Raw genomic sequence first — 71515 nt, 5'->3', positions numbered from 1 at the left:
GTAACGTAGTTCATGAATACTCGTATTAAATGCTTTTGGAGAATGGTTGTGTTTGCCTAGGGTGGAAGAAGGAACTCGTTAACTCGGGTCCGGGAGAACAGGGCAAAAGAGTAATTGTGCCACCGTTCAATCGACACCAACTCTTTCGATGCCTTCAAAGCCTTAGGAAAAGAGAGAGCGTAGTCACTACAAGCCACTGGCTTTGGTCTATGGTTGACACAACTCCTCAATTAATTGTCAAAATATCTTGTGAACACCGACTAGCAAGCACCAAATTGGATATTCTACTTGTGAACACCAACTAGCAAGCACCAAATTGAATATTCTATCAGCTTCTCCACATCCTAAAACAGTGAATACTGATTGCTGAGAGGCTTGCTGACTGCCCAATAAAAACCTTGACAAAAGTTAAGTGGGTCCACTAACTAGGAATGAAATCAACGGTAGATATTCAAACGAACTTTAGCAAAGTCCATCATAAATGCTCTTCACATCTCATGTACTATGTTATGGAATGGTCACATGTTTCTTTACATAAAAGCTATATCATGTTAAAAGTGGATGTGTGGTAAGTTGAGGCCAGTAAGAGTAGTTTCAATACAATTCCACCTTCACCTGCCCCCACCCCACCCCCTATCTGCCCCACTTTTGTACGGAACACCAATCAGTATTTTAGCTCATCTTAACACCAAAACATCTCCACTTAGTCACTTACTAGACTTCACATAGGAGGAAAAGTATGGAAGTGGTGGTCCTCACACGTACTTCCCTTTCTCTTTTTTTTACCTTTGGTTCAAGTTTCATACTCCTCCATCAGGGTTCCTCACTCTATTTTGGTCCAACTAATTTCTCCTCACAGGGATGGACACTAACAAATGGGAAGGGAAGAGAACCATAAATGAAGCCGAAGAGGAAGAGGATGAACATGAAAGTGTTGAAGAGGATAACAAAAGGAAGAGGGTGTTGAGTCCCTCTGGGAGGAAGCTATCTGGTGGAGGGTCATCACATCCTTCTTGTCAGGTCGAGCAGTGCACTGCAGATATGGCAAATGCCAAGCCATACCATCGCCGCCACAAGGTGTGCGAGTTCCATTCAAAGTCTTCAATAGTACTTATTAGTGGACTCCAGCAGCGATTCTGTCAGCAATGTAGCAGGTAAGTAACCCCTCCCTACTTTTTGATGAATATCGCTATTTTATCTGTGCCTTCCGAGTTGTATAGTGACAATATCTTGGAAACCAATTATGTGCACCCAAAAAGTCTTTTCTTACATTAAAGTCACAGACGAAAAGTAACCAAAACATCAAAGAAGGTGGTAATATAAGCTCGACTGCTGATTCATTTTATGCAACATGTTGGAATCCTCGTATATCAAGAACCAATACCAAAACATAGGCAAACACTAACACATGTAGAAACAAACCTGTAACCGCAACGATCAAATTTCACACAATATGCTATGCCTAGCACTTATTTAATCATAGACTCTGTGAAAAAGCAAAACTCGGTCTTTCAAAACGTGATATAGCAACGAAGCCAGGAAACTACTGGATCTTCCAAATAAATCCGATGACATTAATAGACTATAACTTTGAAATGTGCTTATTACGACCATGGCTGCATCTAATTAAGAGACAGTCGATAACCTCGAGGTTTCCTTGATATGGAACCAAATCCAAATCAAGCAACGATGATGACTTCTTCTTTGAACTAATTTCGCTGTCCCAAGTGCTTCTTCAAATTGGACGACCAAATGTGAATAAATAACACTAGCATAGAGAAATGAATAGTCGATCCCTTCGGTCTGAGATAGGGTTTCTTGATCATCCCTTCTTTAGGTAGTAGAAGGTAAGCTTTATTCCAACTGAAATTGGTATACAAAAGATTCTTTTGTTTCCTTTAAAGGGAGAGGGGCAAATACTGGTAAGCGAAACGATTAGTTTTTTCCCTTGCAAAAAGAGAATATTCTTCAGACAATTCTTTATTCCGAAGTCATCCAACTGACAATGAGGTATTCTAAATAAGATTCTTCTTCCTACGAAAATCCGTGCTGTATCTTTTCAGAAAAGAAAACCTGGCTGCAGCCACAGCCATCTCATGTATTTTCTAATCAGCTACTTTCAGATTCCCAAGTGTAGGAGTATATCATTTTCTAATGAACAGGGAGAAAACAGAGCTTTTAATGTGAATTTTCAATTGTTCGCGTGATGAGGTGCAGATTTCATCTGTTAGCAGAGTTTGATGAAGCTAAAAGGAGTTGCAGAAGGCGTTTGGCAGGTCACAATGAGCGCCGCCGTAAAATTTCATACGACTCCCAAGGAGAAAGTTTGAACTGAAGCAGCATCAGCATCACTGGCATGGAAATCACCTACTTTCTGAAGCAAATTACACAAAGCGATGTGGTTTAAGCATGCTCTCTATCTTCTGTCAATTTCCGGATTTCTAAGCAAATTGTTATTTGTGACCTTCAATTTCTGGAATTCTAGCTAATAGAACTTCCATTTCCTTATGTAAGGGAAGGACGAAACGAATAAGCCGCTGGCACTGTCTGCTAGTATTTGAAAAATGAAATATTTATAGTCTGAATGCATATCACATGGTGCTCACAAGTCTTCCATGTTGACATTCCAACTCACTTTACGAGGTTTCTATGTTAATTTTTCTCCTGTAGTTATTAATTCCTGCATTTCCATATGTTCTTTTCTTTTTTAACCAAGTAATCCTCGAGTGCAAGCGGCAAACAACTTGAAATTTGATGAAAAATGGGTCTGCCCTGTACGCTTCTTCATTTAAATACCAGGCTTTTGTCTGCAACAGGGTACGAACTCGTGACGTGCGCTTATACACATCAAGAGTTGTGCTCTGACCACTAGACCAAAGCCTTGGGGGCCTGTACTTCCATAAGTTAAGTTCCATGTTTTGAGATGTTTTTTGCCTTAAGGCAAGAGAACAACTCTCAATGGGCATCTGTAAACATAAATTCTACGAGATAAATAGGTATACAAGCCCTGTTAAATTGAGGCGTCTTTCAGCTTTTGACCTATCTCAGCCTAAAAGTATTACGGTTTACAATTTCATTTAATGTATAAATGAGACTTCTAACATACCAAACAAAGGTGAGGGGAACTTGAACAATAAGAGACAAAGGTCAAATAATCACGATTCCTTTTAAAAGAGTAACAAACAAACTTCAAATTGGCAATCAACAGAAGAAAGAGAGAAACTTATAGGACAAGACATGTACCGGATATCTTCAAAACTATGCTGTCATCTTCTGGAGTTCTTCTCCTTAGTGATAGTTAGCCTGTAGAATGGCTTGGTCCAGGCCCAAAGAACAGTGTGTCAAAGTATCACTCCTGCGTAGAATTTGTATCACAAGCTATCCTAATATTTACCAAATGATGTACCTGAAGGTGCCAAGAATATGCTGAAAGTTCAAAAGGGCCAAATTTTTCAGGGGCAAAACAAATTGCCTACATAAAAGAATTACTGAAAAGTCATGTAATGTTGGTCACCAATGCCTAAACGTATAACTTTATCTACAAGTACTAAATATTGACTTCTCTTTTTTTTGCTGCTTACTAATGTGCAAGATTGTCTAACATTTACGTTGAGGCGCATATGAGCTGTAATTTCACATTCAGACTGCAAAATCTTGAGGAAAAGAGTTGAAATCTTATTGATTTAAAAAGCCTACAAGATTTAATAGCTCAATCATTTCTTAAGATATTTATGCAGAGGAAGATCATTATTAGAGGAAAAGTGCACCAAGCTCCACATATCAGATCTTTCCTTGCAGAAGGAAGGCTGGTGATGACCAACAAAGTCGCTAAATGCTAATTTGAATTGCATTGCAACAGCCACAGAATATGCATAATACACCAATTCATGCAGCATGCAATAAGAAGGAGAATTACATATATCTTTTTAGAAATGGCAAGTGTAGTGAGGGAGAATTTCATATTAGCAAGGAATCCTTTCACAACTGAAAATGTGCAAGACGCAACTTTTCTAATTTTTAAGTAAGATATAAGTATATAACTGTTCCAGACAGGTATCTTACATCAAGTAGCCCTGCTTATGCAAAAGGCTATCAGCTAGTTCCTTCTATATTAATTCTCGAACCATAGCAAACTTCAATAATATCTGGCAGCTAATCATCTCAGTGAAGCTTTGAGAAATCACTTCAATTTCCATTTACGTGCTTGAACAATGTTAACCACACAAATCTAGCTAAGAAATTAATTGTTTGATAGTTTGAAGAGAGGAACACCACAAACAGGACCACAAATCTCAGAACACGTATGATAAATTAATATCACTAAAGGATCCATAAAATAAATTAATACCACAAGTATCATCCATTATATGGGTAAAACAAGATTGGAAGTTTTTATGCACTTACTAAGAAGTGGATCCAAAAAGTGAAAATTGTGTCAATTCTAAAGGAAGATGGAATTCTTTTACAATTTCAAAGTAAGTCCAATGATGCTCTTTTCATAATTGCCTCTCTGAGAAAGTTTTAAAGAATATAAGGGAAAGCTGTCCTGTCTAGAAAAGCAGACATTGAATTTCGGAGAAACTGAAATAGGTAGTTGAAATTTGATTTGGGACGGATGGAGCTCTATGTCTTCATAGTGCATAAATAAACAATACTACCATTCACCACAAATACTTTATGGTGAATTTCCCTACATAACTATAGCCTAGTTTTCCATCTGATAATCAGTATGCTGAAAAGATTTACTCAAAGTTCACGTCAAAAATCATCAACTATCAAGCTATATAAAGCAGAAGATGAGTATGTTTTAACCAGCAAAACATCTAGCTATTTAAAGAGATTAAGAATAGAAGAAGAAAGCATCTACTTTTGTTAAGTTTAAGCATATTCAGTATCAAGGATGAACAACTTGATTACAATAAGTGAAAGTAAGAATAACATCACCCACCAATATTGCATAGCAAAAATTTGAGTATTTTTTCTCAATTTCCAAAATTTAACCCTGCAAGTGGAAACTGGACTAATGAAAACAGATTACAATTAAAAAGGGGAATTATATTCTGTGAAAAGTAGCATTGACTAGTGCCTACTTAAGGATCTTCCTCCATTTACAAAAACCTTATCCAAAATCCTTTTAGCTAGGTACAGCAATAACTCTATAGCAGCTTTGGCATGACTCATTTTACACCAACGATGCAAAGAAAAGAAAAGATGGGATACTATGTTCAAACCAATACATATCAACTAATGATGATCAAATCAAAAGCAATCAAAGAGCAACGCCAAAAATGAAATTGCAAATGGGTAATGGAGTAGGGTTGAAGAAAATAGAAATGGACCTTGACGGTATCAGATGGGTGACTGATGATAACAGTGGCAATTCCAACCATGTGCCCTGCTATATAGTCCTTATAGCCGGCTCAATCTCCTATACTTCTTGTTTGCTCCAACTCAATTACTCACTCAGTTTCGATTTGTTTGTTGGATTTTGACTTTGACACAGAGTTTAAGAACGTAACAACAACATACCCAGTGAAATTCCACAAGTGGGGTCTGGGAAGGGTAGAGTGTATGTTGACTTTCCATTACGTCATGGAGGTAGAGGGGTTGTTTATGAAGGACCCTCGGCTCAAGATAATGAATGACGATATTGATAATAGATTTATAGTTCACAGTGAAATAATAACCCTGTAGAATTTAAACCAATACAAGATGATAAAAGATATGTTATCGTCAATAGTATAGGTAGCGAGGACAGATTATTAGATGCAGAAAAAGCACCCAAAACTATGTCCGGAGATAATCAGAAACACCATAAACTTGCCTGATATAATCAAGAAAATACAGTTGTGTCTAAAATCATATAAGCTTTTCAATGGTCACAAGCAAAATATGAGAAACCAAAATGCAAGGGCAGAAATACCCATCATTTTTTCCCAAAATAGATGCTACATCCTGTCACTAAAGCAACTCAATGGCTACATCATACACAATTACAGTGTCAACTTACAGTCGATGACAGTGTGTCTTATTGCAGAAACTTAACTCATAAAAATGGCCTTGAAGCCCTAGAATGTTAAATATTCTAAACAAGAACCTGGCCGATCAACTTCATTCCATATGCTCATGTAGAGATAGTTATCGTCACAATTCCAAAAATTTAGCAACAATCTAATGTTGTGCCCACTGTATACTCTTTATATCAATGCCCTCTTTAACCATTTCATATAGTGGGCTCATTTCCCTCAATTTCTCAACCTGCTTGACTGTAAGATCAACCGCGCGATCAACCTCTTGCTCAGTAGTAAACCTTCCAATTCCATATCGAATTGATGTATGGGCCATATCTTCTTCAACTCCCAACGCCCTCAACACATAGGAGGGCTCCAAACTTGCACTGGTACATGCACTTCCACTTGACACTGCAACCTCCTTCAGTCCCATTAACAAGCTCTCACCTTCCACATATGCAAAAGATAAGTTCAAATTCCCAGCATATCGCCTTTCAACACTTCCATTTATAACAACCCCATCAATCTTAGACCTTATACCATTCAGTAACCTCTCCTGCAAAGCTTTAATCCTCTGGTCATCATATTCCATTTCCTTCATTGCAAGTTCACATGCTGCCCCAAACCCTACCACTAACGGAGTAGGTACCGTCCCACTCCTAATCCCTCTCTCTTGTCCACCCCCATTCATCTGAGGCTCAACCCTAATCCTCGGCCTACGCCTAATATACAAAGCACCAACACCTTTTGGCCCATAAATTTTATGCCCACTTAACGACATCAAACTTATGTTCATCTTCTCCACATCAATTGGAATCTTCCCCAACGCTTGCGCAGCATCCGTATGAAAAGGAACATTAAACTCCTTACAAATTTTCCCAATTTCCTCCATAGGCTGAATCACACCAATTTCATTATTTACCATCATAACTGACACTAACCCCGTATCAGGCCTTATCGCAGCTCGAAGCTTCTCAAGATCAGCAAGCCCATCAGACTCAACAGGAAGATAAGTTACATCAAAGCCCTCTTGCTGTAAATGACGGCAAGAATCCAAAACACATTTATGCTCCGTTTGAGTAGTAATAACATGTCGCTTCTTATCTCTATAAAAATGCAAAACTCCCTTAACCGAAATGTTGTTAGACTCAGTAGCACCAGACGTGAAAATAATCTCCTTAGGAGAAGCTTTAACTAGTGTTGCTACTTGTGCTCGGGCCTCCTCAACGGCCTGATCCGATTCCCACCCGTAAAGGTGAGTTCGGGAATGGGGATTACCGAAACGGGAGATGTGGTAAGGAAGCATAGCGTCGAGAACCCTAGGATCAATCGGAGAAGTCGCCTGCATATCTAGGTAAAGAGGTCTGCCGGATATTTTTACACCTTTCATTGTGATGCCGCCGGTAGCATCCGGTTCTCCAACCGCCGCTGCCGCCGCCGTGGAGAAAGGGCGGAGACGGCGGTTGCGCCGCCGCAAAGCTGCTGTTAAGAATTTCGAAAACATCACCAATTTCTAACTCCGAAGTAAACAAAAATTAATTTTGTTAGATAATTAAAATCTAAATGTCGATGAGTAGTAACAAAATGTCAATGCTTTTATCTCAGTACATGGCATTTTGGTATCATTTCACCACAGTACTTTGCATTCTCCTTAAAAGTAACAAAATGTATGTAGTTTATCATAAAGCCTATATTATTTGATGATGAATAGTTGTTATTAATGTTAAAGGTAATACAAAAAGAAAAAAATTACTTCTCCTATAGTAGAAGACAAATAAAATTGAACTCTTTTAGCTTATAGTATTATTTGTTTAGCCTGCCATGAAAAAGGAGTAAATAAGATTTGGCTTCTCCACAGTGAAAATAATTTCAAATGCCCAATGATATTGCTTAACTAATAGTGGAAGATATTCCGAAGATATCTCTCTAGTTCAATTAATTATGTTTTCCCCACGGTTATATCCCAACTTGTATAAGTTCTCCCTTGTGATAAACAACGTTTTGACATTCCTCAAAGCCAAGAAGCAATAAGTATAAAGTAGTTCATAATCAAATGCAAGTACACCCCTCCACCAAAATTCTGTACAAAAAACAAATCATACGCACAGTTGGTGATTATTATACAAGTTTGGCCATAATCTTATTTCAATTGTTCATCACAAGCTGTGTCTTTACCTCTTCAACCTTGGTTGCACATTCAGGCAACCAATATTTGTAACAACAAACAATCATGGTATACAATCCCAACTTTGGATGATGCTTCTATGATATACATATGGCTCCAGTCTTTGGTGAATCTTTGTTGTAATGGTCGTTGAGGCATCCACATTGTCGTGCCTCCTTGCTATGTCCGCCTTGTTTGTGAGACTACTGGTAGACTGTTATAACTTACTTTGCACGAGTTTATTTGAAAGACGTTCGACCTTGTCAAGTTGCGCTGCACTCTTTAGCATGGCCTCCTGGTCAGCTATGAACTTTGCAAACTTAGAACCCTTTGCCTCATCTTTACTATCTCCTCGAGGAAGCATTGGTAGTTGAAGCAGAGAGGGACTTTGCTTAGAAGACATAGGTGGAGTTAATGCCCACACAGAAGAAAGTTGATCATCTGGTTTGTCAAGATATCCTAAGGCTGATAGATCCTGCACGTCTGCCCAAAAAAATAAAAAAATCAGACATTGGTTTGCGCCTTCCAAGATTATCCAGAAACAAATAGATACTTCAATATTAAGTTGCAAAACTTATTAAGAGCAGTTACAGATCAAAGGTTACTGATTTACTGATACGCTTATTCTGAAAGTACACATTTCTTGCTGTAAGTTTGGAACCCTAGTAACAGAATGGAATCAGTTTACCAGGCTGACTTCGATGCCAACACGAGTAGTTTAACTCATCACTACCTCGTAAGGGCGTTGAAAATTGTTTTTGCTTTTTTTGCTGAAAACTTTGGAAATCCAAGCAGTTATTATGCCACTTTTGAAGGACTCGGCTTGGACAAGATAGCTGGAAAAGCATTAAGACTGATGGCCTAGGTAAATTCCTTCCCACTCCTAAGCATATTGATCTGGATCCCTGGGAACTGGTCTTAGAGAAGTATTTGACTGTATCGAAAGGCCCAATGAAATGGGATTTCCATATTGGTCCAGGTCATTTCAGGGCAACTGGATCCTTTATGATGAAAAGGGTGAGCTTCAAGAGACTGATCAGAGTTCGTGTAGAGTGGAACCATGCAGTACCAGACACAAGTTATTATCTAAGAATGGAAGTATAAGGAAGAGTCGAATAAAGTACCTTCAGCAAACTCGAAGATGGGCTTTAAAGCTGCACATGGAATGCTAAAGTTCAAATGTGGAATTACTGCCCCTCCACCATGTCTAGCATTACTGCATCAACAATAAAACAATGAAAACATAACGATTCAACATGAAATGCTTCAATGGAACGTGAAAACTATTGTAAGAACATGATATGCGAAGATTAACATAAATGAGAAGACTAAATGATCTTCCAATATCAGATCATTTAAATTGGAAAACATTTTTTTTTCCTGTATGCAAAGCATACAATGAACATTACTTTTTTGGCAAATATAATTAATACACATTCAAACAGGAATAGTTATATTTTTCTTCAAGGAGATCCACAGATGCAGGTGTAAGAAGTTGACGCTGGAGGGCCTGAGAAGAGGTAGGGGTAGGCCGAAGAAGTATTGAGGAGAGATGATTAGGTAGAATATCGCAAGCCTTCAGCTCACCGAGTACATGACCCATAGATAGGAGGGAGTGGAGGTCGAGGATTTGGGTAGATGGCTAGTAGTCTCCGGCTAGTAGGATTAGTATGATTTTCCATATTTCAATTATTTTACTATTCCCATTTTTTATTATTTTTATACATTACTTGTTGTCTCGTATGCCTCCGTTTTCTTACTATCCTGCTACTGCTTATGTCTTCATAAATGTTGCATTTTTTACTTTCTTTGAGCCGAGGATCTTTCGGAAAGAGCCTTTCTAACTGTCAAGGTAGGGGTAAGGTATGTGTACACTCTACCCTCCTTATACCCCAAGGTATGTGTACAAATAACAACTAAGCCTCTGTCCCAAGTGGGGTATCCACAATTTATAAGCATCCTCAGTACTCATCCAAAAGTCAATTTACCTTGTAACAAGGGCAATCATGCGTCCTTCTGAATTAACAACAGCTCCACCACTACCACCAGGGTGTACAGCAGCCGTTGTTTCAAGCATTGCTGGAAAAGATCCTCCTAAACATGATTGATCGTGCAACGGACTCTTTGCTTCAACTAATTTAGCTATTGCACCCACACAAGCAGATGGAAGAAAGTCTATATCGTAGGGAAAAGAAGGATAAATTACAAAAAAAGAAACTAAAGAAGAATAATGGAGGTATGAAATATACAGTATATCATCATGCTCAAATTGAAAGGGCCAAACAAAATTAAATACAAGAAAAGCAATTGAATCTCCACGCAACATGATTTAATGCTATTGGGTGCACAAAGATAGACAAACAAATAACAACTGCGCCTCTGTCCCAAACAAGTTGGATCCAACTATATGAATCCTCATTATTCCATTTAAGCTCAGCTCATGCCACCATCACACACACAAAGATGTCATTTTTAGAAAACAATGTTCGGCAAAGTCTATGCAGCAGACAAGTTAACCTTATTGAAAAAATCGAGATCGAATGCTCAAGTTTCAATAAACAATAGCAGCATTTGCAACAAGCAACATGGCTAATACTAAAATATCCTTGAACCCCAGCTTGACTCGAGTAAGTGAGTTTAGCAGAAATTTCCTACTTCAAAACTCCATTCTTACAATTTGTGTGTATGAAGCCATTCTTCTGGATGAAGGTCTAACTGCCTATGGTTTTTATAATTTCTGGATGAGTGCCTATGATTTCTATAAGCCCAACAAAGAAAATCGCCCTTTTAGTTCTACCTTTCTCCTAGTTCTACTAGCCCTGTTTGAGCACAAATAGCCCTCCTATTCTTAATCTGACATGTCCAATTTATTTTTTTGATAACCATGGCAGCCGTGCAGCTTGCGCGCACCTTGCCTAATTCCTCGGGATACCTGCTACCTAACACCAGCACAGATACCGGGTCACTCTTTCCACCAAGGCTTGTCCAGATGAAAAGAAATCACCTAATAGGGAACTGAACCTGAGAGCTCATGGTTTTCAACTCACTTCATTGACCACTAACCTGGACAACAGTTGAAACCAGTGTCAGTAAACAATTTCAAAGAACCCTTGTGTTAACCTACAAGATTAACCAGTTTTGTTCTGGCCAAACTGTTTATTATTTCTCCATCACAGGAAACCTCAAGTTCCCTTTGTGGAGACTGCATCACAAAATTAGACAGCGACCATCTTATAACACTACTCAATCAGTCATCAAATGATCATCATTTTGAGAAGAAGAAACATCATGCATCCCAGCAGTAACAAATGTGAAACTGATCTATTACAACCCAATCCTGCAATTGATTATAACGACACAACCGACAAATTTTTAACACAAGAGAAGAGAGTGGAAGAGAGAAATCCAAGATGAACCAAGCTTTTATAGGACACTCTAAAATTTCAGATTGCCATAATGTACGTGTCCAAATTAAAGTAAAGGGCTAAAGGCCCAAAATTTTATTTAGATGAAAACATATCCAGACACAGCTAGGTAAGCAAGTTTTACCACATCGTGGTCCAAATAGCCCATGTCCAAGAATGTATGCTTTTGATCCAGGGGACGGGCACATGAAATCTGCAGTAATGGGAGAGAGCTCATCTGGAACTAGCTGAAGTTGTAGTAGTGCAACATCCAGAGGTCCTCTGGAGACATGAACTACCTTTGCATATGTCCATACCCAAGGATCCATAAAATCCAAGCGAACACGAATGGTCCTACTGCAAGTGTTTGCCAAGTTAACTCTAAAGGTACCTTGCTCATCAAAGAAGTGCGGAGTTTTTAGTTCCTTTTGAAGCAAATATTTATTCCTACGGTAAATGGCAAATTTCTCATCCCCTGGATGCTCAGATTGATCAGACGTCGTGAAAACTACATCAGATTTGGTTTTATATCCAGAACCATTTGCAGATGTTTTCCCAAATCTCCACGGCTCTAGAAGATGAGCGTTAGTAAGAAGCAGACCCTTCTTATTGAGCAAAACTCCAGAAGCCCATGCTCCATCATCAACAGTGATAAGACAGATAGATGACATTGCCTTCTCAATCAAGGATGGGGGAACCGGCCCTGTTAGGAGATGCTCTTGAGTATCATTGGTGGGTCCATCGTGAATTTTATTGGAGCATGATTCCTTTTCAACACTGATTAAGTTTCCATTATCAAAATTGATCTTCCTCCTAGTTTGTTGCTCTTCTTGAAGCAGGCTACCACAAGCAGATGTAATAGCTTCCCATGGAATCACCATCTGTAACCCAACGCTTCAATAACAAATTAAGGCAGTATATGTGAACATAGATCTCAGCAAGAATATAGAGCTCAGTATTAAATGGTACCTGAATTTCAGCAGCAGTAGCCCTTTGTCTGAGCGGCCGAGACAGAACACCAATAAGCTCCGCGTGTTCCCCTAACACAGGGCTACCTTCCATTCCTGGAACATAAAGCACTGTACCTTATAAAAGTACCCAAAAATGGAAAGGGTTGATTAACTAAAGATGAAAGGCAAAAGCTCAAACCGGGGAGACAACGGATGTCAGCAATAAGCAGTGCTTTACTCTGCGGACTGGGTGGATAGCTATTTGCGATGGATCCAACTGATATACTATATCAACCAAAAAAAAAGGACCAAATTACAGATTTCGCAAGGAGATGTAACAAGAGTCAAAAGGGAAACTAATCCTTAGCATGATAAGAACTTGGCAGACAAATAATCATCCAATAACATCTCTATCAAGTCAAGAAAGATCCAGACCCTGAAGACTGCACCAGGTACAGATTACTCAAGGTAAGATGAGCTAAGACATCTTTACCACTAGCAAGAAGCACGCCAGTGCTTTGATATTCATAGAGTCGATTAATGCATGAAAATGCAGTAATCATACATTGTGATGCTGACAACCGAGGATGTAAAGATTACAGAAAGGTGTATTCCAATATATAGTAGAAAAAATACCAAAGAAACTACCTATTGGAAAAGTGGCTGGGAGACAAGATGCCAAAAGGAGAACCCATAGCCAGAAGAAGATCGCCCCTCCTACTCCAGGGAGAGACTTTTAATGGAGGCAGATCCTGAAAGGAAATACCTAAGCCAGTCATTATCATTAAAAACCTACAAAATGGAGCTTTCAAAAATTACCAGCAAAAAAGCAAGCTCATTCAGCCAAATGCAATGCCATGCTTCATTCACAAGTTTGATGCCACTCATTGCAGTAAAAGCATGAAACCTCATATGGATTTGAGGGAGCTCTGAGAAGAGCAATTCTTGTAGTCGATGTTCCGATCACATTTGGAAGGCTAGACTGCACCTCCGGCATTGTAGTTTGACTTGAGAAAGGAATTTGTTCAACCTGAAACTATCAGTTGAGAGCTCCTGTTACATGATAATCAATCTACAAAATCAGTTTCCAAAAGTCCTTTGGGACAAGAATCTCAAAAGACCTTTGCCTATAAAGACTAGGACAATAAGTACCTTTATAAACAAAAAAAGGAGACTAGAACGTTAAATGCAAATAATGTTTAGACCATCCTGAAGATAGAGCCAAATTAAAATGGAAAAAAAAAGACTCGTGGGAAGAGAGTTCCTTTCTCATGCCATTTTGCACTTGACAACCTCACACTAAAATGAGATCCTTTCCAATAACATTGTTAAATGCTTATACAAATATGTAATCATAATAGCTTACTTAGTCGGAGTTCAAAATTTAAATTAAAGTCATTAGATATCTACGAACGTTCACAAACTACATTGTACAAAACCAAATTTTAACTTACTTATGTGTATTCCAGACAGTTAAAGTACTCAGATAACCTTTTTTATATAAATCAGATTCATTAAGAACACACCTAGATAATGGTTAGAAGTATTGACAAGGCCCAGTGAGCTCGATCACATCTATTGATTTGGTTATACCAATAATCTATAGATAAAGGTATAGAGATTATAGTTACATAGTTACTCATTTATGCATAAAGGTGCAGAGATTTTTATGGTTACACATTAACTGTGTGCAAGTGTCGAATGTAGGAAACACCATACCTTTCCACGCTTAGAGTTAGTAAATGATTGATGGGCATTTCCGTATGCAGCTAGGGACCAACCAACCTCCCACCCATGTTCAATTGAACTAGAAGAACCTTCAATTAGGGACTGGACAGCAGCAGATGACACAGGAATGTCAACCTTCAGCAAGAACACCAGACAAACAGTATCAAACGCCTTTTCATGTTTCATCGGTAATAACATAGTGACAAAGAATAACACCAGCCATAAAAGTGACAGTGAACCCATGCCAAAAACTAGGATTGAATGGTTCAAACCTAGGTACTCCCTCAATTCCATTTTATACAGCACTCTTTTCTTTTTAGTTTATTCCAAAAAGAATGAACCTTCCCATATTTTAAAATTCTTTAACTCTAGACATACCATTTTACCCTTGATGGCATATGCTCTTATGTTATAGCCTTTCAAGTGTCATGATATGTTTAACACCAGCAGTTCTAAAGGTCCTTCTGGTATGTGTCAAAATCTTCTAGTATGTATCAAAATCTTCTTTCTTTTTTAAAAAAAATCTCCATACGTAGTCAAATACTGCCATATAATATGAAATATATGGAGTATTGACTTATCATTAGCAGAGACAAGGCAAGTACACTCACACAAAATACCAAATGATGTCAGACTAGAATTTAATAATGCAAATAAAAGCCATATATAAGATAAAATAATGGATTTTATGATAATCACTATTCAGATTACAAAATCATTCTCCATGTCTTACCACTCTTAGGAGTTCTGCAGGTATCCAGTTCAACCCCTCCTTGTTAGCCTTTTTGAGATCATTCTGCAATCTATTTTCTCCCTGTGAACCATGGGCAAGGACATCAAATATCAATTTAGTATCAACGAACCTAACAGAAGTTATACTATAGAGAATTTTCTTTTGGGTAGGTTCAAAATACCTCCCGCAGTATATCAATTTGAGCACCCGGAATCAGCTTGGGCTTATCCTGCAAGATGGTAAAGCCAAAAAATAATACATATATATGAAAAACACCAGGAAAATCCTTTTTAAAAAGCCCCTTGGGAAAAGGAGAATACTCCTGATGTTCCATTTTCAACCATTCAAAAATAGTACTCCCTCCGTCCATTTTTACTTGTCATTCCTTAAGGAGTGATAAATAGAGTGAAAACTTTGGAATGACAATTTTACTATATTACTCTTTAAATATAATAAATTCAATGTTTTGGGAAATGACTATAGTTAATAATAAGGATAAATTAGGAAGTAAATGATAAATTATCTCTTGATTTTTTAAACTAGACAAGTGAAAGTGTACATCTATTTTTAGCGTAGTAGACAAGTAAAAGTGGACGGAGGGAGTACTACCTATCTAAATTTAGAATCTCTTTGTTCGAGACATTCTCACTGCACTTAATGACATGCTCTGAGTCTTAAAGGAATGGACATGTCATGTTAAGGACAACTAGATGACTACTAATATAGTATACATACTCAAAAGTGGTTCTTTCTTTAATTACACTGCTTCTCCAATCAAAAATCATCATATAAAACGAGTCTCGGGGTCTCACTGAAAAAAGATTAAAATCCAACCTTTGATATGTCACCTCTATCCAACTGTACGACAAATGGCTCAATAACAGAAGCAACAGTTAGAACCAAGACATGGCCTCCAAATGACTGCAACTTGCTTTCACCCTGAATCTGCTTAGACACCGAAGCATTAACAAAGGAACTGGGCAAAAGCATCCCAGATGCTGATAGTGTCGTCTTCCCAGAACTACCCACAAAATTACAATCAATTTAACAACTTCCACTTCAGTAAATAAAATAATGCACATACAACTACAGCAAAAATCACTCACTTGTAAAGATGAAAAGCATGTTTCCGCATCTTCAGGCCTTTTGGATCCTTCAACAACAATTATTTTACAAAAAAATTAAAATCAAATGGTAAAAGAAGCATGTGTTATATGAATTTTGGTTTGGAAAAGGGACTTACGGGACCTTGAATTCTGACCATGACGGCATAATTGCGGGCAACATCAACGACTTCAGGAAAACCCATTAGATGAGAAGAATAATTTTTTGGTCTGCTAAGTCTACCCCAGCTAGGACTTGGGGAGCTTAATTTGGAGTTATGGCAATAATTGGGAAAATCCAAACATGGTCTTGCGGGCAGCTATGGGCTGATCATGGCAATTGGATTGCGGTTCACGAAATTCGAGGCAATCGAAATTCGAAACCACCAACTCTTGTTCAATTAAAATACTTTATCTATCCGTCCTTTTTTCGGTTTTATTTTCTCTTCGTTCTTTTTATATACTTCTTCCTTTCTTATTTACTTCTCGTCTTTTTTAAGTTACACATTTCTTAATAAAAGTATTAACTAGACAATATAATCAAACAATTCTTATTTGCTACTCCTATTTCTTCTTATTGAATATTTCTTTTTTATTTACACTATTTTAATATATTTTTATATTTATTACTAAAAATAAAAAAATAAATTAGTATGCATTAATTTTATAAAATAATAAATATTAAAAAATATCTATTTTTAGTATAAAAAATAATTAACTAAAAAGAGAGGGAGTATCTGATTGGCAACAAAGTTTAACAAAGCAAGAAAAAAAATTTACTATCATAATTAAAAATAAGGGCTAGGACATATTCAAATGTTTTTAGTTTGCGCTCTTAAATTCACTTAAAAATAAAAATTTACATGCACCCATTATATAAGGAAAAAACATTGTTTCCATCCCAAATTATATCCGAAAAGTCGAAGTCATACCTAAACTATATAAGTGCCCATTACACATCTAAACTATATAAAAGTGATATTATTACCTCCCCGCGACACCCATGCCCAAGTTTAATGAGTGGAGTGCACTCCACTCACCCTCTTATGGTGCCACGTGTCTAATTTAATTTTCCTTTTTTATTAAAGCTTAATCTGACCCTATTACTTTTTTAACCCATCTAACTATTTAACCCATCCGACCCGACCCAACCTCATATTATACCCTAACCCGATTAAACCTCTTCATCCAAATGAAAAGTCATCGGATGAGAGCAAAAACGTGGTAGAAGATCCACCTCTCTTTTTTTTCAATTTTTTATCAAATTTAAACCCGATAGAAGAGATAAACAATAATTTTGCTCTGTTTTTCGTTGTTGACAAGTAAAAATTATTTTTTATCTCTTTTCAAATAAAGTTGATTAGGTTGATTTCAACAAAAGTGGTAAGATCTAGGATAAACACTTAAGGTTGCGATCTTTTATGTGGGAACAACTGATTTTCAGTTCAAAGGTTAGCTTTTTTCTTTCCTAACTATAGTAGATCTAGGATTTATTTTCTTTCCTAAATTAGATCTAGGGTTTTTTGAGCTAGGATTTTTCCGTCTTTAATTTGTCCAAATTAATGTTTTATTTTCATTTAGATGCTCAAAATGTGATAATATAACCCTTGACATTTATAATAGTTCAATTGTACTAGGGTTTTGACTAGGGTTTTTAATTAGGATTTTGAATTAGGGATTTTTGTTGTTTTTAATTTATCTTGAAAACTGATCTGTTATAGTTTGTTTATGTGCTTCAATCTGTAACAATATGAGCTGTGAGGTTCAAAATGTGATAAATAACCTGTGATACTTGTAATTGTTGCATAAATACTATAATTTTTTTATTTTTGTGCACTATGAGACTTGTATCTTTTTTATTTTTGTGTATTATGAGACTTGTATCTTTATTGTGTTTTTGTGGTCAATGATTTCAGGTTTATAAAATGAGTTTTGAACTGATCATTTTGAGATTTTACCATGGCGGAGAACTTAATATGGGTAAGGTGAAGGGAAAAAAAGGAAAAAGATATAAGGGTGGACAAGTTACTGAATTTTTAGACGTTGATGTAGATAGGTTGTCTTTATTTGAATTTAGGGATTATGTAAGGTATTTCGGGTATATTCCCAAACAATGCTTACTATATGTTAGACTGTCCAAGTGTTCTAAATTAAAAGAAATTAGGTCAGACAAGGACACACTTGACATTTCAAAAAAAATAGGTAATGGGTAAGTTTTGAAAGCTTTTGTGTGTCGCATGGTTGATGAACCTGAGGTGGCCCCACTTTTAAAATTTGTAAGTGATGAAGAAGGACATATGGAGAAGGAAAGTGGTGTGTCTTTTAATAAAGACACTGAAAATGACATTAGGAGTGTTGACAGGACATCTAAAAATAGTGAAGATGCCCCTCATTTTGACCAATCTATTGTTCATACTTCTTCTCCTCTTACTGTCCAACCTACTTCTCATATTTCTCCTTATTTTATCCAACGAACTGATCATATCTCTTCTCTTCCTACTGACCAACCTAATGCTTATATCTCTTCTCCTCCTACTGACTAACCTACTGCTCATGTCTCTTCTCCTATAGTTGTTGCTCCTAGTAGTTGTACTGCTGCTCCTAGTAGTTCTATTACTGCTCCTACTAATTCTACTGCTGCACCTTTTGAATCTGTTGTAGATTCAGATGTAGAATCTATTGATGGAGATGTAGAGATTGGGAGTGATGTGGATGAATATGTGGATGAAGAGTTAAGAGGTTTTAGGGAAGAAAAAGAAAGAAAGAGGGGAGAGAGACCAGTAATTCTTAAACATATTAAGTTAAGAACTGGAAGAAAGGGACCAGATATTGGCTATGATGAATTTGTAGGTGGTGATAGAAATTGTTTGAAGGGTGAGTTAGCTGGTGATGAACCTTTTTACCCATCTGATGAACAGCCAGCTTTGAAACTAATTCAGATGATGTAATAGATAAAGAAGATGAAGTTGAACAGGTTGAACATGGAGATAAAGCTAGAAGGAGGGAAAAAGTTAAGAGAGTTGCATATAGTTCAGACTGTCAGAAAGTTGTGTAGGAGTTAGGACTTGTTTTTTAAAGTGTTAATGAATTTAAAGCTGTTGTTACTAAATATGTTGTTGCTGAACATGTTGCAATTGAGAAATATGTTAATGGACCTACAAGGGTAAGGGTTAGGTGTACAACTGGTTGCCCATGACTTCTTTATGCTGCATTGATTCTGGGTCTATGAACTTTGTTGTGTAGACCTAAAATCCAGTTCATAAGTGTGATCCTATCCAGAGGAACATACTTTGTAATACCAAGTTCTTAGCTATCCCTTTAATGAAATGATAAAGGAATACCCAGATATTAGAATTTTTGAGTTTCAGCTGCTTATTAAGAAGGAGGTGGATTTACATGTTGAAAGAACAGTGTGTAGGAGAGCAAAAAAAATAAGGTGATTACAGAACTGATGGGTGACTATAATCAGAAATTTGAGAGAATTTCAGATTATAGAGATGAGTTTCTAAGATCAAATCCAGGTAGTACATGTGTAGTGAAGCTTCATGATGAAACATTTGAAGATGGTAAAAAAATATTTCAAGGTTTCTACATATGTTTTGATACAATGAAGAAGTCCTTCCTAGCTGGTTGTAGGAAGTACATTGGTTTGGATGAATGTTTTTTAAAAGGAGTGACAAAAGGGCAGTTATTAGTTGTTGTGTGTAAAGATGGTAACAATCAAATATTGCCACTAGCATGGGCAGTGGTTGAGATTGAAAACAAGACCACTTGGAGTTGATTTATCAGGATTGTAAAAAAAGATCTTCAGCTGGGAGATGGGACAGATTTGATAGTGATAACAGATATGCAAAAGGTAAAGAAATGTTGTTTTTGCTTTTGTTTCTGTTTATGCTTATGTTGTAACTATTTCTGTTTTTGTTTTTGTTATAGGGATTAGAAATTGATGTAACTGAATATTTACCAAATGTTGAACATAGAATGTGTGCAAGGCATGTCCTTGCAAACTGGTCAAAAGATGTTATATGTAGAGGTATTAAGAAGAAAAAATGTATTTTGAGGTGTGCAAGATCTACCTTTGAGGCTGAGCTTAGGGACAACATTAGCTATATGAAGATGTTGGGGGAAGAAGAAATACTAAATAAGTTGATATATTTTAATCCAGAGAGATGGAGCAAGGTTTACTTTAGCTTTGAAATGAAGTGTGATGTTGTAGACAACAACATGAAAGAATGTTTTAATGCATGGATTTTAGGAGCTAGGCATAAGACTATAATTACAATGTTAGAGGAGATAGGTGTAAAAATTATGAAAAGAGTGGGACAAATGAGAGATTTTTGTGAAACTTGGATCAGTGACATTTCTCCAATGGCTATAAAAGTGCTAAATGATAATACAACAAGGTCTGTGAAGTGCAACATAGAATGGAATTCCAATACAGGGTATGAGGTGCTTGATAGAGGATATAGGCATATTGTGGATTCTGCTAGATTATATTGCAGTTGTAGAGCATGGATGTTGAAGGGTATACCTTGTCCTCATGCAGTGGCTGCTCTTCATCACAAAAAACTGAAACCAATAAACTACATCTCTCACTAGTACAATAGAGAAACTTACATGAACACATATAGTTTCTTCATTCAACTAGTTTTGAATATGAAGATGTGACCACAATCACAGAATATCTCTGTTATGCCACCTCTTGTTAAGAAGCTATCAGGTAGGCCTGGAAAGAATAGAAAGAAAGAAGAAGATAAAACCAAAAAGAAAACTAGAAAGTTGTCCAAGTGGAGGGTTGAGATTTCACGTAGCACTTGCCATAGCAAGGGTCACAACAAAAAAAGATGTCCAACAGGTGCACCTGCTGCTGGCACTAATGCAAATCCTGGCCCAAGTCCATCTGCTGGTGCAGACTCAAGTGCAGGTCCAAGTGCAGTCCCAAGTGCATCACCTATTATTGGAAAAGAGAGAGGTTTAACTGGAAGATGAAGAGGTAGACCACCAAAGAATTCTACAGAAAAGGTATTTTATTTAACTTGACGGTGTTGTGAATTAATTATGCTTACCTTATACTAAATATCTTTTTTTTTTTTAGTGTGCTGACAGACCAAGAATGATTGAAATGGGATTACTTCACACACAAAGTAGATGCACAATTCTTAATTTAAGTTTACTACTATATTTACTATCTAAATTTTATTTACTACAATTTCATTTACTAAAGTTGACACTTTCTTCATTTGAGCAGCCGGGAATGCCTAGTGAAAGATTCAAAACTGTCAAGTCTACAGTATTTGTGACTGAAAATCTCGAATATACACCAAAAGTGGTGTAAAATGGAAAGGAAGAAAAAGCTATGACCTTCAGGCAACTACAAGAAATGAGAGGCAGAAAACAAATGCAAATAAGGTCTAAGGCTGCAAACTTGAGTCAAGAAAGCTCCAATATTCAATCTCTATGAGAAGTTGGTGTAGACTGCATTTAACACTGTATAAAGCTTGGCAGTTGTGATTGCATTTAAGACTATTTTTGATAATTCACTGATGTTGACAGCTGGGACTGTATTTAAGACTATTTTTTGATAGTTCACTGATGTTGGCAGTTGTGACAGCTTTAAGAAAAATTTGTTAGTGGCAGCTTTGACTGTATTTTGTAATTGTAATTAGTTTAACAGTACTGATCTTTTTGTAAATGTATTTGACTGCAAGATGTAATTGACACTCATTTTTTATTAATGATTATGCAGTTGTAAGTTCATTATTGCTGAAATTTGTGTTTGTGCTTTTGCAGCAGTTGTGGCTGCATTTATTAATGTTAAATTTGTGTTGTGATGTTGAAATTTGTGTTTGTGCTTGTACAACAGCTGTGATTGGATTTAGTGTTGTGATTTATACAAACTGCAACACAAAGAACCACTGAAAACAAAGTCAAAACTATCAAGTTCAACCTTACAATTTCATTACACAAACTGGCAGTTTTGTCAAAGGTAACACCTAATAATTGATACAAATTTCAGCCCCCTTAAAACATAACAAAAACAAAGCAACTTAGTTTAGGGCAACCTTCTTGGAGCTCCTTTCAAGAACATGAATTGAAATAGAAAACTAACACCTAAAATACATACACAAATGGGAGTAGTCCATAGTTGTTTTTCCCCTTTTCTTGGACTTAGCCAACTTGATCTTCCATTTCTTCTCATTTGCCTTCACCATCTTCAAGTCATCCTGAAAATTGTCCATTTGCAATTCTATTTTGTTCATTTCTATTTTGCTCTCCGCAGATTTGGTTGTCCTAATAGTCTTGTCATCAACTATTTTGTATTCACAAAATGCACAATTTGTCAAAGATTAAACTCTTTCCTCAAGCTCCCCAATTCTTTCCAACAATTTAGGAATAACAAATTTCGATCATTCATCAATAGAATCATCCTTCCAAAGTCAAAAATCGCATGATCTAGCATTCTAAAATGAAAGCAATTTGATTCGTATACATTATTCAAGATCAATGTTTGAAGGAAAAATTCACTTACTCCATAGTAAGGACAAGTCCAATATCGTCTACCTAGATTTTTTGAGGTCCATGAAGTCATTAAAGGCAAAAAATGTCCATGTTTGCATCGAACCTCGACCAACTCATGATCTTTTTCTTGCTTACAAAGTCTACTCAAACTTATCTTAGTCATTAAAGTACCTTAATTAAGAAAATAAGGTTTAAGAGGGGTTGAACAACACTTAGGGATGAAAAAATTATGAAAATGGCAACAAAATTAAGACAAAATAATCACCAATATAGAAAGAAATAGAAGGATTAGAAAGATTTAGTTACCAATTCTTCAAACAAATGCTCTTCAATTTCAATTTTGAGAGACAAAATTGGAAATTAGGGTTTCCTTTTTGAGCCTCAAATTGGCTTTAAATAAGAATAGATCTGTTGTAAATTAAAGATGATGTACTTTTAGCCGTTTATGTTTGTTATTTAATAGGCTGGACGCGTCTAAAATATGTGTAACATACGCGCCTAAGAATGGGTGTCACGGGGAGGTAATAATATCACTTTTATATAGTTTAGGTGTGTAATGGATCACTTATATAGTTTAGGTATGATTTCGACTTTTCGGGTATAGTTTAGGGTGAAAACAATACCTTTTCCCCAATATATATTAAATTAATACATGTATATCATGTCTTTGAATTTATCATACTAAGTGCATGAAAATTTATAAGGGGAAAGTATAAAGTAGAAAAAGTGATGTCATTAGTTTTTATAACTTTCGTAATCTCAATGTCATTATCTATCACATTATGTGTAACTCATGTAACTTATATAGAGAAAATGGTCAAAAACCCCTCAACTTTTACCCCAAATATCAACTACACACTTGTACTTTGCGGGGGTTCTATGACCCCCCTGAACATTTTTAAAGTGAAATATTTACACCTCTAAAAGCTTATGTCCAGACATTGTTTCATCCTCCGTAATTCTTATCGTTGCTTTCAGTTTTCCGACAAAAAACTTTTTGCCAATAAACTGTACAAAAAGAGAAAGAAAGAAGCTAACATCCTCAAGAAAAAAATGAAACCAAAAAGTGTACAAAGTGTTGGTTTTCTTGTCTGCTCCAATCTCTCCACCTTAAAAACCAAGAAACACACACAAACACCAAATTCGTTGGTGAACTCACCGGTTGGAAACACACAAACACCATTTTTTGTGAACTGCTCTAACCATTTTTGTTGAACTGCTCCAACCATTTTTTAAAATGGAAAAAGTGTTTGTTTTCTTGTTGGTTTCGACGAATGGATATCCTTTCTTCATTTCTTTTTCCTGAAAATGAACCAATCGAAATTCGTCTGTGAACTCGCCTGAAAATTGACTGAGATCTTTCGATTGTCGATGAGCTCGCTGGTCGTCATATTATCTTTTGTTTTATTTCTTTTGGTGATAATTGTTGCAAGTATTGATTGTTGTGTTGAATGTTGATTTTCATTTTAAAATTTGAAATAAAAATAAAATTGGTAGAGACAAAAATGGTAATTGAGAAATTAATGGTGAGAAGATGAAATTGGTAGAAGTATTGAAAATGTGATTTAGATCCTGACATAAATAGAGATGAGGAAGATAAAGAGATTGGCCATGATAGCCATTGAAGAGTTTTTGAAGCTTTTTATGAGAAAGAGTATTTTGAGGATGGTGATGAAGAAGAAAGAAAATAAAATAAAATAAAAATTATATATATATATATATATATATATATATATATATATATGTATTTTTATATTAAAAGAAATATAATTTTTTTTTAATATCTTTGGATTACTCACTCTCTCAAAGAGAGTGTATCTGTGATACACTCTCTTTGCCACAGAAGCCTTTAGGGGTATAAATATTTCACTTTAAAAATGTTCAGGGGGTCATAGGACCCCTGCAAAGTATAGATGTGTAATTGAGATTTGGGATAAAAATTGGGGGGCTTTTGACTATTTTCTCAACTTATATAACATCAAAACATTCATCCACCTCACTCAATATTTCACTACTCCTTCATTTATTAGAAGAAAGAAATGTTACACCTATAAAAAAGGTGTGTTTCTTCCTTGTGTTAATTTGAAGAGAAGTAATAGAGTATGAGAATTATGTGAAGTGTCAAAAAATATTGTAGTAAATAATAAGGTAAAAACAATGAAAGAGAGTTGGGACAAAGAAAATCTTTTAAATCTCCAATTATGTCATTATACAAATGAGAGTAATTATATGTTGAACGAAGTTGTTCTTTTGGTGAAATTTTGGACTCTTCAATTAATTTGGAACTGCTTAAGTTATAATGTTGTTGTATCTTGGATGGAACAAGTTAAGAAATATATTACCAGAATGGTGTAGATTATGTAGCTGTGAACTTGAATCTTCTTAAAGAGAGCGAGATAGTCGCACCTCCGCCTGAATTTTATTTATTCAATTTTGTTCATTTTATTTTTAAATGTAATTATTATAATTTGTGGTATATCATACCAATATATAGATTTTGAATTATCAGAACACAAGATTGGAGGTTGACCGAGTAATCTAAAATATTCAAGGTGCATTTTAAGGTTTTAAGTTCAATTTTTAGGCATTATATTTTTTTCTCGAACTCCCTCCCTAGTCAAAAATTATGAATCTCTTTGTTTTAAAATGTCTTCTAAATGAAAATTTAAAATTTAAAAATTCTAAAAAAAGGAAAAAGTATTTCTTTTAAAACAAATTAGAAAAATAAATAAAACAAATGAATTGAAATGGAGGCGGCATCTTTCACATTGCCTAGTGTGGAAATCACGCAAAAGACGTTTTGTTTGTTTTCCCTTTTGATGTGCGCATTCTTCTTCAATTTTTTTTGTTCTTTTCCGGTGCTTAGTTTAGCATCTTCTTTCACAAAAGACATCAAAATAACCGTGAAGGAATTTGAATTGTTTTACCACTTATGATTGGTTTTGAATTGGAGAATTTTAGTTCAGTTAATTAATTAGCTATTTTAACTTTTGTCTTTACATAACAAGAATTTAATCTCCATTTTATAATTTTCTTAATGTTTTTTGGTTGGCTTTTTCTTAGCGTGTTTAAAGTGATATACATTCAGTACCTCTAAACTATCATTAAAGTAGTTACGATATATTCTAATTTCACGGGAGATTATTATTCTTGAACTCAATTTTAACATATTTTTATCATCTTTTTTTGGCTGATGTGTCACCTTGTGTGAAGTTCGGATTGCCACGTACCAAATCAGCTAAAAAGATTGACAAAAATGTACTAACCTTTAGTTCAGGAGTAATAAGATCTCGTAAAATTTAAATATGTCGTAACAAATTTAGTCATATTTAAGGAATATTAGATGTTTATCTCTTATTTAAATGACATATTCTTTCATAATATATCATGTTATATTATAAGTATATTTTTATAAATACAATTTTACATTAATTATATCATTTTTCATCGTACATGTCGTGCATTAGCAATTTAAAATATGAACCTACAAAACAAAAGTAAAAAATTCACTATGAAAAGATACGATAATTAATAAAATATAATAAACAAGACAAAATGCATATGTGTGCGCATAAAAAATAGGGAAAAGGGTTAAGTTTATTCCTTTATTTTGGAAAACTGACTAAATATATCTTTTATTATATTTTTGGATAAAATTTATCCTTACTTTCATACTTTCAAGTTAAATTTATTCTAGTTATTAAAAAATTTAACATTGGAGTCAAAAGTACCTCTCAATTGAATGCATTCCGACCCATTGAATGAAATTACTTTATTTTCTTTAAATTACATATTTTCTCAATTTAATGTTGTCGATTGATCGATCACTATATGTACTTGTCTCGATTCTACCGATATATGAATTTTCTATAGTGGACTATATTGAAGCGCATAAAGTAGCCAAAGAAGACATGCAGCCAGAACTTTTGCATACTTGGCAATTGGTCAAGTTTAATGGTTGATCAAGTCGAAATCTCCACAAACAAAATGAGCTTATGTATTAATGATAGCTTTACATCATACTCCAATTGTTTTTTTTTTAGAAAAAGAAAAAAACTCTTGTTGAGATAATAGAAAGAAGATTTCATTTTGTTGAAATTACATAAGTAAACCCCAATCCTCAATATAAAGACGGGATTTATAATTTTAACTTTTAAGGTATAAATGGTGAAACTAATAAGTGATGGCGCCAGATGGTATTTGAAATTTGTGAAGACGAGTTATGTTGATTAACGATCTCGTGACAATCAAGTTATTTTAGTTAATTTAATTGGGTGAGTTTGGGTCGGAAAAAAATGAAAAACGGGTAATTTAAGTAAAATAAGGTAATTTTATTCAATTTGAGGGAAATCGTCCAATTAAGGGGTAGTTTTTTCAAGTTCCATAATGACAAGGATACAATTGGCTAGACAAGGGATAAACTTAACTAGCAAACGAAAATGAAGGAGTTTTTTTTTTAAGTTTTCTAAAAAAAATAACTATGTGAAAATATCATATTTATCACTCAACTTTAGAAAATTATTCATATTGATCCGCATTGTTATACTTTTGGATCATATTTATCCTCATAATTATATTTTGCTCAAGTATAATCCTCGTCCTAATATGTAATACCTCAACTTAGAATAAAGAGTCTCACATCATCAAAACACATAAAAGATACTGAATATATAAGGAAATGAGTCTTTCACTCTAACGATATGTTGTAAAGTCATGTGCATCTAGACCCATAGCAGACAATGTCACTAGTGGACTAGTTCATTACAAATATGTAACACCCCAATTTAGGATAAAGAGTACGATATCGGCAAAACAAGCCTTTCACTCTAGTGACGACTTTTAAAATCGCGCGGGTCTAGTCTCAGAGTAGACAATGTCACTACTGAGTTGGGTCATTACAAATATGTAGCATCCCAATTTAGGATAAAGAGTAACACATCGGCAAAACAAGTCTTTCATTCCGGTGATGACTTTTAAAGTCGTGTGGGTCCAGTCGCAGAAGTGGTTGATACGGCAAAACAAGTCTTTCACTCCGATGGCGATTTTTAAAGTCGTGTGGGTCTAGTAGCAGAAGTGGTTGATATCACTAGTGGATTAAGCCGTTACAAATGGTATCAGAGCTATTCCGAGTTCAAACTGAGTTTAGGCAAATTCTGATAAGGCAGGGCAAACATCAGTACTAAGTCTAGGCAAATCTACATCAATACTAAATCTAGGCAAATCTCATTCAGTGGGACAAAACTTTGGAGGACATTGGGTCCATAAGAGGGAGCATATGTAACACCTCAATTTAGGATAAGGAGTTCCACATCGACAAAACACAGGAGAGATGCTGAATATATAAGTACAGACCTTTCACTCTAGCGATGCGTTTTAAAGTCGTGCAAGTTTAGACCCAAGACCAACAATATCACTGTGATCTTGCTGTTACATAAGTAATAGATAAGGATGCAAACGAAACATAAAAGTAATTTGATCACTTTCTCAAAATACAAGGGCAAATTTAATTTCTTTCTTAAGTACAAATATAACTGGGATAACATTTTTTTTTTTCACATATTTTCACACAATATCATTGGGATAACTACTTTAGTGGTCTTTTAAGATAGTAAAGTTTTAACTTTGCAGAAGAAAAGTAATATTTTATAATTATTTAATTTTCTTGAAACATATACTAAAATAAATAATGAAAATATAAGACCCACATTTCATTAAATTAAAATCTATCCTTGAGCAATATATAAGAAACAGAAACTTGTATATCATTTGTTTTCTTCTGTCCTATAGGAATAGTAGTGTTTTATTTTAATAAAGTGCGCTCTTATAATATATATTTTTAATAGGCCAAACCCATCGATATCCCCTCAAACTTATTCCTAAAATTTACTTAAACCCCTAAACTAAGATTTGTACTTATTAAACTTCTAAACCCTCCAATTTGGTTCCAATTAAGCACTTTTTGCCCACGTGGCACTGCGCATGCATTGCACCTCGGGAAGCACGTGAGGTGCTTTTTTTTTAATTAAATTACGAATAGAAATGTGCCAAGTGGCACTGAGGGCTCCAAAAAATATTAATTAAAAATTTTATATTTAAATTATTTTATTAATATAATTTTAAATTATTATAATTTCTTAATTCTTTTTTTATAAAAAGCACCTCACCCCCCTATGTCATCTTCTTCACAGCACCCCACCCCCACCTCCACCCCGCATCTTCATCGTTTCAACCTCACCCCACCCCCGCATCTTCGTCGTCACCCCCCATCCCCACCCCACCCCACCCCACCCCACATCTTCACATGAACAAATTCTTTTTAATCCACCATAATTATTTTTATTTCTTGAAAAATTTCAACGAGAGTCACTTTTTTTCCTCTATTAGTATCACCATTTCTTGAAAAATTACAACAAATTTCGATAAAAGTTATTTTTTTTCTTCAAGAAAGATCACTTTTATCACCATTTCTTTTTTTTTCCTCCACAAGAAAGATCACTTTTTTTTCCATTAATATCACCATTTTATGAAAAATTAAAAAAAAAAAAACTTTTTTATAGACCCCTTTAGCATTCTTGAAGTAGATTTAAACAAAAATTTTGGGTGTGTATTTTTGAGGATCATGGAGAAGCAAGATTCTCTTTAATGGAGAAGAAGAGGAGGGGGGATGATTAACGCTGGGAAGGGGGGGCTGGGCTGGGGAAGGTGGGGGTTTCTAAAAGATTTTATAATTTATTTTTAATAATTAGTTTTTTATTTTAATTTTATAAATAATTTTATAATTATTTTTTAATAATTTGAATCCTCAATGCTATTTTTTATTTTCATTTATAATTTTTTTTATAATATATTTTTAATAATCAACTATTTATTTTTATTATTTAAATAATTTTATAATCTATTTTTAATAATCAGTTTTTTATATTTGTTTTTAAAATAATTTATAATTATATTTTAATAATTGAAATCCTCAATGCAATTTTTTATTTTTATTTTTTTAAAATTTTATGATTTCTTTTAAATAATCAATTTTTTATTTTTATTTTTTAAATAATTTTATAGTTATTTTTTAATAATTGGAATCCTCAATTTTATTTTTATTTTTATTTTCTAAATAATTTTATAATTATTTTTGAATAATTTGGATCTTCAATGCTATTTTTTATTTTTTATTTTTTTTAAATTTTAAATTTTTTTAATAATTATTTTTTTATTTTCATTTTTAAAATAATTTTATAATTATTTTTTAGTAATTTGGATCTTCATAATTTTATTTTATTTTTTAATTTTTTTAAATAATCTGTTTTTTTATTTTTATATTTTTTATTTTTTTATAATTATTTTTTAATAATTTGTTTTTTTAATTTATTTTTAATAATTAGCTTTTTATTTTTAAATAATTATATGATTAATTTTTAATAATTATCGGACCCACAATGCCTCGTGGCAGCTTCCAATTAGTCCTTTTTGCCACATCAGCGTGTGTGTGCAACACACACTTTGAGCTTTTAGCTGATTGAGCAAAAAAATGTCCAATTGAAACCAAATTGGAGGGATTTAGGGGTTTAATAGGTACAGACCTTAGTTTAGGGGACTAAGTAAATTTTAGGGACAAGTTTGAGGGGCTATCGATGAGTTTGACCTTCTTAATATACACTTCAAGAACATTAAACAAATATTAATCTGAATTTGTTTATAGTTGAAAATTAACTACTTCAGTAGACCAATAAGATGAGTCATCTCAACGATTTTGCATGATTAACAATATGTGATGAAAGAAAAATAAGAAAAATTCGCATAGATATTGGAGTTGCAAATTTAATTTTTTAAAGTTGTATTTGGACATGTATTTACTTAGAATAATTTTAATTTTTTTTTTGTGTGAACGTAAAATTTTCACCGAAAAAATGATTTGGATTAGTTTTTGAAATTTAAATATTTTTATGGATAGATTCTTAAAATCTTATTCAAAATTTATGGCCAAACAAATATTTAAAGACATTTTTGAAATTTAATTCAAAATTTATGGAAAGGTGAAGATAGCTAAAAAAAAATAAATTAATTTATGTAGACCGTAGTTAAGAAAAAGATCCACTTAATCTTTCTTACCTAACTCATTAATAATTTTTTCTCACATAAACATAATTAATTAATGTAGATTTTATATTATTAATTTACTCACTATAATCAAGGTAATATACTTTGACGTAAAAATAATGTGCGTCTTATCTTATTTTGATGGACTATTAAAGGGACCTATTAAGTTATTCATTATGGAGGATCAATAAGACCCTTTAAGGTAAACTTCAAAATTCCAAATAACAAAATTGTAATAATTAAAAACAAATCCAGATTTTCCCGTTTAATTTCTTGCCTTCTCCGCTTTATAGTAAGTGTGACCAATAGACTTAACAAATAAAATTTCGCAAAAAAGAATCTTGTACTTGGTGCTTCAACTCTTGTACCTTGTCTTTTATACAGCGTAAATCGTAATTATAGCGAAATTGCCGAATAGAATCATGTACAACGTGCTTTAACACTTGTACATTTCTCTTTCATATCACAGTACATAAGCAGCCAGCGTGAAGGAAGCTAGCTATTTTTCTATTTCAATTTTTCACCTCTCTTCCCAGTCCACCACCATACATCAAAGCCACCACCGCCCACCACCGTCGCTGGCGAGCTCCTTTCTCGGCTTTGAATACTCAATGCCTGCACAGAAGCGGCCGTACGAAGATTCTCCAACTCCTCCGTCACCGGAGGAAAAAGACGATGATTCGTTACAAGGTAATCAAAATCACGACGAAGAAGTCGATGACAGCGAAGGAGAAGGGGAAGGCGAAGGAGAAGGTGCGTGTATACATAGAGATGCGTTGTAAATACATGTGGTTTTTATTTGTATATATAAACAATTTTCAGCGGTGAGTAGTCGAGTTTTTTTTTTTCACTTATATAACGTGATGTTTGTGTTGTTTTGCTCTGTGTTTGACTTTCAGATTCCGATGGAACTACTTGTTCGAGCGGCGAGGAGAAAGATGAGTAATGCGCTCTTTCTCTATCTTTTACATTTGTATGGGTTTATGTATGTTCAGATGGAATAATGTGTGTTATATATACGTATGCACGATGTGTATATGAGTGTTTTTGTTGTAACGTTGAAGTCACTGGTGCGATTTGGGACCACGTGGAGTGTTGGAAATGGTGTATAGGTTGAGATCCACTAGCTTTGTTTTGTAATTGAGTTTGTATTTTGCTTCTTATGAACATTGATAGAGGAGCTCTGCGGCTTTGTCTTTACGTGGTTTGATTTCTTCATCCTTTTTGAGTTTTCGGAGTAATTAGTTAGATTTGTTTGAAATGATGGACGAACCGTCAGGGAATTTGAATTTTGATCAGCTCTATTTTATGCATCTGGTTGTTTGCTTGCATGTGGCAATTGGCATGTCGAGATGCAAGTCGAATCTATAATTTGCCAGGGCAGGCCAGCTTTGATTGGGTATGATTATGAGGAAATGTGCTGCTTGAGTTATTAGAAGATACTTTATATTTGAGTCATGAACTTGTATTAATTTATATTGCTTTCTATTTACTCTGACAATGTTTTGGCTGAATCGATGAAACTACAAAGTACCAGTGAAGATCATGACTGTCAAAGCCTCGATGAAATAATTTAGCTCTAAGTTAGTCAAGATTGCAAAATTCGTGCTTGTCTTTACTTGTTTTTTCCTACTCGACTTGGGAACAATATTTCCTGACACATTGAGTTCTTCTAACACGTGAACTCAACTTTTAGATTTGATTTTCCATAATTTAGAACTTTCTATTCATCTTGTCCTAGTTTCAGCTATAATCTGCGGTTCACAAATTGCTCTTCCACATCTCTTGAATCTTTAATCGACTCTCTTTCTTAATTCATACATTTGTTGAAAGAATTTACTCTGTGATTCCTTATGCATGAACTCAGAATATAGAGACTCCTCCCATGAGCAGTTTGTTGAGTGGACTCTGAAATGACATTTTTCTTTTGACCTAAGCTATTAATATCTGTGTCATGGTCCAAATTATGGCTGTGATACATTATTCTATAATTTGACCAAGTTGTTTTGTTCTTGAACCTGGATAATTATTGAGCATCTCGCTCGTCATATTTCCTTAATAATGAACCCTGAACATGTAATTTTAATTTATCCTCATGTTTTTTTTTCCAATAAATTTCTTTTCGCTGTTTTTTTTTTTTGAAATCGCCTGCTTAACAAGTATGTTATGTGTGCATTTTTAGCTTTTCTAGAGAAAATCTGCTTGTATTTCCTTATTTGTCTTTAATATCCAAAAATTAAATCATGTTCTTGTTTTTCTTTAATTGTTGGAAGAAAGAAAAGGTGTATATCTCAATAAGAAATAATTTTTAAATTTGAAAACTGTATCAAATACCATTTGTTTTTAAGCAGAAACTGTGCACTTGCTTGTGGAACTTCATTTGAATTTTATCTACTTAAAATAAAACTTCTGATGACTCTATTACGTGGTCCTCCACTCCTCCTTGATTCGTTGGATTCATAATAATTCCCCCAAACCCGGGCAATTGTGTTGCATTGTGCTTTCTGGAACCTGTGCATTTTACAGGGAGTGAGAGTAACAACTTTGGGAACTGAGTTTTAAATCCCAGAGGTGGCACTATCTGAATTCTTTGAACTAGGCTTACATCCTGACAGAGGCCGGCACTATGTGAATTCTTTGAACTAGGCTTAAATCCTAGCAGAGGTGGCACTGAGTTTTTTCCATTTGCCTAAGTTAAGAGTTGAAGACACATTATTTCATATAAAGTAGGGGAACACTGGAGAATCTAAAATTTGACTTTTTCTTTGAGTTGTTTTTATAAATCAGAAAGTGTCTAAATGTTGTCTCTTTAACTTGTAATACATGCCTTTGGAGAACAAATGAAGAAGGATGCTGCAGTTTTTCTTTTAAAGGAAGTGTGCATACTCTTTTATGCTCCATAATATAACTGACATTAGACTTGAATAAGCACGAGTAATTAAGTTTCTCTTTCTAGTAAATAACAATCTAAGCTACTAGAAGAGCTGGTAATAGAAACATCAAAATGGTGGGGTTGCACTCTAATAGAAACAGGAAAGATTGTCCAGTTATGGTCATGCTCGATGTTGCTCTTTGTTTATTACGACAACATGCTCTCAAATCAATAGAAGAGAGTCGAGCCTAGATTTTGCGTCTTTTAATGGACACATTAAATGTGTCATTCAAGGTAAATAAGTTCTAAAAAGCATATGAATATTTTTTCAAAACAGAGTGGGAAAAATTAAATGCGCTGAGAATGATTGGAAGGTTTGATTACAAGCGAATTAAAGTACTTTCTTGTTACGCCAGGAAAGGATTTAAACCTTTAAATTATCATATATTTTTTCCATTTATTGCTCCAGTAGATCCATACCATAAGTTGACTGTTACACACTTAGTATCTAGGATTAAAAGATACATCATCCATATAGTGATGAATATAGGCATATTTTGCTAGATCGATGATCTGTGTGCGTAAACTAGTTGGAAGAGCCAACACATTAGCCTAGGTTTTCGTTCAGTTGACAATAGTTACATATGCACAGAGACATTCAGGCTAAACCCAGTCCTAATAATGTTTTATTCGTTTTACCTATCAAAACAGTCTTCGTTTCTGGTTATAATTTATTTTTTTAATATATATGATACTATTTGCTCCTAATTTCATGACATCAGTCTTTTAAGCTGTATATATCAGGATATATAGTAGCCGGAATCAGACCCTCTCTTTCACTCGAGGGTTTCTTTGAAAAGTAAAATTCCTTCTTTTGAGAATTAATACCTTTAAAGCTGATTCTTCAAGATTTGTTGAGTTCGCGAAGGATTTTGATGGTAGAAGATCCTCTTACATTGTAGATTTAAGGATATAATATGTCGCAGTATCATTTGCCTTGTGAAGATCTAGAGCTTCTATGCATTCCTGTTTACACCCAAAATATAACTGTAAAATACAACTTGTTTTTATCTTATGGATTGAGTTGCTCTTGTCTTCAAAACATTTTAAATTCCTCGTCCTCCATATAATCCACCATATGGGGGCTGGACCGAGCTCCATCTTTTCTGAACTGATGAACTTCTATTCTGTGCCGAATGAGCAGAAATATTTGAATATTAATTTATTCAATATAGGGTATCCTAGATTTTGCCTATTGTGTTTACATTTGTTTGCCTGCAGATTTATCACCGTGAAACTTTCAGAAATTCGCAAAGAAGTACAGTGTCCTATATGTTTAGGTATGAGTCTCTGCTCTTGCTTCACTTTTTTTATTATTTTATTTTGTTAAAATTGGATGTCTGAAGAGAGTACGTCATAGCAAGATATGTTTAGTGTCACACCTCCTTATTGATACTATACTACATTTCAAAGAACCACATAAATGCATGTCAGCTTTATGTGGTTTTTGGAAGTCATGATGCATATGATTATGCTGCCTACAATGGGCTGTGTGCATGGTAGAGGTTGGGAGTGAGACATGCCTCTTAGCTAGAGTTATGAGTCAATTGTTATGACAGTATGCACTGGGATTATTGATGAAGTCCCCCCCCCCCAAAAAAAAAAAAAAAAAGCTGTTATAGTTCTTTTTTCATGTTAATTTGTAATATTTGTTGTCTGATGAAATGAGAAGCTTGGCTCATTGAGCATGTGACCCTGAGGTTGCCCTATGTTCGAATATTCTTGTTCCCTATCTGATTTTGATAGGTGTTGTGAATCTATATTGTTCAAACTCTTCCAAAATGCTGATCGTTGCCTGTTGGATCCTCCAAAAGTAAGGGTTACAGCAACATTTTTGGACAGTCTGAGCAACATAGTTGTGGATAAAATGGAGATTTTGGTGGGAAGCAAGGTTTTATCCTTGCTATCTTTTATTATATAGTAAATAGTTCTGTTCAATTAACCCACTTTTCAGTTTCTCTACCTCATAGTCTCTGCTCGAAATTATGTTTTTTGGGACTTCTCTTTCCTGTCAGTAACTGATATAGGTGAATTATTGTCTAGTTGCCTACATTTCCTATTTAGGATTGATATTTCTTTTTTCCCCCAAAATTGAGATTTACTCTGTGGATTCAGTACATGTTTCTTTCCTGTTGATTAAGCAACACATAGTTCCAATCTTGGAGCCATAAGGGGAAAGGTATTACTTATATGAGAAAACAGAATTGGTATTGACATATATTCACTAAGAAAAGAAGAGCTACATTAATCCCTGATGAACTGTTTGAGGAGCTACATATGACTATGATTGAAGATCTCCTCTAGAACGTAGTGATAAAGCACTGCTTTTGTAATGCATACCAATTGTTGCTTACCAGTTTACCACTGTGAAATGGGCAGGCATTATACGAAAGACCAGAACAGTTATGGAATGCTTACATCGCTTTTGCAGAGAATGCATTGACAAGTCTATGCGAATGGGGTACCTGCTAAACTTAATCTTTCATTAGTTGAGACTTGATAACTAACAAGTGTTTGCTTATCCAGTTAAGTATGTCAACTATATTTTAGGAACAATGAGTGTCCTGCTTGTCGTACCCACTGTGCTAGTCGTCGTTCTCTGAGAGATGATCCGAACTATGATGCTCTAATTGCACATCTATATCCAGATATTGATAAATACGAAGAGGAGGTACTATTATGTTTCACTCTTGATCACTCATGGCAAAGGTCTACCATTGACCTGTTTCAGGCACATGGATTAAAACTCTTTTGTGTATCACTCAGGAATTGGCTTTTCATGAAGAGGAGAAAACTCGAAATAAGCAGGTGAGCCAATCCAAGCTCAGTGCCAATGATGTATTATTCCATACAGATTATTGACTTCAATAGCAGATATTTTTCGTTCCTGTAAAGTCGTCAGTTCATCCCAGTAATGTATGTGTGGCTGATTCCACGTGCAATATCAAAGAGAACTGTGGAAATATATGGGTCATTACATATTTTATATCTTTTAGAACCCATTGATCTGAGCTTCTGAATGTCTACGGGCAACCAAATCACTTGCCTACTTGAGTTTCATTTTCCTCTTTCACCACTTCATAGTTTTCTTACTCTTTGAACAGATACAAGCTTCAATTGCACAGACATTACAGCGACAGTCTGAAGCGTTAGGAAGGAAACGGACTGCTAGAGCTGCGAGGAGATCTCAGGGAAGCTATCGGAATTTAAGGGGAAGAAGAAATTTTCAGGGTGCTGACCACCAGATATCTGATGCGGAGGAAGATGCTAATCATGATGTTGGCAAGGATTCTTCCTCTGCCGATGAGCGCTCGATAGGAGTCAAACCAAAGCGGCACAAAAAGAGGGCAGGACGGCCTTCTCAGGCCTCAGCAGCCAGTGACGAAAATGATGCAGAAACAAACCAAGAATCATTTGGTGCATGTGGTGGACTTATTCGCTGTTCAGAGATTCTAGCCTGGGGAAAAGGTGGCATGCGAAGTAACAACAGGCATGGGAGTCTTGGTGGAGGCATTGGAAAGGTCTCCAGGAACAGTCGAGTCTCAAAGCTGATTGATTCTCTAAGTCGTGCAGATGAAAATCAAGGGAAGGTACAGCAAATCAATACTAGTACTAATTGATTGGATCTTTCCTTTTTCTTCTGTTGTTGAGGCTGCAGGATATCATATTCTGATCAGTTCTGTACATTTGTGATAATCTAATATTCACTATTGCTATTTGCTTGTTGCTTTATTTAGATATTATGTAGATAGATTTTGTTTGGTTTGCAGTGTTCTAATTAAGTGGATTTTTTTCCCTTTCAGTTGGAAGTCAACCTTATGCTTGTTTCCTTGTCCGAAGAGGATATACCAAGTTTACAACGACCTTATCTTTGCTGCCAGCCAACTATGGAAGTTAAACATTTAAGCCAGGTAAGTCTACGGGCATAAACCTTTTTACACTTTTATAAACCTAAATTGCAGATAGACAAATTTATGTCTGCATGCTTCGTTTGAATTTATACTCTATATGCAGCATGTAGCTCAGCAGACTTCCGTAGAAGTCGGCGAAATAGACATAGTGCTGATAAAAGAGATAAACCCCGCTGACAACCCTTCAAGTTTTGATCTCGTTGCCATTTCCAAACCCAATGTTGGAGATCCTTCTAAATTTGAAATCCATACAGTGAAGGAGCATCAAACATTGGGGGAAATCCAAGAGGGATGTGGTTTTAACCAGCGTAATCTGGTGAGCGCCCTTTAACCATATGTACTATTCCAGAAATGTCTGACAATCTTATATTTGATAGTCTAACTGATGCATTCTATTGAGTTGTCCTTTAAACAGCACACACTGATCCTGAATACACATTCTTCTATTAATTCCCATCCTTCCTTGGATTTATCTTGAGCGTAGCTAACTTGCTGTCTTTCAGGTCTTGGCATATCGACGAAAATCAAAGAATGGGACAGACCATGATGAAGGGAAGGAGGTGATCATGTAATTTTGGCTATACACAGAATATAATACTCGATAAGAAGTTTAGTTTCAACTGGGGCATGGAGTTCTCTGTAAATCCATATAGAAAGTAATTAGATCAGTAAGCTGTATGTAGTTCATTATTCAGGAAAGGTTCCCCACCCCCATCCAGCTACGACTCGACGTTTATTCACCTTGAAGTGGTTATGAACAAAATAGTGTAATGATTTATTTACACCTTGAAGTGTTTACGAACACATTAGTGTGATGATCTATTTACCTTTTATGGACTCATTTCGTGTAGTGTGATCCAAGTGACTAATATTATAGCGTTAACTAGCCATGATGTTGGCTTGTGCATCAACTTTTAAAAGAAGAATGGTGCTGCTTCTCTCATATTCTACCAGCATGTAATCATCCTTCTGCTTCTTGCTTAAAGGTGTTACAATCCCAAAACATCTGCTGATTGATTTCTAAAATCATGCTTTGGGGGGAAGATGCTTATTGAAACTTTTGTTTGGGCAACCACCCTTTTGCAAAAGGATTGTTTTTACTCTGAAAAATTGGTTTCTAATTTTTAGGATAATCTTTGGGCATATTACCCCCACCTCGTTTACGAAGCCCGTAGTAGATGGTGAATCAATGTCCATGTTGATCAGCGAATTCTCTTTGCCTTATTTGACCTTTGAGAGTGGAAATGAAATCTTTTTAGATTTCTTTTCCATTTCCTTTCAGATTTCTTTTCCCTTCATTTGTGAATTGAATAGTTTAAAAGGGAAAGGTAGGAGTGTGGTTTACTGGTTTTTCGTGGAACGGAGGATTCTGATAAATTTATTTTTGCTTAAGTCATAGATAGAATTTAAATTTGTTTTGATATTTTATTTGAGCTATAATTATAAAATAAGTGCGTTACACTCATGATGACGAGATAATTTAACGAATTAAATAATAACACATGTCAAGTGAGTCAAAAAAAATTATTTTAAATTATAGTAATACATAGCAACATAAGAAAAAAAATTAAAACTTTTTCTTGTGAAGCTTTCATCAACAAACAACCATGGCGAAAGCGATGAAGCAAACCCAGAAACTATTGAGAAAAAGGGCAATTCTAGAGAGAGAGAAAGAGAAGGTCAATGGATCCTTCTAGATATCTGAATCATTTTCTTATCTGTCCAAGAACTACAAAATATCATGTCCTTATGTACATACGTAAAACAATCAAAGTGGGCTGGGTATGCATAGGCCCATATACACAAAACATACAAAACATGAAAACAATTATCTGAGCTGTAATACTATGTATTGGGCCTTGTCATCTCTGGATTGGGTCTATTCTGTATCTCCACAGCCCCCCTCAAGCTGGAGGGTGATGACACTCCGAGCTTGAGCAAGAGAGAATGATGAGAAGGACCAATGAAAGCCTTAGTCATAACATCTGCTAGCTGGTTACCACTGGAAACAAAGTGAGGAGAGATAAGAGCATTATTAAGACATTCACGAACATAATGACAATCGATTTCAATGTGCTTGGTACGTTCATGAAACACCGGATTCTTTGCAATATGTAAAGAGGCCTGGCTATCACAAAATACAGCGATGGGATGAGTGATATAAAGACCAAGGTCACCCAACAATCGAACCAGCCAAGCTATTTCAACAACAACCCTTTGCAGAGCTCTATGAGGCAGAGTATAAAGAGATAGTGGGCTGTTTTTTACTTTTCTAAGAGACAGGGCTACCACCAAGCAAAATATAATATCCGGAGACACTCTTTCTGGAAATAGAACAGGCCGCCCAGTCAGAATCAGAGAAGTCTTGGAAAGAAAAATCATCAGAATTAGAAAGCAATATGCCTTGAGATGGATGTCTGGATAGATATCTCAAAACATGTAAGCCTGCCAGCAAGTGGGGTTCCTGAGGATGTTGTAGGAACTGACTTAAATGCTGAACGAAAAATGCAATGTCAGGTCTCGTGTGTTGAAGAAAATTCAATTTTCCTACAAGCCTTCTGTAAATGCTGAGATTAGCAAGTGATCCATAAACAGTTTCATAGAAGGATCAGGAGGTGTAGAAACGGTTGAATAGTGCTGACAGTTGGATTCAGTAAGTAAATCAGTAAGATACTTATGTTGGTTCGTAAGATAACATTGAGGATGAGTAGAATTTTCAAGACCAAGGAAATAATGTACATGGCCCAAGTCCTTAATTTTGAATTGAGCATCCAAAAATTGTTTGAGAGAAGTCAATTCAGTAAGATCATCACCAGCTAGGAGCATATCATCAACATAAACAACAGGCACAATGAGGGATGAACCTGATTGTTTAGTGAATAGAGAATAATCATTTTTACTAGAGGAATATCCCCGAGAAAGCAAAGCCTCAGATAATTTGGAGAACCACTGCCTAGAGGCTTGTCTATGCCCATAAAGAAACTTTCTCAGTCTACAAACTAATGGAGCAGAAGACGTAGGGGCAGAAACCTCAAGTCCGAGGGGAATATTCATATAGACCTCTTCATGAATATCACCATGAAGAAAAGCATTGTTGACGTATAACTGAAACACTGTCTAACCTCTTTTAATACAAGAGTAAGTAAACACTTAACAGTGGTGAGCTTGACCACTGGCGAGAAGGTGTCAGTAAAATCAATTCCCTCTATCTGTGTATCACCTCGAATGACAAGCCTAGTTTTATACCTCTCAATAGATCCATCAGCCCTCTGTTTAATCTTATAAACCCATTTGCAAGGAATGACTTTCTTGTGAGGAGAAAAAGGGACAATGTCCCAAGTATGATTGGCCTTAATGGCCTGAAATTCTTTTAGCATAGCATCCTGCCAAGCAGGATGTTGACAAAATTGAGGTTCCTGTGTATGGACCACATTTGTAGATATCATGGATGGCATAGAAACGGAAGAACAAATGTATTCGTTAAGATAAGAAGGTAGATGGGTTGGTCTAGTGGATCCTCTGAGAGAAATAATGACAGAAAGAATATCATTTGTAGTAGATGTGGGAGGAGTATTAGGGTAAGACAGATCTGTATTATTATTAGAAGGTGATAGAGAAGGAATAGAACCAAGGTCTGTAAAAGGAAAGGAATTATCAAGAGGGAATATAGAATGGGAATGAGTAGATTGATAGGGAAATATATGCTCATAGAAAATAACATCCCTGGAAAACAAGATAGAGTTATTGGAGAGGTTGAGTAACTTGTAACCCTTTTTACCACAAGGATAACCAAGGAAGATGCAAAGAAGTGATCTTGGTTGAAACTTATCCCTCCCTACCTTAGGGGTAGTGGCAAAACATAAGCAGCCAAAGGTTTTGAGGTGAAAATAACTCGGAGGGGTGCTTGTGAAGTCTTTCAAAAGGAGAGGAATTATTCAAAATAAGAGAAGGCATTCTATTTATGGTGTATGTTGCAGTAAGGACATAATCACCCCAGTATTTCAAAGGTAGGTGAGACTGAAAGAACAGGGCTCTAGAAACTTCTAAAAAGTGTTTGTGCTTCCTTTCTACAACACCATTTTATTGCGGTGTATAAGGTACAGTTGTTTGGTGTAGAATACCTTGGGTAGAAAAAAATGCAGAAATTTCAGCACTGTTACCAAGTTCAAAGGCGTTGTCAGATCTGAAAGTTTGAACTTTGAAATGAAAATGAACAGAAACCATAGAGACAAATGCCTTGAGTATAGCAAATGCATTTCTTTTACAAGAAATTAGGTGAGTCCAAGTGACTAGTATAGTCATCTACCAAAGTCAGAAAATATATGAAACCCGAATAGGTTTTAGTGTTATATGGTCCCCAAATGTCCACATGTTCTAATTGGAAAGGAATAGTAAATTTATGGAGCTATCAGGAAAATGTAATCTCTGTTGTCTGGCTAAAAGACAAATGGGACAAATAAAAGATTGTTGAGAAGAAAGAAAATGAGATATGGAAGAAATATGTTTCATTTTGCTAAAGGTCATATGCCCTAGTCTTTGATGCCAGTATATGTCCCACTTGGTCAAACCAGATTCATTACAACTAGGCATGTAATGCAGTGAATTAACAGTAGAATGAAAACTAGTACATTTAGAAGTATTAGAATTAGAAACACTAGAAACATTATTACTGGCAGAATGTAAAGGGAAAAGGGTAATAGGAATTTGAGTTCCAAGTGAACTAGAAACTGTAGGGACACTGCATGTGCTGGGAAACAGCTCGACATCTGGTTGAAAATAGTACAGTCTCCCAATAGCCTTACCAATTGCCAGTGGCCTTTTCAGAGAAGGGCCCTTGCAGGTAACATTGAAGTTTAGTGAGATAGGCAACACAATTTAGTTGAGAGATGAGTTGATGCAAGGATATAAGGTTGAAATAGAATGAGGGAACTAGCAATACATTGGGTAAAATGATGTCATGTCTGAGATATAGTGACCCAGTAGACATAACTTTCATTTTTTATCCATTTGGAAGGGTGACTAGGTAAGGTTTGGGAAGAGGTAACAAGTTATGTGGGAGGTGTTTATGTGTAGTCATGTGGTTTGTTGCTCCCGAGTATAAGATCCAAGGATGTGTACCTGGACGTGGTGAATTATCCATACATGAACCTACAAAATTTTCAGCATAGGCAGAAAATAAACCTTCAAAGCTAGTAAAAGCAGAATCCCCAGCAAAATGTGTAAAAGCTGAATCCTCAGAACAATCAGACCCAAAACTATATCGAGGAGAAATTTTGGCCTGATTAAACAAAGTTAGAAGGTGATCATATTTCTCCGGACTGAACCTATGTGAAAGAGAGGTAGAGTTGAATCCATAGGAAGATAAGTAGAGGTTACAGTTGGAGTCTCAGGTGGATTGTAGCCAGAGGGCACAGCAGTAGTCTGAACACAGGAAACTAATTTCCTTGACTTGTTGAACATATAGTCCGGTGGATAACCAAATAATTTGTGGCACTTGTCCACAGTATGGTTGGTTTTCTTAGAATATTTGCAAAATAGACCAGAAGAACCTGGAGGACCTGGAGTGAAACTACCACCACCTGTTCCTCTTTTTGATTCAAAGTTCACCTTCTGAGGGAAGGGTCTGTTAGAATTTTAGGAGTTAATATTCCCTTTCGGATAAGGGACTCTAGATGAAGAGTAATATGAATAATTGTGTGTTGAATGGTTGGGGGATATAAAAGAAGCAGCATCACCAGAGAAGTTGTTGTTAGTATGAGGGATTTCTTTTTGAATCTCATCTTATTGCAAAAGAGAGTAAGCTCTACTGGTTGAGGGAAGAGGGTTCATCATTAGGATGTTACTCTTGACAGTGGAATAGGACTCATTTAACCCACTTAGAAATTGGAATAGTTGTTGATCTTCTATGAAGTTTCCTAAATCACCACACGTGCAATTTGGTCCAACATAAGCACTGTTTAATTCATCCCATAAATTCCTAAGTCTAGTGAAATATGTTGCTATGTCAGATGACCCTTGAGTGAGGGAAGAAATTTCCCTCTGCAACTGAATATACTTGGAGCTATTTGAGCTACCAAATCGCAGGTTTATGTCATCCCATACCTCTTTAGCAGTTTTAAGACAAATAACACTAGTACCAATCTCCCGCGATACAAAATTTGTAATCCATGCTTTGATCATGTCATTACATCTCTCCCAATAAGGAAAGTAGGGAGAATTGGGGACCGATCTAGGTATTCTACCATCAATTACTCCCAGCTTATTTTTGGCCGACAAGGAGGTTAACATGTTACTCCTCCATGTTACAAATCTATTACCATCGAAGGGCACAACCACAAGTTGACAACCCGGATTGTCCGATAGATGGAGATAGAAAGGGTGTGAAATATCGAGAGTAAATAGAGCAAAACCATCAGTAGTATTAACTGGTGTTGAAGTCATGGCTAAATTATTCCAAATCAACTACGACGAAGTAGTGACCAACAACTAAGTACAGACGCAACAAAAGCAGATGAAGAAGTGAGATACAATACCAAGCTTCTTCAACAATCGAAAGAAGTAAGGGCCTTGAGCAACCAAAACCGACGAACCACCGTGAAATGCTAGAAATCGCAACACCAAGTGCAAACAAGATCACACCAGTGAAAAAAATCACCTAATGGAACCTATCACATTAACAATCGAAGAAAAATAAGGAAATCTGAGAGATATGTGATGAGGGTAGAATCGGAAGCAAGCCCAGAGAACGTTGATTTCTTCTCTGATACCATGTGAAGCTTCCATCAACAAACAACCATGGCGAAAGCCATGAAGCAAACCCAGAAACTATTGAGAAAAAGGGAAATTCTAGAGAGAGAAAAAGAGAAGGTCAATGGATCCTTCTAGATAGCTGAATCATTTTCTTATCTGTCCAAAACTACAAAATATCATGTCCTTATGTACATACGTGAAACAATCAAAGTGGGCCGGTATGCATAGGCCCATATACACAAAACATACAAAACATGAAAATAATTATCTGAGTTGTAACACTATGTATTGGGCCTTGTCATCTCTGAATTGTGTATATTTTGTATCTCCACATTTCTTTTAAAGAAAAAAGAGAAAAAATGTTAAGCCATCAGCTTCTTTACTCTATCTTCTTTATCAAATTTTAATTAGTACATCTAGATTAACAAAAAGAAAAAGAAAAACGACCCCCCACCCCCTCCTTCTTTGTCCTTCATTTGCTTTTCCTTTTCTCTTCTTTTTGAATTTGTTTCGTTCTTTATAGGTGATTTTTTTTATATTTATTGAGAGCGCAAAAGCTTTTTTATTATATTATTGATAAGTTTAAATTTGATTTGAATTTGCCTCATGATTATTTGTTAAGTTTTTTACCTGGATTTTTTGAGTATTTTTAAATTTGTAAAAAAATACATTTTAAGGATTTTAATGCTTGTGTGAGGTATTTGCATTTGAGTTAGTTAAATGAAAGAATGATTTAGTTTTTCTGTGATGAAGAAAAAGATGGAAAGTGAGGATCGGGGGGTTGGGGGGGAGGGGAGAGTGCTTATAAGGTATTCAATGAATTTTCAAGAGGATTTGATTTGCATAAAAAGGTGAAAAATTAGATTGAGGAGTGACAAAATTTATCTTACATTTATTTGACTCCCGAATAGTGATCAAGCGGAGAAATAAACAGTAGGAGTGATTCATGAACTGTTAAGTTTACTTATATTAATGAAGACGGAGAGAATATTTATTGAGTTATAAAATTATTCTCTTTATAATTTTTTTATAGGTTCCAAACTGCTTTAAAATCAAGAAAATAGGGTGAAGAAGATAGACAACATGGGTTTTGGGTGCTTCTCTTTTATTTTTTTATTAATAAATTATTATTTATTAAAGAGAAAAGACATCTTTTCCCCCCTGAAATTGTCCTCCCAATTCACTTTAGCACTTAAACTTAACTTCCGTTTATATACCCCCCTTAACATCTTTAAAGTGAATTATTTCAACCCCTTAACGGCCCGCGTATAAACAAGCGATGTTGAACGCGTAAAAACTCATTTTTTTCTTTTTAAATTATTTTCTCTTTCTTTTAAATACCCGTTTGAACCCTCCTAATGGTTATATCTATTTTTCTATAAAAGAAACCCTAATTTATCCTCTCCTTCTTCATCTTCAGTCCAAATTTCTTCAAATCATGAAAGTGATGCAAATAATAAAATTACTTTCTCTTGATTTGTATTAATCCGCATAAATTTGGGATTTAAAAACATAAAATCAAATTGATTTTAGCTTCGTCTCTTTTCGTATTAAGGTATAATCTCATTCGTTACTTTGTCTATGTTTTATTAGGAATTACTTTCAAAATGAATTTCTGAATTACTTTGTGTCCTTTAATTTTTTTCTTCTAAATTACTCTTTATCTTATTTGTTGAAATAAATTTCTTGTAGCACACAATAATGAAGTCAGTTAACTTGAGTAAACTATGTATGGAGGAAAATGATTCTGCTTTGAAGCAAGTTATTCATTGTAATCACGGAATTTTGTTGCATTTGAAGACATCTTGAACTTCAAGTAATCCCGATAGAAGATATTGGTCATGTCCTTATTATGGGGTAAGTATCAAATTTTGCATTTTCTCTTGTTATTTTGATAGAATTGATTACCATTGAAGGGTCTAAGATCTTGCGATTTTTGGCATTGGAGGGATTCAGAAGACATTGATCCGAGGTCCAAATATGTGATTCCTAAACTAATAGAAAAACTAGGTGAGCTCGAGAATGTAGTTGAATCTTGTTGTTTCAATGAAGTTGAGAAATTGATTGGATTGAGCAAATCAATCAAGAAAGATTCAGAAGAAGTTGACAAACCAAAAGAATCAAAACACGATGATAATGGGATTAATATGAAATTGGAGAAGTTGAAAGAAGAGATTTAAAAAATCAAGGAGAAAGAAAAGAATTGGAGACGAATAACTAAAGGAAGGACTAGAAATAATACTCACTTCTTTGTTGTGTTTTTTTGTTGTATATTAGTAATAGCTTTAATCTATTTGGTTGGGATGCTCTATATGAAAAATGGTTCAATGAGGTTACTTTACCACTACGTTGTTGTTATATGACGTGTTGTAAATTATTATGTTAGAGTAGTGCAACTTCTTTTGTATTTGGATTCTCTTATATATATGAAGAAGAGAAAGGTTGCTAGATGAAGTGAATCATGTTTGTTTATCTTTTGTAATGGTGCAACTAACTTATTTTGCGTTTTTTTGAGTATTTATAGTTAAATTGATTATATTTGAATCATTTAGTACCCAAAAAATAAGTGCAGACAACAAATTGCAATTTGAAGTTGTAAAATGTCCAAATACTGTAGGCATAACATATTATAAATGCAGTAACAACTGCTGATATTTCAACAGAAACATTAGCCAAAAAAATGCAGTCACAACTGCTGATATTTCAACAGAAATATTAGCCAAAAATACAGTCACTACTGCATCATTGTTTTCAAAATATGTCAAATTAGTGCAGTCACAGCTGCATAGTTGAAGTCACCACAATTGAACTACTAGCTAAGTTAAAATCACTACTATTTCATTACACACCATCAATACAGAAAGAGAAAAACATAATCAGGCTTCTACTGGAAGGTTGTTGAACTTGTTTGGCTTAGATTATTCAGTTTAGCAACATTTAACCTTGTCCTCATTCTTTTTTGTGCTCTTATGTCTTCGAGTCCTTGTTGGGTAACAACTTTCTTTCCTTTTCATTTCACACCTGAGGTTGGTTTGTGATGTCCAAGATTTTCAGTTATTATGGTGGAGTTCATAGGCATTTCAGGCTGATAAAAATAAAAAAGAACAAATTTAACTAAAGACTTGAAAAAGGTTTACTTTAAATTAGACAAACATAATCAGGACATTTTAACTTACATTGAGGACTTTAAAGCCACTCTCTGTATGAAGCACCCCCATTCCAACCATCCTAGGTCTTTCATAAGGTATCCCTCTACCTTTGCTAGCACCAGTGACACCATCTCCTCTTGATGTACCAGTACAATCACCAACACCAGCTCCTCTACCTCTACTAGTTTCACCCACAACTACAGCACCAGTTGTTCTACCTCTACCTGCTCCACCAACAACTGCAGCACCAATTTCTTTACCTCTACCAACTCCACCAATAACTGCAACACCAGCTCCTCTACCTCTACCAGTTCTACCAACAACTGCAGCACCAGTTTCTCTACCTCTACCAATAGCTCTATCAACAACACAAGTTGCAGTTTTTTTTTCTCTATCAACACCCACAGCAGCAACAGCAGTTGCTGCAGGTGATCCTTTTGTCTCTACCAGTAGCTGCTGTTGCTGCAGCAGCCTACAATACATAAGAAAAAATATAATGAGAGAAAAAAATTAAAGCAAATAAAAGAGAATTAAAATACTAGTAAATTACAAGTAAAATGTTACCTTTGTAGATTTTTTTGGTCTTCCTCTTCTTTTACTTGTGCTTGGTGCTGCTGAAGAAGAAGCCACACTAGTTCTAGTGGAACTTGAATTCAATGAACAACTCTTTTTATTATGACCCTTGTTGTGACATGTGCTGCAGGTCATCTCAACACCCCTCTTTGATAACTTTTCAGTCCTGTTTTCATTCTGTTTTTTTTTTAGATTTACTGAGTTTGCCTGGAAGCTTTCTTATTGTAGGTGGTATAACAGAAAGATCGGTTGACTTGGGTCACATTTTCATACCAGTAACAGACTGAATGAAGTAACTATAAGTTTTGAGGTAAGTTTCCTTAGTATACCAATGAGTAACATAGTTAATAGGTTCTAACCTTCTAAAGTGTAGTGCAGCTATGGCATGACAACAAGGTATACCTTTAAACATCCAAGACCTACGTGTACAAGTATTATCCCTCAAATTCACTATAAAAGTATTTCTCCATCTATCCTTAACTTCAAAATCAAATTCACCATTCCACTCAAGAGTACACTTCATTGCTTTTGATGTGTTCTCTTGCAACACTTTTAGTGCAATAGGAGAAATATCAGTAATTCATGTTTCAGAAAACTGTCTCAATTGTCCTATTCTTCTCATCACCTTAACCCTTATTTCCTCAAGCATTGATATGATAGTCTTGTATTTTGCCCCTAGTATCCATGAGTTGAAGCTTTCAACCATGTTATTGTCAACACTATCACAATAACTGTGATATTTGAAGTAAACCTTAGACCACCTTTCTATGTTGTACCACAGAAGATTTCTACAAATTTTATCTCCTAACATCTCCATATGTTCTAAATTTCTTCTCAATTCTTGCTCATATGTAGATTTGGCTCACTTCCAAAAATAGTTTCTTCTTTCAATACCTCTTCAATTCTTAGACTAGTGGCTAGAACATGTCTAGCACACATTCTTTGCTCTGCATTTGAGAGCAAATTTGAAATTGCACCGTCAAGACCCTCAAACAAAATAAAATATATCAATTGACATAAGGATGAAACAGGTCCAAAAAAAAAATTCAGAAAATGAATAAGAGAAAATATATGAGGTTACCTTCTGCATATCAGTAATAGTAATCACTTCAGACCCATCTACCAGTTCAAGATCATTTTTCAGAAGTCTAACAAATCATTTTCGAGTGAATTTGTTTTCAACTTTAACCACTACCCAAGCTAGTGGTAGCATCTGGTTATTCCGATCCTTACAAACAGCTACAAGTAATTGACCCTTACAAACACCTTTCCAAAAACAACCATCAAACCCAATACATTTCCTGGCACCATCTTTGAATGCTCTCTTCAAAGCATCAAAACATATGTGAAAAAATTGGAACTGTTTCTTTCACCTTCAAAAGTTTCTTCACTAAGCCTCACTACACATGTATTACCTGGATTACCTGGATTAATCTTTAAAAGATCATTCCTATAATCCAAAATTCTTTTGAACTCCTCCGTATGATCACCCATAATTTGCTTCAACACAATGTTTCTAACTTTTCTTGCTACAATCCTCCCTATATATACCTTTAAATAATTTTTTACTAACTCTTAAATCTGAAAAACTCTAATTCTAGGTTCTGATGTTATTCTGTCCATATACCTTTCTGCTAAATACTTAGAATTCACCAATTCATTCTTTGTTGTGGCATTACATTTGTGGACTGAAATGTACTTCTTAACTAGAAAATATGTACTCCTAGAATCAATGCTTGCAAATAACAATCATGGACAACCATCTACACACTTTACTCTTAACCCTTTTTTATTCATTCACAAACTTATTTAGCTCTACATGTTCTTGAACAACATATCTAGTAAGAGCTTTTCTAAACTCTCCAACATTTGCAAAACAAAGTCCAAGCTCTCAAACTATTAATTTACAAGTAGGATCAAGCATAATCTTCTTATAATTTCTTTTGCTCTCCTTACTTTTCCTTCTCTTCTAGCAGGCTGTTCAACCTCAGCATTCCCATAAATATCCTGATCAGAATCTATTTTAAAACTTACCTCATCATTTGAATCAATATATGTCTCATCTCCAGCTATCTTGCCCTCTATACTATTTTTTTTCTTGGATAAAATTACATCATATCCCACATCCACTCTCTTTTTACCTAAGCTAACACCTCTTGCTTTAGGCTCTTGTTTTTTTCTCTTTTTGATTTCATCAAATCAATTTTTTTTGGCGGCCCTCTTTTATTCCCTCAAAATTCTTACCTCCTCATGAACATCACTACCATACTCATCATCTCCACCTTCATCAAAGAAATCACAATAATCTGATTTTTCATTAACATCACTTTCACTTTCCCAATCTGATGGAATAATTGGGACATCTGTTGCAGTAACAAAAGCAGTGTCATCTAACTTCTGATTAATAACAGCAGAAACACTATCCAAATTCTCACTAGTAGCAGAAACACCATTTACACTACCCAAATCATCACTCCTACCACCACCTAAGTTCTCACCCCTAGCAACAACACCACCATCACCCAAGCCACCACTAATAGCAAAAACACCACCACCACAACCACCTAAGTCCTTACCAATAAAAGAAACATCACCACCACCATCTAGGTCTTCACCCCTATCTGTAGTACCATAATCACTCAAATTTTTAGTAAAAGTACGTTCATAAGATATTGCAGCTTCTACAAAGTCCTCTTCAAACTCTAAATCATCACAGCCCCTAAGTCTTCACTTAACTCTTTATAAAAATCAGGACAAGATTCTCCTCCTACATGAGAGTCATACTCAATAGATGGGACCACATTTGCCACATCAACTAAATGTGTCAAATATAACTCAATAACATCTCCATTTCTAAGTAGAGGTAAAATACCTAAAATATCCCTATCACATATTACTATTATTAATTTTTTTTTTAGAGGTCTGAGATAAACAATACACGAGGAACAATTATACCTAATTTTCTTTACGATATTAATAAATTCAAAGTAAGAAAGTCTGTCTACATCCACATTGAAACAGTCAGTAACAGTACCTGATACTTAATACTCGATTTTTGTTATAATTTACCTCCATGGTGAAACCTCAATATAACATACACAACATTCATGGTTAATCTGAAGAAAAATAAAAAAGATAGTAGCTTAGAATTATTCATGGCAAAAATTCTAATATCAAAGTAAAACAATCTTAATAATTATTGGAGTAGTCAAATTTCATCGTAGTAACCATGAATTTCATAAAAAACCATTTGAAGTGAAATCATGTGAAACCGACTGAATTTGAGTCAAATCGACTGAAATAGAGAGGTTTTAGAGAAAAAGCTGAAATAGATTATTTTTTAGGTTTTCGAGTATTTGATTAAAGTGGATCGGATTATAAACGAGAAAAGATCGAATTATAACATTAACCAATCAAAAGGCACGTGCTTAACAATATCCAGCTTTGACTTGGATTAGGCTGTTAAAAGGGTGAAATAATTCGATTTAAAGATGTTAAGAGAGATAAATAAACGAAAGTTAAGTTTAAGTGTTATAGTGAGTTAGGAGGAAAAATTCAAGGGGAAAATATATCTTTTCTTTTTATTAAATAAAATTTTCAAAAAATAAAAATAAAATATTATATAAAATTTATTCATGTGTCCACAATGAGTGAATACCACGCGACATCACGTGAATAAAAATAAACTTAAATGAATCAAATTTTGAATGAATTAGATACATAATAGGTACAAATCTAAATTAAAGAATCCAAAGTGAAATTTCAACAAATTTAATATACTTAAACCATTTATCTTTTCCTTTTCTCGGGTCTGCCGAAGAAAATATCTCTATCCTTTTAAGGATCGTTTGATGTTAGATATAAATAATTTAAGAGATAAATAATTTTAAAATAAAATACTTCACCATTTATACTATAGTGATGAAATAACTTATTTCATATATACGATGAAATAAATTTATCCCATATTTAATTGGAAGAATTAATCAATAGTGAGATACATAATAATGGAATAACTTATTCCATATATACGATAAAATAAATTATTTCAAATAATCTCAATATTAATTATCCCAAAATCACAATTTCCCAACCAAACGATCCTTTAGTTGTTAGAAATTCAATCTCTCATTTCTCAACACAGTAACAGCCTTTGCATTACTTTACAATTTTATCTCTTATTTTCAACACGTCAAATCAGGTAACATTCAGGACAGGCCCACATATGTTATCACTAGCTAGAGTGGGCAATAAGCCACTGCCAAGTTTCATTTATTCAGGACAGGCCCACATATGTTATCGCCACTCCACTGCCAAGTTTCATTTAATTATGTTACTTAATTGAAACAAGATAAGTATGAACTTTCAAAACGATGATCACACTTGACCACCACATACACTAACAAACAAAAACATCACAATATTTATTTCAGATATTTAATTTTAGCTAACAAAATCGAGCCACTGGTCTACCACCATCAGTAGAGTAATAGTAACAACTTCACTTGTAACTGGAAAACCACTGACGGCCATTAAAGCTTTCTTATAAGTTAGCTCGGAAAACTCAATTTACAACACACGACAACTTAATACCCAATAGAAAAAACATAGTACTATATTCACAAACAAACATAAAAGTCCAGCAACCCATACTTCATTAACGAAGCAACTCGCAGAAAAAGAAAAACACTATTTACATGCAGATTTTCAAGATCATGATGCTTCTTTAGCCACCCAAAAGCTCTCAGCTCTTCTCATGATGCTTAGATCTGGTGTTCCCACTGTACAGCCTGCCATCAAAAATCAAACAACACACTCATAATAACAGTTATAATAACATTTGCACCACTTAACTTTTCGTATCACCCTTCGACCAGTAATTAAATTAAACAAATTAAAAGTTAATTTATGCTATGCTATTATGATCTGTATGGAGTTAAAACTTACCAGTCATAAACAGTGGGAGCATTAGGGTGAGAAGGCTTATCAAACACCTCAGCACCAATCCTCCTGGTAGCTAGATTGCTTCCTGGGTGAAACACACTCCTCCATACGTTCTCCTTACGTACCGTCGGCGACGTGTTTGTCGGCGTCACCGGCGTACCTGGCGTCGGCGGAGTCGCCGACATCGACAGAGACCTCTGGTACTTGCTAGATCCTTCTCCTGATGATTGCCCACCTTCACCATAAATTAAATATATATACAAGATCAATTCAAAAAATTTAAGTTAATTAGTACTACATCTTCATCAATTTTACATCTTTCTACATATACTACTAGCTTTAGAACAGAGTGTTCTCTATCTATTTCCCCCCACCCCCGTGAGTATGATGCATACAACATAACACTGGATCTTCATAAAATTAAACATATATACAAGATCAATCAGAAATTTAAGTTAGTACCGGATCTTCATCGATTACCACATTTAATTTTTCTTATATTTATTAATGCGAAATTAATTAGAACAGAGTGTTTTTCATTTTTATCCCCTGAACATCATGCATAAACATAACACTGGATCTTCAGAAATTTAAACATACACACGAGCTCAATTCAGAAAATAAAGTTAGTACTGGATCTTCTAGTAGCCTTACTCTTACTTATATATGAGGATCTTAATGAGAACAGAGTGTTTTTCAGTTTTTTTTTTTTTTTATTTCCCCTAAATATCATATGCATAGAACATAATTTAACAAGTGGATTTAGATATGCTTTAGGGGGAATCGGGAGTACCAGTATGAACAGAGAGGCTCTTTCGGAGTTTGCCTAGGCCTTTATCAGGGCTGGGACCAGCCATAACATCATCCCAAAGTTTATCAATCAACACCATCTTCTCTCTTAGCTAAGCTCACTACTCGTTTCTTCCTTTACTAGTTTGTATTGTTAGTGTGAATCTTTGATGGCTGGTTGGTACAATATATAGAGTTTTTTTTTTTTTTTTTGGCACTCCAAAATATCTGATCTCAAAGGCTCCTACCGTTTTATAATAAATGAATTATTAAATTTTAATATATAAATATAAATTTAATATAATTTTTTATTTTTATCAAAAAAAATTGATCTTGTAATATTTTTATAAAAGTTAATTAATTGTCAAATTATAAGGACAAATTTAAAAAAATTTAATAATTTACTTATTTTAAAACACCAATAAATATCTTAATAATTCATTTATTTCGAAACGAAAGAAATACAATTTAATTTTTTACTTTTTTTATTTTATAATAATGGCGTTACCTATAATGTCATCACTAATACTGAATAATAAAACTCTATCCATTACCAGTGGTGCAATGAATTAGTTTGTCCTTTTTTAATTAGAGATCTTGAATTTGAATTATGATATGATTTTTTTTTTTTAATAGGGAGCGTTTTCTCAAATAAATTTTGTGCAGTCTGAATTTAAATTAATCAAAATCTAATATAAATATCAAACATCAGATAAAAAATAAAATAAAAAACTATACTCTTTGAAGTTCAAATAAATAAGAAGAAATTACCTAATAAATTATCCTTTTTTATAATAATAGTGTTACCTATAATATCATCACAAATATCGAATAATTTTATCCATCAAAATTCAAATGGACAAGAAGAAATTACTGAATAGGTTGATTATTAAGTACTATTTACTTCTTTTTTTTTATATAATAGTAATGTTACATATAATGTCACCATAAATCTCTATTCATTGAAGTTCAAATAGATAAGAAGAAATTACCGAATAAGTTGATCATTATGGATAGAATTATAAATTTATTTTTTATTTGATAGAATTTAATAATTTTAATTTAATTCGACGGAATTTAGTAGTTTTAATTTATGCCTTGTATTTATATTTAGGAGTTTATTAAAATTTAGTAAACAAATTTTATTTTTAAAGTTTATGATTTATCAATTCAAATCTAAATTCAGATCACAGTCCTTTGGGTTCTGATATTTTCAAAGATGTATACTACAAGTATTATTTAATTAGATGGTAGGGATATATACTCATCAAATTTTGTGTCTCTGACGAATCTACTATCAAGGAAAGTGCCCACAGTTTTTTTTTGTTTCTGGAATTAATCTTATAGTTTCCATTCTATTTCTATGGGCAACAAAAAAAAAAAGAAATTATAAACCAAGACAGCTGACAGTTTACAACTTACAAATTTGAAATCCAACAATCTTGTGATCAGTAGCATATTAATAATAACATGGGTTTCTAATTCGTTTTTCTATTAATAAGCTACCAATTCAAGTTAGGGAAGGGAAATACTCATAAGAAAGGTTGATCTTAAAGGTAATATTTGGTTATCAAATGACATAGTATTTGCTTTCTCCATTGTTGTAGGTTGTTTTACTTTTGTATTTCAATTGATTTTTTTCATGTGTTATTTGAGTTGAGCATCTTTTTAAAATATCTTTTCTATTTTTAAAAGTTAGAAACAAATTAATTCGCAAATATTTTATCACCTTCACGTATCATGCATCAGAATATACTGTATAGTTCATTTTGTATGTATAACTGACTCAGTAAGCTTTTTTTAAAAAAAAGGAATGGGTGAAAAACAGGAATTACCATAAGTTTTAATGGCGCATTTGTAGTTTCCCTGGTGGAGTGAGGCCCCGCCATGACACACCAACACCATCATTTGTTACTTTAGAAAAGGAAATTACCAATTACCCCTTTGGATAAATAGTGATTGACGTTAATTGCTAAAGAAACACCTAGACTGCTAGACTTTAGCTAGATTTTTTTAATAAATAAATAAAATAATGAAATTAGTGTTCAAGTTACCTTGAACAATTCAGAGTACTTTATGTAGTTTTCATTATTTAATAAACTGTTATATAAAATTTTACATTAGAGGAGGAATTGTTACGTTATTTTTTCTGGGACATTTATTTGTGTTCTATATTTCCAGAACTGCTGTGTTTTAACTTTTGGAGAGTGGAGAAAATAAAAATTGGAATATAGTAATCAAAAAGTGGATAAGGATGAAGACTAAATAAATAAACAAAATAAATGTGGGACCAAGGGGGATGAGTAGGTTGTGGGTTGCTATCCAAGTGTCTGTTTCTTAAATTATGTACTGTCCTATTCTATTCTTTTGGTTTAATAAAAAAAGGAAAATGTAAAGTGTAATTAATCATCGGTCCCATTTTAAGTAGCATCATATTTAAAAAAAATAATTATAATTTCAGATATTTTTTAGATATTTGGATATTTATAAATTACTTTATTAAATATACAATAAAAACTTGAAAGATAATTTTTTTTCAATCTACTCTCTCCGTTTCGTTTGAATTGGCCCTTACTGACGTGATACCCTCTTTAAGAAAATATTTAATAAAAATTTATTTTACTAAAATAACTCTATTAATTATGCATTGAAAATATAAATTTAATTAAATACATTTTACATAGTCATTTAATGATAGAGATAATATTAAAAAAATAATAAAATTATCTTGATTTTAGAACTTACATAAATTAAAATAAAATAAATACTTTTAATAAAAGGATTAACTAATATGAAGCGAAGGAAGTAATAAGTTGATATTCTTTTTAAAAGGGCTAAAAAAAAAAAAAAGGCACATATAATGAAATGGAGGCAATAAATATCTAATTGAGGGGATCCCCGTAGTTATCTAGATTAGAAAATTAAGAGATAATTTATTATTTTTTATGTATTTTATTTTTGTTATTAAGTAAGATTCATTTTTAATATTTAATTGATTTATAACAATTAAAATAAATGACTATCATATTATTTTTAAGGAGTATGTCAAACCAAAAATAAAAAAGTAAACATGAACTATTTAGCTCTCTTGGGATGTGAAAAATTGAACCGATAAAAATGTTATTGGGTTATTGATATTGGGTTATTGAGTTAACGATTTTTTATTAGTTTTATAAAAAAATTTATTGGGTTAACGGTTCGATTTTGGTTTTAGCTTATTGGGTTATCGGTTAAATCGATAACCCAATAAGCATACACTAAGTTATTGTTTTACCCATATTTATGTTATATATATATAAATATTTATATATATACTACTTATTCACAATTCAGTGATTCACAAAGTATCAACCTATTCAGGACAATAAAGACATAATATAAAGTACGAATATCATCGTATTGGTAGACTTATATATATACAACTTATTCACAATTTAGTGATTCTCAAAGTATTAACCTATTCAGAGAAACAAAGGCACAATATAAAATACAAATATTATCGTATTGGAAAGCTTGAAGCATTTAGTAGCTTCCAATAATTAGGATTCAATTTTTTTTCGAACTAACATTCAGTTTAATTTTGAAGATTCTTATAAATTAAAATGCATTGCTTAGGATTTTTGCGGTAACTAAAACTTTATTTTTTTATGTTAGTTGTTACTATTTCTATTTTTTAAGTATTTTCTTATTGGTTAAATCGAAAATCGAACCGTTAAAGACTAAAAACCGATAAATCGAAACCGATAAGAAAATATCTTATTGGTTGGTTATTGATTTTACATATTTAAAAATCGAAAATCGATAAATCGAATCAATAACACATAAAATCGAACCGAATCGATCAATGCACACCTCTACCTTGCTTATACTTATTGTTACAGTTTAATTTTAAATTGGATTAAAAGTGTTCGAAAACTTAGTTATTTATTAATAAATCACCACCTGTTTTTTTGGGCAAGGTATTGAAATCATAATGCTTGAAAAATCCGTGAAAAGTGTTAAGACATCTCCGGAAATGTAACAAATTTTGAGCCTATAGTGTAACATTTTTGTAAAAAATGGGATTTTCGAGAGTTGTTTTGTAGATGACCTTGTAATTTTAGAAAATAAAATAACCCTTAGCTTTTATTTTAATATAATAATAAATATGGAGAGATATTAATAACTTACGATAAGAATATGAAATGGTCTCTAAGTCATCATCTTAGTGTCTTGGGTCTTTGGGCTTTTTACCAATGGAAATGATCTTGAAATCAGTTGGGTTTCAGTCCAAATTCCTGTACAGCTTTGAAAATTCTTTTGAATTTGCAAAAATGTTGAAATCAAAATCCCTTTTATTTTAATCAAAAGTTTTAATTATTTACGAGTGAGAAAGGGTTCAACACGTAGCTCAAAATATTTTTGTTTTCCCTCAAAAAAATCTTACTTATTCCTCATTAAATTCAAGACTTATTCTGACTCACATCAACTCGTAATGTGAGTTTAAATCAATCTTGATGCTATAAACCTCATTTGTAAAGAAGAATATATTTATACTAAACTAAATAACTAGTCACGATTAAATTTTAATTTTTCTCTGTTTCAATTCACATTTGGGTTTAAAAAGAACAAGTAAAAAATTAGTAAATGAATATCACACATGAAGTAAACAATAAATAAGCGAAAAGTTGAGAAATAACAAAATTAGTAACTAAAAATTACACAAATACACAATTTATGTTTCAATACTATAAAAAATTCCAACTCCCTAAACATATTACAAAAATCCCAACAAAAATATAGAATGCTATGTATATGTCGGCTATGTTATGTATATTAATAGGGAGAGAGAGTAAAGTAATTTTAAAAGTCAGAGAGAGTGTAATTACTTTCAAAATGATTGGTATTTATGTTAGTGAGACTTTGAGCCCTGGATCTGTTATCTCCTTGATCTGGACTACTTGGGCTTTAGGCCCAAATGTTTTCTTTTATGTTCGTATTCTAAAAGCCCAACACATAACGCCGGAAAGGACCAAGTCCGTATAAACTCATCTCAGGTGAATTCATGTACAAAAAGTGAAGAAATTAGTAAAATAAACATACTGTATAGTATTTTGAAAACAGTCTCTGACAGAAGTGCAAGATACGATTGCGTACAAGACACCCTTGTGGTAGGATCCTTCTCCGAATCCTGTACATAGAGAGTTTTAATGCTCCAGACTGTTCTTTTTTTTTAAACATAATCTATAATCTATAATATATTAAACGTGTGAATACCTTTAAAAAAGTGATTCGAACTTTTTGTTCTTCATTAAAAGTTTCCCCTTTAGACAAAATCATCTTTTCATTATTTTTCTTAAATTATGTATTTAATTATATTTATAATATTGTCTCCTAAAATATATGGGATCGGGAATTTAAAATATATGGTAAGACTTTTTCTTAAATTAAAAATTCTAAAATATATGATAAGAGATAATTTTAATCAATCATAGTTTACCTTAACTAAAAATCACTCCTATATTTTATTATAATTATACTCACTATAAAGATTAGCACTAATTTATTGCCTTGTTTTTTGACAAAAGAAAAACGTAGGAGTATATTTGACAAAATTAAAAAGTTGCCACTACTTCTAACAAATTATAACACTATGGTAACAATTACACATTCAGTCCTCATATATTGTCTTACTTTTGAAAAATAAAAACTGTTATTACTGTTGATCAATTGTCATAAAATTATATTTTTGACAAAATAAAAATTACCTTATTTTTTGTAAATAAAAACTGTCGCTGAAAATAATTTTTTGCTAAATAAAAACTAACATGAGAGTTATTTTTGTTATAAATAGGAGTCCTTTTTTCTTTTTGACAATCAATGGATGATATTCTAACACAAATTATATAAAAGTCAAAAATTAATTTTTTTTTAAAAAAATTATGAATACTCCTTTCATAAAAGAAGTTCTTCTACGCGGTGATTAAATCATTACGTAAATAAAAGGTGCATAGAAATAGTTATTTTGTTCTTTAATTTTTTTCGTTTCTTTATCTTTATGTTTTCAATTGTGTATTTGGATTGATAATAAATCATTACATAGAATAACATAGAGTTCACGAGCTTTTATAGTAATTGAGTTGTGTTATATGTATAGATATTTATCTTTGCAATCAACGGATGAAACAAGGGTAATATGCCAAAATCCGTTTGTATGGTCCTTCGAAATTATTTTTCAGCAATTAATTAGGTACTATTATTTTATTTTAAAATTTTATTCATTCATTTTTTAAAAGGTTTTATCAATTGTTCAACATATATTTAAAAAGCAGGAAGTGATACCTTTACTTTGCAATATATAACAATTGAATTGTAGCACATAAGATCAAGATGAGGACTTTAAACTTTGATTATTAAATTATTACCGACTTTTGGCTTTTTTTATAATCATTTTTACTTTATTTCAAGTTGCAAATTTGAATATTAGTTTGCAATCATTCATAAATGCATCTATGAGTTTTTAAATTTAATTCTCGACATTGTATTTACAGTTAAAGTTTTGCACCAATAACATTATCCGAACTCTTTTATTTTGATAATATTAAGTTTCATTCATGTTGATTTTTCCTTGGCATCCATAATCTTGCTTGATATTTGGAGAAGAATTTGAATAAGTAATTATAATTAGTTATGGTGCAAAAAGAACAACTAAAAATGATACAGTCTGTATATTTAAATTATTCTTGATTTTATCGCTTGAATTTGATTACAAATCTATATCTATCTATATTATATTAAAGTGTGAAGAAATCTATTTATATTATATTAAAGTGTAAAGGGTCTTACAAATATTGTTTGACCCTTTTATTTTCATTAAAAGACTCTCTTTTAGATAAAATTATTTTTTTATTATTTACCTAATAATATTTAATTAATTTAGAACTTTAAACCTAACTAGAATCAAACCCCCCCCCCCCCCCTTCTTTTTTAGGACTTCAAATCATGCGTATATAATTTTTAAAAAATAAAAAACCATGACCTCTATCTTATACATTAAATAAAAGGGAAGTAAAAGTCTACCAAAATTTTAAAAAGGTTCCGTAGATATTTTTAAAAAAATCTAATATTGATAAATAATTTACGAAAAAAGTAAAAATCTATCATATTTAGATAATTTCTTTACCAAAGAAAAATATTTTGAACTTTCATAAATTGAGAATTCTTCTATAACAATACAATAATATCTAATATGAACATATGAAGCAAGAAATATGTTTTTGTAATATTTGATTTACTTTGATACCTTGCTTTCGTAGATTTCTTTCTCCCCTAATTTTGTAGGTATCTTGAAGATGAATGATGATAATGATAATATAGACAATTGACGATCAAAATTTTGAGCCATACAAAATATTATGATTATTTTTTTTTCTAAGACACCAACCGTAATTTAAGGAGTTATCAATGTATTTTTTACTTACCTCATTTGTATCTTAGATATTTACAATTATTATATAACTAATTAAAAATTTTTTTTTTATTATTTAAGCAAATATTATATTTAATGTAACATTTAAACTCATTATATTAAGGTATACGTGTGATGCGTGTACACCTAAACTAGTATTATAAAGGATGCAAGTACATAAGTAGTCATTCTAGTGAAATATTGAGTGTCATATGGCCACATAAAATCAAATGACATATTGTATGTAGCCAAAATGCATTTAATTTTTGATTTTTCTCTTTCTCATAAAAGCATGTATGAAGAGTGAAAGCCATAACCTTCCTTAAGGCATCATTCGATTCAAAGATACAAGTGTTTCAAACATGCCATTTAATTCATACAGTATATGTTATTTCGCTACCGTGAGTATCATGTAAAAGTTAAATTAATTACTCCATATCTTAAACTATATGTTCAATAAAACATTGTCATTATATAGAATAGACTGAAAAGAGAAGCATAAGTTTCTCTTTTGGGATAGAACATAAGTTCATTTATATTAAAGTAAGGGAAAAGGATCAAAAATACCTTTAATTAATTGACTAAGTTTGCCCTTCGTTATACTTTATGGCCATTTATATCCTTGTTGTCACGAAAGTTAACACATATACCCTCAAAACTAACGGTGTGCCCCAAATTGATCAAAATTAACTGATTTCAATTTTAATCCAACCCAATTCACAAACCACCAACCCAACACCGTCCAATTTAACCCTTTTCCGTCGCATTTCTTTCTCTTTCTCTTCGTTCTTCATCTCCTCCACCTTTGAAAGGAAAATACAGAGCTAAATGCAAGAGAAAAAAAACAAAAAAAAAAAATAGCAACAAAGTCCATGGATGATGATCTCAATATTGAGTTCCTTTGATGCTCTCTCTGATGAGATTTTTGTAAGACACCATCTACATCTTTAATAGCTAGCATGAAAGTCGATAACCGTCGTCTAGTTTGTCAGAGGGTATATGAAGAAGGTCGGAGAGTCAGCGCCACATCTACGTGTGAAAGTCGATAGCCACCGTTTAGTTCGGCAACCGGTATATGAAGAAGGTCGGAGAGACAGCGTCGGCGCCACCGCCACCATCACTTCAAAGTCATCTGCACACCCGCAAAAGACGCAAAGGTTTGCATTGGAATTCGACCGCGTCCATGTTTATTAGCACTGTATTAATATTGATACAATATCAAGTCCATTTGAGGTTTGTATTGTATTTTCCTTCCATGGCTGGTCATTTTCCCCGTATTCTTTGAAAGTTGAAAAGGAAAGGCAGAGGAGGTGAAGAAAGGAAGAGAAATGTGACGGAAAAGGGTTAAATTAGACAGTGTTGGGTCGGTGGTTTCTGAATCGGGTCAGGTTAAAATTGAAATCAGTTAATTTTGATCAATTTGGGGCACACCGTTAGTTTTGAGGGCATATGTGTTAACTTTCGTGACAACAAGAATATAAATGACCACAAAGTATAACGAAGAATAAATTTAACCAATTAATTAAAGTAGAGGGGTATTTTTGACCCTTTTCCTTTGAAGTTATTTATTTCCTTGTACCCTAGTCTAGGTACCCGCGCGATGCGCGGAATATTTTTTAAAGAATATTCATTGAAAAAATATTAAGCTTATTCATTTTCGAACTATAAGGTTAATCAATTGTTGTTGCATTATATTGACATATTTCAAAAGTCCATGAAATATTTGAAATAATTATTAATAGGAAAATTACGGCTATATTTAATAACTAATATCAGCTGCAATTAATTTAGATATTTTGATATGAAAAGAACAATTATTAGTATTTTCTCAACCATATTTCGATCTGTTGACTGAGTTTTAAAAATAATAAAATATTAAATAATTATTAATTTGGTTGTTGGACTCTTACCTTTGTAATTTTAATCAGTTAAGAAATGTAATTATATTTCTTAACTTTCATTTCAATTTTCAATTTTTTTAGTCTATCAATCAGTTCTAACTACATGTTCTTTTAAAAGAAAAAAATAGCTTTTAATTCTATTTAAAACACTAAAAGTACTTAATTGTGTCGATTTAAATTTCACAACTTTCGATTTAAAACTAAACACATGTAAAATAAATTTCTTTTAAACTTTCAAACTTTATTCTATTGTTCATAATTCCAGCATTAATATCTTTAATAAGTATTTTGTTTATACTTGTATCTCCTAAGACACTATTCTCACACACATCCCCACCTTTACCCCTACCACCCCATCAATCCCACCAAATTTTACTTTTTTAACTTTTAAAATTTTTATTATAATTTTTTCTTACCCCAACCCCGCCCTCCCCCAAATGAAAAAAAATAATTAAAATCACTTTTCTTCTTTACCTTATATTTAACACCTACCCCTACCCCCTTACATTTTTTAAAATTTCTTTCCTTTCACTCTAACTCCCCCAAAAAATTTAATTTTTTTAATTAAAAAATATTTGTTTTCTACCCCTACCCCTTAATGTCACCAAGATCCACCACCTAGCCTATCCCTACCCCCGGACCTATCCCACCTCCTATGCCAGTGCAATTTTTTACCCTCATCTTCTCTTATTACAATGTTCATCACTCTATCTCTATCTATTTTTATTGTTTCTTAATAACATTTTAAATATGTTAAATCATATCACCTTAAAAAGAAAAAGTTTAACTATTTATTTTATATTTATAAGATATTTGTATACATCTTAATTAGAAACTTTAAGTTCCTTAATTATATATATAACTCAAAATAAATACAATACTAATTGTAAACAATACAACAACAACAAAAACTTTGAAGAATGCCTACATTTAATTCTCTAATGATAACAGACAAATAGAATTAAAGAAGTAAATCATACCTTACTTTTGATGGATTACTGCTAATGTATATTTTCTCCAAGTATCAATAATTGATAAAAATGATAATTCTTTTCAAACTTATCGTCAATGATAAATTTCTTCAAATTGAATGATACCTACATTTAATCTTTAATGATAAACGATAAATAGAATAAAGAAGCAGATCATACCTTACTTTTGATGATTATTGTCTATTTTCTCCAGGTTACATTATATCGATGTAAGCTATAATAGGAGTAAAAGGTGGAGTAAAATATATAAGGAAAATTTGAAAGTTGAAATTCTATTCCAATTCAAATTCTATTTAAATTCAAATTTGATCTCTTATCAAGTTGCTAAAAGGTTTTTCTTTATTCTTTCTTAGCCTTAGTTTTTTTTCAAACACCATACATATTTATCCTATGTAATCTATAACTTTAAATTGAGAGAAAATTTTGAAACCTATTGAAATTTATAACTTTAATATTCTAATTTTTCCTATGTTTTCTTTATTTTTGTTTCTTTACTTTCTTTATTTCTTCTTTATTCCTTTTAATATTTTGTTTTTTTCCCTACAATTTCATTGTTTATAATGAATTTAGTTAATTCATTTTATATTTAAAAATTTAGAATAATTGCATTTAGAGGGTGAGATTTGAGTACACAACACATATTATTTTTTGGATATGTAAGTATTTGTGAGTAGATATTATTATTATTATTATTATTATTATTATTATCTATTTTTCTAATATTATATTTTATATAATATTTAAATATATTTTATAACATGGAAAATAATTAATTTAGGTTCCGAGTTTCAAGCTAATGATAATTTTTTTTAAAAGAAATATAATATTTTTCAAATTCAAATATCCCTATCTTTTAAATTCAAAATTTTATTAAAACACTCCATAATCTTATCTTAAAATTGCTAAGTGACTTATTTTCTTTTCTGTGGGTTTTGAATTTGAAATACATGGATATGAGATTTTGTAGTAATATTGTAGTTTTTGAATTGTATAAAGATAATGATAAGCAGTTGGGATAAGATTATTTAGATAATCACTAAAAATTGAGATTAAATTAAAACTTTAAAATTATTGAGGTAATTACAATCAGTTAACACGTTTTTTTAAAACCTTGCTCCTAACACGTTCTTTTTTAAAGCTGAAAGTTTAAAACTTTCTAATGTTTTTTAGTTTAAATTTTTTATTACAATATTTTTAAATGTTGTCTTAAAAATTGCCATGTGACTATTTTAATAGCTTGACATGTGGCAGCTTATCTTAATTTTGTTTTGCTTTTATATATATATAGATAAAATTATTGAGATAATTACAATCAGTTAACATGTTTATTTAAAAACTTGCTCCTAACACGTTCTTTTTTAAAGCTGAAAGTTTAAAACTTTCTAATATTTTTTAGTTTAAATTTTTTATTACAATATTTTAAATATTATCTTAAAAATTGCCATGTGGTTATTTTAATAGTTTGACACGTGACAACTTGTCTTGATTTTGTTTTGCTTATATAGATACCTACATTTTCAGCATTTCATCAGTATCTTAGTTCCTTCAAGGACGGCCAAACAAATGAATCTAGTTATCACAAAATACAAAACCAAAAGCTACGCCAAGAATGTCCAATCATTCTTATCTTTTAGTTTTACTTTGTAATATCCACCAAAGCATAACTCCACATTGGCACATCACAATGTTTCAACCAAGAAAGTGACCATCAATAAACGTACATCTAAAAAGTTTCAAACTTTGAAGTCAGTTTCAATGTTGGATTAAATTTCTGTTTTTATACTCAAGAAGTTAAATAAAATGATACTATTATCTATAACATTAGAAATAGCTAGGAAAGAACCAAAAAATAGCAAAGGTTCGAGGCCAATGAACTAGTATATAAGACCATATTCTGGAAAACATAGTTGTTCATTAATTGAAAAAACATATACAGGAGCATGATGAAGAAAAAGTTACCAATTCATGCCAGAGATTCTTTATCAGGCGATTCACTCTCCTTTTCAGGCCTGGTTTGCATTCAGGATGTTTCCGTAGTTCAGGCACAGAGCAATATCCCCTCAAGTATTCGAGCCAAAAAAGAAACAGAGTTTGAATTTGGTCATTTCGTAACTCAGAACATAAATCAAAATAGTAACAGCAGCCCTGCTGATGTTTTTTTCTACAAGGGTCAGATCTTACCACAAGCCATTCAATACCCACAACCAAATGATCAAGCCGATCAAGTTGTCAAGCAATCCCATAAATCAGAAAAGGATTTTCCAATAGTTCGAAACAACAGCAAGAGCGGCACCAAGGCAACTGCAGGGCAATCCTTTGGTCAGAAAATTTTACGATTTACGACTCCTTGCAGAGACTGTCGTGGCACTGAAACAATTCCATCTATAAAACCACAAGCACTAAGATGATCAAGCACTATACATAGTGTCCACATGACACTTAATTTGTGTTTGGTAATACGAAAATCAAAATATTTATTTAAGATCGATAATAATGTTAGCGAATCACATACTGATTTGATGTAATCTTTTAGAATTAATGATTAATAATGTCTACTTGTTGGCTAAAGCAGTGATATGAAGTTAAAAACAATTTCCTCCCACAAGTAAGAGAGCCATTTTGCTTTTGGTGCTTTCATCCATAAAATTTTCATTCTACATGTTAATTTGATCCATTCAATTATATGGAAGAAATTATAGTCAACTAGCTAGTTCTACAATTGTAGTGTTCGAATCAATTTACTTTACCTCAATTAATTTTTACGGGTACTCACTACCTCCCGCCAATACGGATACCAAATAACCCCATCAAGTACTTAGAGCATAACAAATTTTATGCTTCGCACATGACATAAATAATGCTATAAATGATAAACCTAATACACAATGGACGAGTTTATCTATTTGTTGATTACTATATATTTATTTAAAACTAATTGAAAAAAAATTGTGTAATTTCCTAATACATAAAAGGTAAAGGTGGGAACATAATGCGATTTTGAGCTGTAATTAAGTAGTTTAATATAATCAAATTGGAGTGATTCATGGCAGCTTGACGCTTTGATTACACTTGAAGGGTCTAAACTCCCAAATGTCAAATTTATTTTAATTTTTATTATGGTCAATGGTATAATTATTGCAAAATCACGGGGCCAAATTTCAATTATAAAATTATTTTATTTCCACTTAGGTAGCTTTTTGTCTTTCTACTAATAATTGACTAGAGAATATGTATATGTAAGAAAGCAGTTGCATGGAGCGAACAAAAATCGTTAATCTTTTTGTGGCACAGGTTCATGGTAATCCCGTGCACTCGCATCACATGCATAGATCAATTTATCTTAATATAATTCCACTATTTAATTTTTTTTACCCTAATAAAAGAATATTCTATTCATTAATTTGTCATTAGTTGATTCACATGTTTTATCAAAATAAGGTCAATAATCAATTTGATTTTATAATAAGCTAAAATAACATTAGTACTGTAATATTATTTGTTGAATATATAAATGGATTATAATCTTCACACAATTTAGAAAAAATAGAATCAAAGTTCAAAACATTTTCTTAGTACATGATATTTTGGTCACTATAGTTTTCTAAAAGATCTTCAGCATTATTTTATTTTTTGGCAATATTCTGATTAGTTATCTAATGAAAGATTTAATAAGCTATATACATTGAGAATTTACTAAATTTCTGCATTATTTCAATATAGCTTAATCTATTTTCACACATATTTATCACTTATTTATGTTGTTATAATATTTTAAGTTACGCATAATTATTTTTCACTCCAACTTAGCTTGATTGTGTAAATAAATTAGTTAAAATGAAAAAGGAAATGAAACAAATACTCCTTCCATCCGATATTAGTTGGACATATTACATTTGATACGGTGATTAAAAAATTATAAATAAGAAGTAATTTTATTTATTCCTTAAAAAAACTTTTTAAAATTATAAATAAATGTGAAGACTTTTATAATGAATTAATTATAAGAATAATATGAATTTTTTTTAATTAATGCTCTCTTAATTTATTAAGATGACTAACTAATAAAAAATATAGTATTAACTTTTATTTTTAATAAATAAGATAACCTACTGAGTTAGGATTAAAGCTTCACTATAAGCGGTGAACTTGAACACATAGTAACAATACCCATTGAAGAAAAATTAAAAAAAAAAAAAGAATAAAATATTGGAGTTTCCTTTACTATCTTTACCAATACAGAACATCTCCCATTATCACTCCACTGATTATTTTTATGGTAATTAGTGCCCACAAAACAACAAGGGAACAGGTATACAAGATTTGTGTATGAACACTATTTAGCTGAAAAAACAAGAAATTGAAGGGAACCCAAGTAGCATTTGGAGTTAAAATGCTAGGATTCCACTACTGTTTCTTGATTCTTTGCTTCTGTGTGTCTCTTCAGCTTGTCTATTCTGGCCATGGTTAGCCCTTTAAACTTTTCTTGTAATGTGAAAAAATTGAAATGGGGTCAAGTAATTCTTTTGCTTTTGGGATCTAGTTGTTTTATTTGCAAGTAGTGTACTTCTTATTAGCTAAAAAAGTGTGCTTTTTTGGGTTTGTTTTTAGATGCACTAATGGAATTGTGTTTGCTCATTAATTGGGATGTTGCAATGGACTTGCTTTGATTTTGTCTTGTTGTATTGTTTGTGATAGATATTATACTGGTTTTAGCTAGTTATGCTGTTTTGTTTCTGAGTTGAATGCTTTGGATTGTTATTATTTTCGAGTGTACTAAAAAGTTTTTTTTTTTTTTTTTTTTTTTTTTTTTTTTTTTTATAGTTAGTTGAATAATGGATTTAGGGGAAGATCCCAACAACTATAATTTGTACATGTATGATGTGTGATACTCCTTCTGTTCACTTTTACTTGTCATATTTGGACAGGACACGCCCATTAAGAACCAATGGTCCACATAACCATTTTACCGCACTTCCCCTATTATAGAGAATAAGTAATTATGTTAAGGGTAAAACATGGAAAAAGATAATTGTCATTTCTTGATATGTTAAAAGTGACAAGTAAAAGTGAAAAATTATTTTTGGAATAGTGGACAAGTAAAAGTGAACAGAGGGAGTATTTGATATAGTTGGAATAATCATATTAATAGTTGCATTGATATTATGTTCGGTCTCTATTCTGTAAACTGTTTTTGAGTTTTTTAAGCTCTAGTGATCCATGGGGTGCTCTTGGAAACAACCTCTCTACTTCTTCGTGGTAGTGGTATGGACTGTGTACATTTCACCCTCTCTAGACTCCACTATATGGGCATATACTGGGTTTGTTGTTGTTGTTGTTGTTGTTGATCCGTGGGGTGCTCAGAGAATGCAAGACAAGAAAAATGTGTCTATAATTGCGGTTCAATCCGCCGAATCAGCTCGGAACAGTTGTGGTTGGCTATATAAATCTTCTATATGCATTCCATTCTAGTTGGGTGCATTTCATTCCAATATTAAATGTTATGCCTGTTACGTCTTATCCTATGTGCTTTACTGTTCTCTAAATGAGTTAAACTTTTGTAATGTTTTTGTTGTTGCACACTTGCTCTTAGTTGTTTTAGGTCACGTTTTCCTTTGGCTCTTTTTGGGTTAAGGGGCGGAACTTGGAAGTTGGGTTTGAGAGGGAGTGGGCATGATTTTTCTGGTTGTCATTTGATGAACCAAAGGAGGAGTAAATAGTAGTAGATTCAGAAATCTGCTGAGCCTCTTTCGGTCTACTTTTTGCCCATTAATGATAAGCTTATAAGTGCATCATATCAATGTAACATTAGTGAAAAATAAACACTATTCCACCTCAATTATTCAAGTTGCTCCTGCTTTCTCTCAAGTGTAGGGGTTGATAAACTTGTCAAGTACCTCTAGGACTACATTTTTTTTCAGTTAGAAAAGCTTTCAAGTACATTCAAGCGATGTGACATTAGTGAAGGTTAAAGTTAGTGTACTACTGATATTCGAGGTGGACTTGCTTCCTCTTTAATGTACCTATTCTGCTTTCTGGATATCTAGTGCATTTATTCCATCATATTCGAAACTTGCTTCTTGGCTATTACCATTAGCCTTCAAGTTGGTATTTTGTTCACTATACTGTTACTGCAGAGCCATATGTAATGCGAATAAGCTGTGGAGCCCGACATGACGTTCATACTGCTCCTACAAAGACCCTCTGGCATAAGGATTTTGCATATACAGGAGGGATACCTACCAATGGAACGAACCCAAGTTACATTGCGCCTCGACTTACTACACTGCGGTATTTCCCTTTTTCAGAGGGACCTGAGAATTGTTACAATATCAAGAGAGTCCCCCATGGCCACTATTCAATAAGGATATTCTTTGGAGTGGTTGCAGAACCAAGCTTTGATAATGAACCACTGTTTGATGTTTCTGTTGAAGGCACCTTGGTTTATACTTTGCCATCTGGTTGGAGCAATCACGACGATGAACGAGCATTTGTTGAAGCACTTATTTTTCTTGATGACGGTACGGCTTCTCTTTGCTTCCACAGCACGGGTCATGGAGATCCAGCTATACTTGCAATCGAAATTCTCCAAGTAGATGACAGATCATACTATTTTGGTCCTGACTTTGGTAAAGGGACAATTATGAGAACTGTTAAAAGACTCAGCTGTGGCGTTAATGATTCAATGTTTGGTGTTGATTACGGTGCTAATCATTGGGGTGGTGATCGGTTTTGGGGTTCAATCGAGACATTTGGCCGGAATTCTGATCGCCCCATTTCTACCGAAAACAGCATAAAGTCAACTTCCAAAGCTCCAAACTTCTATCCAGGATCTATTTATCAAACTGCTCTTCTTAGCACTGACAATGAGCCAGAATTAACATACACAATGGATGTCGATCCCAATAAAAAGTACTCTGTTTGGTTACACTTTGCGGAAATTGATCCTTCAGTTACATTTGCAGGACAGAGGGTCATGGACATTTCAATCAATGGTGACACTGTATTTCCAAATGTCGACATTGTGAAGATGGTTGGGGGTGTTAACAGCGCTCTTGTGCTGAACACAACAGTTCCAGTTAGTGGTAGGACCTTGGCAATCGCATTGCATCCAACAAAAGGAACTCATGCCATAATTAGTGCTATTGAAATTTTTGAGGTTATAATAGCTGAATCTAAAACGTTTCTCGACGAAGGTACATAATTTAAAATTTTCCAGTAAAACTTATTGGATGCTTGTTCAGAGCTTAAAGTGGGAAAGACTGATGTAGTCAAGTTTGTACAAATTTAATGCATGGATAGCCTTCTCACTTTGTTATGATATAGAATGTGGCCAAAATAGTATCATGTTTTTTTTACTCATTTATCCGTTTGTTCCATTATCATTCTACTATCCGTTTGTTCCATTATCATTCTACTATCCG

The 71515-nt window shown here is 33.3% G+C and overlaps 7 protein-coding genes across 11 annotated transcripts in view; 3 read left to right on the top strand and 4 right to left on the bottom strand.

The window, feature by feature from the left end:
* The window catches only part of LOC107859362 (squamosa promoter-binding protein 1), a 2715-nt gene extending 81 nt beyond the window's left edge, over window positions 1-2634 (top strand). The window contains exons 1-3 of one of the 2 annotated variants that reach the window (XM_016704347.2): window positions 1-568; window positions 860-1154; window positions 2218-2634. The exon at window positions 1-568 is cut by the window's left edge and continues 81 nt beyond it. In XM_016704347.2, the coding sequence (XP_016559833.1) occupies window positions 562-568; window positions 860-1154; window positions 2218-2335 (420 nt within the window). In that variant the 5' untranslated portion in view covers window positions 1-561 and the 3' untranslated portion in view covers window positions 2336-2634. Of the gene's footprint in view, window positions 762-859; window positions 1155-2217 lie in introns of both variants that reach the window. The other variant, XM_016704346.2, reaches the window with a different exon arrangement.
* Window positions 2635-5800: 3166 nt separating this feature from the next.
* Window positions 5801-7857, bottom strand: LOC107859361 (cysteine desulfurase, mitochondrial). The gene has a single exon (XM_016704345.2). The coding sequence runs from the start codon at window positions 7513-7515 to the stop codon at window positions 6172-6174; it is 1344 nt and encodes a 447-aa protein (XP_016559831.1). The 5' UTR covers window positions 7516-7857; the 3' UTR covers window positions 5801-6171.
* A 153-nt stretch (window positions 7858-8010) lies between these two features.
* Window positions 8011-16590, bottom strand: LOC107859360 (glyoxysomal processing protease, glyoxysomal). Of its 2 annotated transcripts, none has more exons than XM_016704344.2 (14): window positions 16234-16590; window positions 16097-16143; window positions 15825-16011; window positions 15172-15219; window positions 14991-15071; window positions 14249-14392; window positions 13437-13559; window positions 13178-13281; window positions 12729-12814; window positions 12549-12643; window positions 11725-12460; window positions 10164-10350; window positions 9300-9391; window positions 8011-8658 (listed from the first exon to the last, which is right to left on the bottom strand). In XM_016704344.2, exons 1-14 carry the CDS (start codon window positions 16297-16299, stop codon window positions 8393-8395), a joined length of 2262 nt encoding a protein of 753 aa, XP_016559830.2. In that variant the 5' UTR covers window positions 16300-16590; the 3' UTR covers window positions 8011-8392. The 2 variants fall into 2 exon arrangements, with proteins under 2 accessions (XP_016559830.2, XP_016559829.2); XM_016704343.2 differs by having other exon boundaries at window positions 13437-13565; window positions 16234-16584.
* Window positions 16591-31027: 14437 nt separating this feature from the next.
* On the top strand, window positions 31028-38388 carry LOC107859359 (putative E3 ubiquitin-protein ligase RING1a). Its single transcript, XM_016704342.2, has 10 exons — window positions 31028-31459; window positions 31606-31648; window positions 34860-34918; window positions 36018-36099; window positions 36189-36309; window positions 36405-36446; window positions 36743-37228; window positions 37442-37549; window positions 37653-37865; window positions 38053-38388. The coding sequence occupies exons 1-10, from the start codon at window positions 31318-31320 to the stop codon at window positions 38119-38121; spliced, it is 1365 nt and encodes a 454-aa protein (XP_016559828.1). The 5' UTR covers window positions 31028-31317; the 3' UTR covers window positions 38122-38388.
* Window positions 38389-45945: 7557 nt separating this feature from the next.
* LOC107861216 (spidroin-1-like) lies at window positions 45946-52196 on the bottom strand. Its single transcript, XM_016706576.2, has 2 exons — window positions 47476-52196; window positions 45946-47384 (listed from the first exon to the last, which is right to left on the bottom strand). The coding sequence occupies exons 1-2, from the start codon at window positions 47929-47931 to the stop codon at window positions 47310-47312; spliced, it is 531 nt and encodes a 176-aa protein (XP_016562062.1). The 5' UTR covers window positions 47932-52196; the 3' UTR covers window positions 45946-47309.
* Window positions 52197-52421: 225 nt separating this feature from the next.
* Window positions 52422-54008, bottom strand: LOC107859358 (dormancy-associated protein 1). 2 transcript variants are annotated; one of them, XM_016704340.2, is made up of 3 exons: window positions 53759-54008; window positions 52969-53200; window positions 52422-52811 (listed from the first exon to the last, which is right to left on the bottom strand). In XM_016704340.2, the coding sequence occupies exons 1-3, from the start codon at window positions 53853-53855 to the stop codon at window positions 52766-52768; spliced, it is 375 nt and encodes a 124-aa protein (XP_016559826.1). In that variant the 5' UTR covers window positions 53856-54008; the 3' UTR covers window positions 52422-52765. The 2 variants fall into 2 exon arrangements, with proteins under 2 accessions (XP_016559826.1, XP_016559827.1); XM_016704341.2 differs by having other exon boundaries at window positions 52969-53185; window positions 53759-53975.
* Window positions 54009-68280: 14272 nt separating this feature from the next.
* The window catches only part of LOC107859356 (receptor-like protein 4), a 7377-nt gene continuing 4142 nt past the window's right edge, over window positions 68281-71515 (top strand). The window contains exons 1-2 of one of the 2 annotated variants that reach the window (XM_047406920.1): window positions 68281-68403; window positions 70229-71287. In XM_047406920.1, the coding sequence (XP_047262876.1) occupies window positions 70240-71287 (1048 nt within the window). In that variant the 5' untranslated portion in view covers window positions 68281-68403; window positions 70229-70239. Of the gene's footprint in view, window positions 68558-70228; window positions 71288-71515 lie in introns of both variants that reach the window. The other variant, XM_047406919.1, reaches the window with a different exon arrangement.

Source organism: Capsicum annuum, chromosome 2 (genome assembly GCF_002878395.1).
Source record: "Capsicum annuum cultivar UCD-10X-F1 chromosome 2, UCD10Xv1.1, whole genome shotgun sequence".
Classification (NCBI taxonomy): Eukaryota; Viridiplantae; Streptophyta; class Magnoliopsida; order Solanales; family Solanaceae; genus Capsicum; species Capsicum annuum.
The sequence above is the reverse complement of the archived record's forward strand: the minus strand, read 5'-3'. Positions and strand labels throughout refer to the sequence as shown.

Bases quoted from the DNA above. Each gene is read 5' to 3' on its own strand.
- LOC107859359 (XM_016704342.2), top strand. From the start codon at position 31,318: ATGCCTGCACAGAAGCGGCCGTACGAAGATTCTCCAACTCCTCCGTCA. The intron at 37,550-37,652 runs GTAAGTCTACGG...CTCTATATGCAG, and splicing joins AAGTTAAACATTTAAGCCAG to CATGTAGCTCAGCAGACTTC. The intron at 37,866-38,052 runs GTGAGCGCCCTT...GCTGTCTTTCAG, and splicing joins GTTTTAACCAGCGTAATCTG to GTCTTGGCATATCGACGAAA.
- LOC107859360 (XM_016704343.2), bottom strand. From the start codon at position 16,299: ATGGGTTTTCCTGAAGTCGTTGATGTTGCCCGCAATTATGCCGTCATG. The intron at 16,012-16,096 runs GTGAGTGATTTT...TTTTGTGGGTAG, and splicing joins CATGCTTTTCATCTTTACAA to TTCTGGGAAGACGACACTAT. The intron at 13,282-13,436 runs GTTTCATGCTTT...ATTTCCTTTCAG, and splicing joins CTCCCTCAAATCCATATGAG to GATCTGCCTCCATTAAAAGT.
- LOC107861216 (XM_016706576.2), bottom strand. From the start codon at position 47,931: ATGTATTGTAGGCTGCTGCAGCAACAGCAGCTACTGGTAGAGACAAAA. The intron at 47,385-47,475 runs GTAAGTTAAAAT...TATTTTTATCAG, and splicing joins GTGGCTTTAAAGTCCTCAAT to CCTGAAATGCCTATGAACTC.
- LOC107859361 (XM_016704345.2), bottom strand. From the start codon at position 7,515: ATGTTTTCGAAATTCTTAACAGCAGCTTTGCGGCGGCGCAACCGCCGT.
- LOC107859358 (XM_016704340.2), bottom strand. From the start codon at position 53,855: ATGGTGTTGATTGATAAACTTTGGGATGATGTTATGGCTGGTCCCAGC. The intron at 53,201-53,758 runs GTACTCCCGATT...TTTATGGTGAAG, and splicing joins GAGCCTCTCTGTTCATACTG to GTGGGCAATCATCAGGAGAA. The intron at 52,812-52,968 runs GTAAGTTTTAAC...TTTTGATGGCAG, and splicing joins GCTCCCACTGTTTATGACTG to GCTGTACAGTGGGAACACCA.